The 72089-nt window shown below is 49.6% G+C and overlaps 1 protein-coding gene across 1 annotated transcript; it reads left to right on the forward strand.

Annotated features, from left to right (window-relative positions):
• The first annotated feature begins 10334 nt into the window (after positions 1–10334).
• On the forward strand, positions 10335–58912 carry LOC144152620 (uncharacterized). The gene is made up of 4 exons (XM_077683957.1): positions 10335–10510; positions 29510–29649; positions 45164–45464; positions 58466–58912. Exons 1-4 carry the CDS (start codon positions 10358–10360, stop codon positions 58793–58795), a joined length of 924 nt encoding a protein of 307 aa, XP_077540083.1. The 5' UTR covers positions 10335–10357; the 3' UTR covers positions 58796–58912.
• Positions 58913–72089: the final 13177 nt, after the last annotated feature.

The raw sequence follows: 72089 nt of genomic DNA on the forward strand, positions 1-72089 counted from the left end.
ATTGCTGAGGACGTCTACAACTACCTCATAACTAAGGAAAATTTCCATGCGTCAGCTCTGGACGTAATTCGCCATTGCCACGCATTTGAAACACTGAAAAGGCGCCGTATCACCCCCAAGTTTGGACGCCTGGCGAACGTGACTACTGTTGCCAGCGTGGACGTCGGCTCGACCCCTCCCGAGGACATAGCTTCGGTGGTGCGTCGAGTCATTAGAGAAGAACTCGACAGCAAGGTTTGTGTCGTGACCAAAGCTTTCACCAGTGCGCTCTTCCTGACCCAGTATCTCAGCAATGCACAGTGCAAGCCGTCCAGAGTCACTCTCAGACGCCTTGGGTTCGAGCAGGGAATAGGAATGAGCGTACCGCTTACAATGAAGACCATACCAGGCGTACAGCTTTCAGTCCTCCACCCCGGGAGTACGAAAATTACTTCGAGGACGCACCTGTCCGTTACACACTTGTCGGCTACTCACGACCACGCCGTTCCTTAGGTCAACCGGTGGCACTTCGTGCACAGCGCACTTGCTACAACTGTGGTATCCGCGGTCACATTTCCCGTTTTTGCCGTCGGCTTCCCCAGAAATAGACGCGTCTCGAGGGGGCCGAGAGTAGCGAACATACTTGCTATCGGCTCCGGCCGCAAAGTCCATTTTCCTCCGGAAAATCCCTTTGGATGCCAAATCTTTTGGTGAAAGCATCGGCCCGACGTCAAGCGGCACTGGCGGACATTATTCTTTCGTCTGTGAGTGGATTCCTTATCAACTTATGGGCGATTGAAGATCTCTGCGGTGACACGCCGCGCTAAGCCTAACGCCAAGAAAAGGAACAACCAACGTGTCGGCCACGCCGCGCTGGGCCAAACCTGGTCGGCATGGCCGGGTGACTCGAGACTCCACAGGAGCAGAGCATGGCGGGACCCAGTGGCATCCAAGCAACAGGGCAACAACCCGTGGTCAGCGACGACGAATACCACATGGAATGTACTGACGAGAGCGAGGAAGATACAGATCTTCACAACAATGACACCGGTACGCCGACGGAGGGAGACCACCATGACGACGCCGCCGGCTGGAAACAAGCCCTCGGCCGGAGAGCGAAGAGAAAACTGCGCAAAGAAGCGGAAGGACAATCCGGTGTCCAAGCTACACCTGTGCAGTTGGAAAAGGATACAAAACACGCAGGCAAGACCATTTAGAATTTTGCCAGCCATGGGCAGAACACGCCACGCAGGCGTTTGCCCCCGTTACCAAAAGGGACATCAAAACAATCATGCGACCAGTTAGAGGCTGCCCATTAAAGAGCACAGTATTGTAGAAATCACCAAGGCGATCGCAAAAGATCACAAAATCACAAAAATCACAAAAGTTCACAATCTTCTGTGAATCACAAAAGTTGTGATTCACAGAAGATCACAAAAATCACCCTTCGAGGGGTCAGCCATGACATAACCACCTATGTGGCTTTCTCCGAGGAGGAAGTGAGGGGTGTTGTGCATGGTTTTCCGGCCGGCACCACACCGCAAGATTTAATGGACGCACTAAGCATCCGTACCCAAAATGCTAGGATCACCCAAGCAAGGATGCTTGGTAAACCCAAAACCGCCTTGATTACATTCGAAGGCAACACAGTCCCGAACGTGGTCTGCTACTACGGAGGGTAGATGCCTTGCTTCCTGTACCGGCCCACCAGGCAAGTGTGTCATGTGTGCATGAAGCCCGGGTACAGCTCTGATATCTGCCCGACCCCTAACGTCAACAGTGTTTGACGGAGAACCCTGTGGAGGGACACAAGTGTCCAGTGAAGTGTGCATTGTGCGGGGAAGCTCACCTTAGGGGGGCTCGTGAGTGCGCGATGAAACTGAGACGTGTAGTGATCATACCTGGCAACCAGAATCAAAGAAAATCGAGAAGAGACCTCGAAGATGACAAATCCAAGAGACAGCGATGGTTGAGCTCTGAATGTCCGCGCTTGGAGAAACGAAGCAAAAGCCTGTCTCCTTGAAAGCCTACGGTGAAGAACCAAACACCACAGCACAACCCGTGGCCAGCCACCCGAAACAACGAGAAGAACGTCAAGAAGAAGAAAATCAGGGTTGAAAGAGCATCGAAAGAGGATCAGGTGAGCTGGCCTAATGTGGCTGCCTGCCTGGCTGATACCAATACCAAAGTCGACAGTATCGCTTATAAACAGGAAGAGATATAAGAACAGCCGAAAAACCAAATTGCACGCCAAAATGATGAGATAGCAGAACTCAAAAATAAAGTACTGAACCCTCCAAGGACGTTAGCAAGAAGTAAATCAAAAACTACGACTATCAGCATAGGTAACATTTCATCCCAACCACCCCCATTGCCCCAGCCTCCAGTTCCAGAAGGGCTGCTGCAGGACCCAAGCGGCATAGGGGTCTACCTGATACAAATAATGGAGGTAATAAACAAGCAGATTCGATGGTCTCCAAAAGCAGGTCGATGGAATCAATTAAAAGAAAGCTATCAATGCCGGAAAATATAAGAAACGAAAAACAAGTACTAGAAATTAGTGACTATGAAGATGAAATGTCCAGCGGAGATGAATAAGAAAAAAACAGCACGGGAGTAGCTAGAGATCTGGCAGTGGAACTGCAGGAACGTCCAAAAGAAAAGGCACAGCCTAAGACAGTACATTGATCAATGCCATATAAAAGCAGACGTTATATATCTTCAGGAGGCAGGCCCAAACGTAGCGCTTCTAGGATATCAGGTGGTCATCGATAAAGACAACCCTGATCAACAAAGGCCTCACCGCACTTGAGCACAAGCTCAGCTCATCTCTAATTGAAATAATCCCATACAAGAGGGGGAAAAGAAGCACATTCACCCTAAACGTCTACAGCCCTCATCGCAACAAGAAGGAAACCTTCACGGTAACCTTCAGGGAGACAATAAAGATAGGAAACAAGAACCAACTCGTAATAATAGCCGAATGTAATGCACCCCATGGAGAGTGGGGTTATAACATTAAGTCACGCAAAGGACAAAACCTGATCCAAAGCCATGGAAAATGAGGACTTAACCTTGATCACGAATGCAGAATGTCCCACCAGGATAGGAGGTAAAAATATCAGAGACACCTGTCCAGATTTCGCAATAATGAAGAACGCCGAAGGAGTACACTGGTCCAGTCTAGAGGAAACACTCGGTAGTGACCATTGTATAATAAGCTCATCCATTCCTACGGCGATGATCAGGAGAACCTTAGAAGACAAAATCACCAATTGGGAGAAATACAGGAAAAGGTCGTCTTCAATATTGGAAATAACAAATATAAAAGAATGGAGTAAAAAACAAAACAAAAACATATCAGGACGCAACAATAGCGGTGAACCGCACAAAATTAGAACCAAACGGAGGCAAACATTTATGGCACATATGGGAAGCACGGCGTAGTCTGGTCAAGAGGTGGAAAAGTTAAAAGCGCAACAAGAAGCTCAAGAACAAAATTTAAGAACTGACAACGAGAGCACGGGAATACGCAGACCAGCTCGGACAACAAAATTGGGCTCAGTTCTGTAACTCCTTGAAGGGCACGTTGAGCACCTCAAAAACCAGGGCCATTCTCGGAAGCACTATTGACCAAGCCAAGACAAGGACCGGAAATAATAGAACCGTAAAAAAGCTAGCGCATCAGTTTCAAGGCACGAACAAAGAATTATTGAAAGCCCTGAAAGACAAATTCCTGGGCACACAGAAGACAGCACCCTGCAAGGTACTGTACGAGGGAAACCGGAATGAAGCCCTGGATGCAGAAATAACTAAGGAAGAAGTTAGGGCGGCAATCAGGGCGGCACAAAAAAAAAAAGAAAAAAAAAACACCGCCGCGGGTGCGGACCGCATAACAAATGCAATGATTAGAAATTTAAGCGAAGACCATATAGAGGCACTAAAAAGTACATAAATGAAGAACTCTGGACAAAAGGAGACGTCCCACAGGAATGTAAACATGCCGAAATAATAGCTATCCCCAAGCCGGGGAAGAAACCAGGAATTGAAGCGCTTAGACCAATCTCACTGACATCATGCTTGGATAAGGTCTACGAAAGAATAATAAGGCTACAGAAATACCTGGAAGACAACGACCTCTTACCGCACACCATGGTAGGCTTAGAAGAGGAGGGCGACGAAGAGTTTCCCTCGGCTCGCTGCTCACCGGCCTCCATTGTACCACGTCTTGCCTGTGGTTCCGCACGGCTTGTAAATAAAGCCTTCATTCATTTGTTACGTCCGTAGCAACGTAATCTCTGAACGTTGGCACACCCTATAGGTAGTTGAAAAAGAAGCCCCCATTCATAAAAACACTAAAAAATTGTCGAATTCACCCATCTAGCCGCACCAGCGTGCGCAGATGCTCATGGGCACCAGCGAAAGCCACGGGGAGAAAGGCGTTCTGAAAGCCCCGCCATGCTGAATGACGTGACGCCTGCCAAAACGGTTTGTACGAAAGGTATCTATTTCAGCGTTGGTGGGCAGGGAGACACAGCGTCCGGGTGGCGTGGGCTCGTGCCGTGATTTGCCTGTCGAGCGGCAGTCCTCACGGTGGGCTGGCCGGGGCCGGCGCAGCATGTTCCCTTTGGCGAGGGGTTATCTGACATGCGTGCGGGACGGTGCAGACCAAATTTTCATCCGCTCTTTGGAGAGTGCTGGTTATTCGGGGTTCGAAAAACCAGAACACCGCGTAAATACGAAGAACACTTTACAGACTGCAGCTGCTGGTGGCATGGTTCACGCGTGCCTGATTTCTTCGCGCACCGGTTGGAATTGAGGTACAAGTACGTGACCAAAAGTTTCAGTGATCTTTGGTATGACATGGGCGTGTGGGTGCGTGTAAGGCAAATAAATATAAAAGCCACCGTTGGCTAGCCGCATAGAGTTTCTTACAATGTACACTAGAGAGGAATCTGGCGCTAGCGTCTGAGCGGCTCACATCAAGGCCGTCTGTGCCGTCATGGACCGCCATTACATCATGCGCGCGCGATAGTTTCATCATTGGCGTGGATTGATACGTTTTAGTGACTGCAAATTTAAACCAAGTGCCACAAGAACGAGAAGAATAGGGTACACTTATGTAACTGGAAAATAAAACAGGCTGTTTTAAAACTAAGGAAAAAGGAAGTAAAGCGTATTTTCCAGAACGCTTGTGCCTGCTATTCTGCAGGCCAAGGTGGTAGTTAGGAACAATGTTAATATTTGGGGGGCGGGGGAACTCATTACAGACTGTTATTTCAATATTTTACTATTATTTCAAATAATACGTTGATTGAAGAGTTTAGAAAGCTTTTTGAGCATGCCTATGAAAACGACGTCATCGTGGTGAACCGGTGCGCCGACCGCCAGTTACAGTTTAACAAGAAAAAACAAAACGTGGCGTTAAACAGTCGTGGACGATGACTAGATAGGACGCATACAAGCGCCCGTATCTGTCGTATCTTGTCTTCGTCGAATTACGATTTGTTTATTTTTTTCGTCGGCAACAAATTTCGCGGCGGCATATTACCCGCTCAGTCATACGTCCTTCGACTGCGGCATGACCAACGTCAGGTGCGATCACGCGCTGCATACTGTTTCACCGAACACGGCTACCACAGAACAAGGAAGATTTCGGCTTCCTTGTAGCTCGTGTACGTGTTAATGCGTAGTGAAGAAAGCAAATCCCCAAAGCCGCTTAAAGGGACACTGAAGTGATAGTGTAAACATTGCGGGATTACTAGCGCAAGTTGTAGTCCGGAGTCCATAGGCCATGTTTCGACCATTCGGAGCGCCTTCACGCGAATTGATTTATTAGAAAAATAAATTCGAAAATGCTGACCTCCTTCCTGCATCCTCGCCTATTTTCTGCGGCGTTTTCGTGTGACGTCAGGAGGCGATGACTTGGCTTAACTCGAGCTACTGCACGGCTCGCGGACCTTCCGACAGAGTCAGTAGGCCCAGCGCCGACTGACTCTGCCGGCCCGCCGGCCGCCGACGGGTCGTCGCAATTCGTTCGCTCAGTTGAAGCGAAGCCACGACACGTTAGTGAATGGAAGAATGTGCCTTTCTTTACTTTGTTAGTTTGTAGACTGTATCTAGCTCCAAGTCCAGGTCGCTCCACACAAGCGCTTCACAAGCGCGCATGCGATGCTTCGCTGACTTGTACGCTAGTAGGAAAACCTAAGGTCTCTTGAAGGCGGGAGAAGAGTCAGCGAAGTCAATATAGGTATACTAAGGAAATAAAATAAACTGATACTTTTACCATACAGCGTAAAACTAGAGAGCGCAAAGCACTTATTTGCGCTGGGTGAACAAGCACAGCGGTAAAGAGCGCGACCACACCTCTGCGAACGATTTTTCCGTCTAAGAAATGCAATTGCTAGACGTGAGATATTGTGGAAATTTGGGGGACGCTTACTGCACGAGCGCTATACAACAAATAGTGACCTGTGCTGCTTCAAATGCTGAAACTAAATAAAAGTGTAAAATGGTTAGACATTATATACCTTATATTTCCATTACCGGCAGCACTCGCTCGTGGCTGGGGGGGGGGGGGGGGGAGGTCTGGAGCGCAAGGTATGTCATTTTGGAAGTCACAAGTTCGAATTCCCAGGGGTATATTGTTTTTATTTTTTTGTAACTTGACTTTTTTGTTTTCGGCCGATGTTTTTTATAGTGAGTTCATTATTTTGGGGCCGTACCGTTTACTGCTCCATGAACTAGTTTACAGAACGCGCGCAGGCTGGGACTGACGCGCTAGCGAGTTCTCGTTGGCGTGCTGTTGCCATAAGCACCGACTGCTTGCGGGCAGTGGGCACAGGCCAGAATCAACAGACCCTTGGCCTGGTGCGAACACGCTTTTTACGATACAGGCATAAGTGAGGCAAGCTCCAAATATGGGGGAAAAGCGCATGACATTTGGGCGTCTGCGGGTACGCGGAGGGCGTCCATGCACTGCGTAGGTTTCGGCTAGTGAATGCTACGATTCCAATCCGTCCTAGGTTTACAGCTGACAAAATGGTCGAAGCGCGGTATGACGATTGTTGAGATATCCAGGATGCCCATCGAATGATGCCGTCGTATGTCAAGCATGTTGTTTTACAGAAGCGAAACCGAAACTTTTTTGAATGCTAACGTTTGACATCGTCAAATCAAGGTGCATCTCCTCCCGTCGTCACAGCCTTTAGTTGGTGCGGCCGGCGCAGACCGCGCATGGTAGTTTTTTTTCTTTCCCGCTTTATAAAATAATTACCGACTCATCAACCGGATAAACGATGAAAAGTGTGTTGATTTGAGCCACTGTACGCAGTGCAAGCAAAACCGTGAGCTTGACAAATTCATTTCAGTGTCCCTTTAAAAATCCAATTGTCACGTCAAGCCCAAGCCAAAGTAGGGGTCTTCCCATACACCCCCACGATGACGTCGATTACCAGGCGCAGTTTCCTCTCTAGTATACTTACTAAGAAACTATGGCTGGCCGCATGTGCTGTGGCCTTCTACAGTTGTGACACCACCGATCGTGCAGCACGCCGCCGGGGCGCCATCTTCGCTCACCGCAACTGCTACGTATGCCACTCTGTCTTTATATTTTGCTGCATCCGTGTACGGCCCATTCTTTTAATATCCGCGGAGTGGAAATGTTGCTCGCGCACGCGCACGTGCTTTGGCTTGAAACTGAAAGCGGTGTCTCCAGTCGTGCAATGGCTCACTTACATCAGTCGCGGTCTTCGCTGTCGCTAGAGAAGCAGAACAGCAAAGTTTGCAGGGGCGAAGCCCATTATGGTCTCGGGCTGTCGGCGTCTTGTGTCGCCGTTGTCATTTCATGTAGTCATGGTACTAAAACACAGGGACACTAGTTTTCCAGCGCTTCGCGTTAGACCGCAACGCGTACTAAAAGAGCACACCGGGACACTCGTTTTCAAACGCCTCGCGCTAGAACGTTTCATCTGAGTGGGCAAAAACGCGTACTAAAAGAACACAACGGGACACTCGTTTTCCAGCGACTCCAGCTAGACTGCTTCCTGCTTCAAGCAAAGCTGTACACCTCAACCCCCCAAAGGTGTCACCTTCGTGGGCAAAAACGCCAAGGCGCCAAGAATACACTCACACATTGCATGCTTCGCCCCGTCCTAGGTTTCACGTTAGCAGAGATGGCCCGAGATTTTTTTTGACAAGTACAGCTACACTAGAGCAGTTGATTGTGCGCGATGTGGTATTTCAGTGATCGGCAACGCCGCTTGACGGCACAGTTTTTTATTCACATCATATTGATGCTGCTGGAGACATTTTTTTCTTATGTACATCGATGGCCAGAGCGGCCACCAGGCGCGCAGAACATTTGATGCATTGTAGTTTACATGGTTTGCTCTTTGCGATGAGTGAACAAACGTACCTGTATCGCATAACAAACACCAGAGCAAAGTCGCGACCCGAGGCATTGCCAGTGCGGCCGCAGCCGTCCGGACGCCTGCACCGGTCTCGCAACGTCGCCGCGCAGGAGCTTTGGCTTACATATGGAGCGCTCTCATAACGTTACACGGAAGTTTCGCGAGCACATAAGCATTGCAGGACTCTGATAAAACACAGCAGCGAAACTCTGGGAGGGCGCCGGAAGCGACCGACGCATGATTCCAGAACGCAGCCCGTGTGGCCTATCCCCAGCACCTTAATTCCCAAACCCGCTAATGTTCTCGCGAAGGCAGGGCCACCGCGATAAACGAGCCTTGGTTTCGAACCGTTTTTCCTCACGCCCGCGGGACGGCCGCTTGCCCGTAACGTGCTCTTCCGTCAAGTCAACATGGCTGAAGAACCAACAAGCGGCAAATACACGGGACGCCTCGGGAGCTACTGGCGCCAAGGTGTCGGAATGCAGCCCTTGACCTCCAAGCTAACATCTTCCCACAACCGTGATACATGCGCTAACGTGCCGTCAAAGGCCAAAACACTAATCAGCCGCAGTCCAAACACTTGGCAGCTAGGCTCCCTCGTTTACGGTAGTGCGACGGACCTCTGCCGGCGCGTCTGGCAAGTGTGGCAGATCATGTAAGCCATTCACCCACGATTTACATGTGACATGGAAGCAGGATGCCTTTGGCCTGCGCTGAACCGTGTATATTTTCTCAGTTGAGGGTGCATGCGGAAGGGGGCTTTCTTTGGGCCATTCAGTGGACAATGGTGTGCCTTTGTTTCTTGCATATATTGGAACCGATTTCAACCTGCTCGACAGTCGGGGAAGATCGGCAGTCGGGGAGATTTTTTTTGACATGCGAAGCATCTCGTGGTCGGGGCTATGTCCCTCCATTCTTCTTGTTGGTGTGCCGTCCACACCCCCACTGCTTGCTGAACGCCCGGTGGTGTCTTACCCTTTAATGGCTCCGGGAGCGACAGTGTTGCCGGTGTCTTCCTGGGCTGGCACGGGACGAGCACGCTTCACGCGCCATCGACGGTTCATCGTTGTCGGCAGCGGCGTGTGTCGGCGAGTCTCGGCGGGCCGTGATTACAAGCAGCGCACAACCACCTGGAGAACCTGCATCGACCTCATCTTCAGCAACTGTAGGGTTCATCCACTACAACAGCCCTTGACTTTACATTTCACAGACCATAAGGCGGTCATAATCAAAGCGGAACGCCAACCACAGCTCGACGTCACCTACGTTGACCATGATGATGATAATCCTAAATAAAGACAAACTCCTCCCACGTACAACGTCTCTCTCTCTCTTTAATGCCTCTCCACTCTAAACCTCCCCCCCTCCAATAAAATTACACCATCTTCCCGTAGGGAAACCCTGAGTAGTATGCGAAGCAGCCATGGGGTCAACGCAGTTTCCCGTTTCGTAGTTACGGTGAGTGAAAAGTGTGGTCGTTACCATGGAAACCAAAGAGTAGATATAACGGTAGCTACGTACCTCAACCTAACAAAAATGACGAACTGAAAACTTATGGGCACTTGAATCGACCCCATGGCTGCTTCGCATACTACTCCGGGTTCTCCTACGGGAAGATGGTGTAATTTTTTTTATGGCATGGCTTCTTGGCTGCACATGCTCTTTGGGGATCCTGGTGTTCTACTGATGCCTGAACAATGTTTCTTTTCTTCCAGGTAAAAATTTACATTAATTGCTGAAGGGGAAAGCGCTAAACGTAGAACTGCGGGAACCCCTGTTTCTTGTTCCCCCTGTTCAAAGTTTAAGCGCTTTCCCCTCCAGTAATGCAGCATCAGCTAGCTGATACTGATGCCCTGTGAACGTTAATCCACATGAACGTTGGGCAGCAAGAACACTGTACGAAGGCAAACATAAGATGGGTGGCTCTTTTTATCACAGGCTACGTCGTAAGGCCGCTGTTCGCGGAGATGACGGCGTGGTTCTTCGCGAACACCGCCTTGAACATTGCCCTCCTCTACGGTGTTGAAGCGTATCCGACACCAGTGCGCTGCCTTGGGTACTGCATCAGCACAGGCGTCGGAATGCTGGGGACAGTCGCGGGCCCAGTCATCACAGCCTCTGTGAGTGCTTGGAAGTCTTTGATACGTGCGAATTTTATTTCCGATTCAATGCATTTGAATCTAAGGTGATGGTGAATAAACATGCCGAAAGCGCCGTGTTCAGCACGTGTACCGGAGCGCTAGAACAAGTTGAAGATGGGGAGTGCTGACCCTAACCACGAGGGAGAAATCCGGCGCAGAATAGGTATGGGTTGGGGAGCACTCGGCAAGCACTGCCAAATTATGAAAAGTAAGCTATATCTATCACTCAAAATAACAATAACAAATGCGTCCTGCTGGTGGTGACATATATAGCGAAAACTCGGTGCCTTAGTAACTAGTAACCAACTTGAAAACAAATCTAGGTTGGCTCAATGATAGAAGTAAGGTGAAAAGAAAGGAAACGAGTTTTCTGGAGGAGAAAACAAACTCTAGTAGGGGTTATCACAGTTCAAATAAAGAAACAAAAGTGGTCGTGGGCTGGTAATGTAGTGAGACGAACCTACAACCGGTGGACCACCAGGGCTACTGAGTTGATACCGTGAGATGGGTGTAGAAGAAGGGGAAGGCCAAAATATGGGGACGAAGTAAGCACATTCCAAGGACCCGAGCAGCGACAGAGAGGAGCGGTTGGAGGTCGGTGGGAGAGGCCTTCGTCCTGCAGTGGGCGTCGTAGGCGGTTGTTGATGATGATGATAATGAATGTGTATACACACAGCCAGCACTACAGGGCAATAAAAACTTCAGAGCACAATTCTTATTCGGTGAGCAGGTCGAAGAAGGAGCACAAATTTGCAGCATTCCGCCGCACGTTTTGCTGCGATACCTGAATTTTATACCCCAGCAAAGATACGTACGCAAACCAATATGAATTTATGCCCACTACAGAAACCTGACGCGGCATTGTATAGGCGGTTGTGTTTGGTTATAGCCAATATCTTTGTTGCTATCATCTTAAAATATTATTTAAGCTAGCCAGCTTTAATACGATTTGTTTCGTGAGCTATTTCACTTAATTATAGTTCTGATTTCCGAACTGCTCACCTGACACTTTCAAACCAATTAACGCTTAGGGAAAGTGTGTGGACAGTTAGAGAGACAGGAGGAATGGAGAAAGAAGGAAATTGGAGGTAAAGGGGCGTGCCTTCGTCTTCCCGCGTTGAACGGCACCCAAATGCAGTGGAAGAACGACGCAAGGCATACCGGTGCCATTAACGGGGATGACTGATTTAATGACAAGGAATCTTTCTGATGACTAGGTGATGACTGTCGCAAACACGGTGGGATGTTCAACTCCGGGTCAGAGCGGCGAGACACCTGTCGTTCTCAAGTAGCTGGATGGCATGCGGGAAGACGTTGTGTGCGGGAGGACGCTTAGTGAAGAGGGTGCGGGTTGTTTGCTAAATGAACCTGAGTTCTCATATGATGGGTTGGACTGTTCCCGGCGTCGGACACATCTGGTATTCCTGTGCGTACTGACTCACGGGAACCCGGTTGAGTAGTCGGGGTGCGCGTGCAACGCTGTCCCGACCGGCCTGTCCCTTTCTCCTCAGCTTGTTGTGCATCGGAGAAACCCTCTTTCACTCTATTAGTAGTCCGATGGGTCTTGGTACGCGAAGATGGCTAGCTGTGCTCTACTCCTCCTCCTCCTCCTAGACTGGGAACCGATGTGACAGCGGTCGAGCACACTTGCGGGAAAACTTGTTACCGGACACCCGAGAGTGCAGCTGCATCCATAGTAGCCATATCAGTTCCACTTTCAGAAGTTATTTGCGCCTGAGCACTTGAAGCTACCACTGGAACACTCAACCGGGCTTGACACTTCTATGAGTTTGTGGGTAGCTTGTGACTACCATGTTCCTTTCCCAGATTTTGCAGGCAAGGGCAACCTCCTGCTCTTTTGCTTTGACCTCGCTTGCGCCTGTCGTCGCAGTCACTTGCAGCTCTGCTTCTTTTGTCACCGTTAAAGTCGCCCACCTGCTGTTTAGACGTTGCCTACAGTGTTCGTAAGTACTAGTTCATACACAGTTAGCAGGCGGTTGTAAGCTATTGCTTTGGTCTCCTGTTTGGCACTGTGCTGTGCTTGGGTCTTGCTTATATTGATTGGTTTCGCCTTCATGGCTTCAATCCAGTGGTCTGTTAGCTGTGTCCCTTTGTCTGTCAGTTTCCCAGCCGACCCTGTTAAGGACTGCTCTGCCGGCTTCATTTCATATAACCTCCGTTTTAGGGGCAAAGCCCCTCAAAGGCTGGAGCAGTTGGCGTCTCCTGTCGTCGTCGTAGTCATCGTAATCGTCATTCGTCTGATGTAGTCACGGTGCTAAAACACCGGGAAACTCGTTTACGGCTCGCGCTGGAACGCAACGCGTACTAAAAAAACACCGGGGCATTCGTTTACGCCTTGCGCTAGAGAGCTTTGTGCTTTACAGACAAGACATTTTTACAGCAAAGCTGTATACCTCTACCCCCCAACGGTTTCATCTCCGTTGGCAAAAACGCCATGGCGCCACTGCATGCTTCGCCCCTCCCCAGGTTTCACGTTAGTTGAGATGATCCGGGATTTTTTTGCCTGGGCCGTTTATCAGCTCGTGTGCTTTATTATGCAAGCTTATTTTCATACGTCTGTCCATCGAGGTGCTTTGAAGGACTCCCGATTGCTCGTTTGATCTGTTTGTAGCATTATCACGACAATTTGCGTCGTTTTCCTCCTATTTATCAGAATGTATAATTGCGAATACGTAATTTGAAACCTACCGAAAACCTGCACGAACCCCATGGTGTCGCTTTCTGTTCCCTTAAAGGGGCCCTGAAAGGCGTTTTGAGCACACTAAATGAAATAGCGCAATCGTTAGATTGGGTCGTCAACGTCACATGTGCCAAGTATTACTCTTTTACGCGCAGCGGAAAGCTCACACTTTTGTTGCAAAGTTTGTCGCTTTTTTCTCACCCTTCCCTTGGTGTTTTTGGACGCCGCCATCCTGCTATTCGGCGACGTTTTCACACACTTCCGGCAAAGAGATGAGTCGTCTCCTCAGCGTCGGCTCACCGGCTGATCTGCCAGCGTAGTGCCGGAGCGCTTGGACATTTTACGACAAACGAAAAAAGTGTAAACAAACGCTTAACCGTTTGTATTGAATGCAACACGGCCATAACACGACATGGATATTCTCTTACCTGAGTACGTTCCATATAAAAAAGCGTTGAAGCCTCGAGGCACTTTCGTGCAATCGCAGAGAACGCCCTGAGCCGAATGCCCCGGTTTGACGCACACATTTTATTCAACTTCAAAACAATCCAGAGATGCGTTTCGAATGAACACAACGTCACGACATGCATTGCAAGTCTGAACAGCGATTGATAGACGATGGGTTGCCTCCTCCTGCCCGTCGTAAATTCGGCACTCACCTCGCGCGCGGTTTGCGGGGACGAACAGCAAGTCACTTAACTCTGGCGCACAAGCCGAGATGGCTTTTAGCCGCGCACACTGCACATACCCCATGCGAGGTTGAGTCGTACGTCACTCGAGAAAGATAATCCAGAACATGGAAAGCACTATGCACCCGCAGAAGCACAACGTCGCATTTCATCGCGCAACAAAGGCGTCCACAACACACACACCCTCGCCTCCCGTAATGCCAAACGCATCTCGCACTTCCCAATGGGAGTGAATGTACGCCTGCAGTACCCACATGTCGCGAGGTGGGGCCCCGAGCTGAACCGGGATCATGGAACCGTAACGGACTTCTAGAGTGGTTTGTGCCTTGTTGCCAAGGCAACCGATGTTTGAGATTGTCAAAGAAATGGTGCTCGCTCCTGCGCTAGAAAGTTCAGAGCCGCGGCGGAGCATGTTTTGCCAACGTTGCCGCTCTCCACCACGCGTCGCCCCAAGCTAAACTGGTCACATGATTGAAGCGTTTTGCGCACGGGTTCTGTATCGTTTTAAAATGTCTTTTTCACATGCCGCCGGCAGGAATTACCACCGCCGCAAAATAAGACCCGGCAGCAGCGGGGCCACATCTGATACGGCGCTTTTTGGATAAACAGTGCGCGGTGCATCACAGAGAACGAGCGCACGATCCTCCACGTGCGGCTGCGAGTTCACCGCCGATAAAAAGTCACGTGCCGCTGATAGCCACTGCGCAATGTACACCGCGAAAGGGCAAGGCCAGGCCGCTGCACACATGCCCAGATTTTTCGTTCGCTTTTCCAGCCTTGAGCGGAGTGCGTGATTCATGGTGTCAACAAAGCTTGCCCGTAGCAGACGGCAGTGTCAGCAGCGCAATAGCGGAAGTACGTCACCGCTGAGGAGCGCAGCATCATGGGAGGCAAGGCTCGCACGCCGTCAACAGCGGAGAGTAAGTCGAAAGGAGGAGGAAACGCGGAGCGACGATAATGCGCGGTTTTTGATTTACGATTTCTCAGCTAATACTCATCGATTTAACAAAATTCTTGCGGGAGGAGATTGATAATACATTGCTTTATTTGGTTACATGTACATCCATGCATCGGCGGAAGGTATTTCAGGACCCCTTTAACGCCTTGCCACCACTGTTTCGAGCATGCGGAGTATCTGATTTTACCTTTCTAACAGATGCTTTCATCTTGTTGCTTGAATTACCAGTGGCTCGGTCTCAACACTGGTACCTGACTATAAATCTTCTCCTCCTAGCCTATCCTTTATGTATTCACTGAGTCTTCTGGGCGAATATGGCTTGTTCGGAATTTGGCGTGAGCATCTTAACTCACACTTCTTGGCTTATTCTGCAGAGTATCTGGCGTCCATCAGGAAGGCCGGCCTTCATTTTGGTTGCGTGTCTTAAGCCAATCGTGTGCACGAGAACACTGCAGTACCCCACGACCTGGAAAGCACGTTTGATGGATTAGCAGACCGTCAGGTATCAGTTTCAAAACGAGGTAAAGCATCAAGGACAAAATGTGGCCTCGCTGATCGAGACAGCATACCCAGCGGAGAAAAGAAATAGAAGTCCCGACAAAGAGCAGACAAGACGAGCGTTTCACGTGTGTTCGTTACCTTTGCGCTTTCTTTTGTTTGTTGTCCTTTTGGCGATTGTAGCCATGTCGAAGGTACTGGAAGTTAAAACTTCACATTCTGTGCACTCACGCTGATGCAACAAAACCAGTGCCGGTTGAAAGCAACGTTTCAGCTCAGCTCCGTGTGTTGAGTCGTGCTATTACAGTTACCATTTCAGCTTAGTGAACCAGTCGTGGCGTTTTTTTTTTGCACTAAATTTATAAGTATCCGCAGTATAGTCTTGGGGAGCCTTTCCACCTCTACGCTGATTTCCTGGGAAACTATCGTTTTTGAGCGCAGGGTCGCGCGTACTGTGGCTTGATTATGAGTACTGACTGTGGAGCCTGCCGCAGCCATGTCCCGATTATAAGACTTTGTGAGCTCAAAACTGAAGCACAACAATCATGTTTCACGTATTTTGATCACCCTTTGCCCCAAACCAAAAATGTCCACAGGCCCCATTATGTTTGACAAGTGTTTATATGTGGTCATTTCACTGTAACAGTTGTCCTTCCAAGGTAGCCTAAAGATGTTTTCGTGCAGTTTAGCCGCCGTGTAGACGTTGTTATTCTTCGTGATGCTTACTGAATCTTTATTAACCGGAATTTCACTGGTTACTGAGTATTTTGCCAATATTTAGAGAGCGAGGTACGAGGTCTCGGAGACGACGTTAATTGCCGTGCTCAGACCGAACGTTTGGGCAGCATGAGTCCAACGACGATGATGATTATTTGCAGATGGTAATGGCGATGAGCCGTGAGTTCAAGAGATTTGGATGCGTACCCATCGCTGCTCACACTGACCGGAATCGTGACGGTATCGCTTGCACTGCGTTTCACATTTATGAACGCCGCGAATGCTCACACATTTCCCCCTCGGCTGAAGGCGGCCGCCTGGCCTGAGGCAGTTGTGGTTGACGACGGTTGAAACGGTTCAAGCGGGAGGCATGCACAACTTCTGTTCCACGGCACCGACGCTCCCCTGGAATATCCACTGGAGATACGCGATAATTTACAAGAGAAACTTTGTTCGACGACGACGTAGACACCTAAGTACCACCTGTGAAGAAACGTTTCACTGAGGCCTGATGTGCGAATCAAAGTACAAAGTAGTACCTCATTCCCTTTGCAGAACTGAACATAACGACGTGATGAGTCGTATTTTGCCTTCCGTTCTTACTGACTCGAATCCGTGTGAAGTCTTGCCATGCGTTGACAGTGGGCGATCAGCGTGGCGAACTGTTCATGAAGAGGTGAAGTTGCAGAGACCGGAGCAGAGAAAAAGGCGGTGTCCAATTCAACAGAGGGTTGGCGGCCATAAACAAGGAAGAAAGGGGAGTAACCCGTCGTACGCTGAACCGCTGAATTGTAAGCAATTGTAACGAAGCGTAGAATGATGTCCCAGTTTTTATGGTCGGTGCTGATGTACATAGGATATCAGACAAAGTGCGGTTGAAACGTTCGGTAAGGCCATTTGTTTGGTGGTGATAACTAGAACAAGTTTTGTGAACGGTGTTGGCAGCACGAAGTACTTCTGCAAGGATTTGAGGAAGGAATGCCTTGCTACTGTCACTCAGCAGGACATGAGGTACTCCATGCCGCAAGATGATATTGCGTAAGATAAAGTCGGTAACTTCGTGAGCACAGCCGGACGGGAGGGGAGCAGTCTCTGCGTATCTAGTCAAGTGGTCGATCGCAGTTACGATCCAGCGGCAGCCATTAGATGTAGGAGGTAAGGGCCCATACAGGTCTATGCCCACGGCTTTAAAAGGAAGAGATGGGCAGGAAACTGGGTGCAACAATCAAGCAGGAGGGGACGTAGATCGCTTGCGGTGTTGGCACAGGGCGCGCGAAGCGACATACTTTGCAACACTTGTGCATAATCCTGGCAAAAAAAAACCGACTCCGGACGCGGTCGTAGGTCTTTTCGAAGCCGAGATGTCCAGCCGTTTCATCATCGTGAAGTGCTTCGAGCACGGGAAGACGAAGCTCACGAGGAGTTACTGGTACTCATTTGTAGCCTGTAGCATGGCGGTTCATGTGGCAAAGTATACCATCAATTAGCCGGAAGTTGTTAATTTGCCGTCGCAGCCGGCTATTCAGTGGCCGGGCAGATCCATTCCGGCGGTCGATGAGTCCGACAATACGTATCTGCCCGCTAAATCGATGGCAGCTCGGTAAACGCATCCACTGAAGTATGGCTCAGAGGCGCCATCGGTAAACGTGGTTGACGTAGCTCAGTGAAGGTAGCAGACAACGAAGTAGATAGTGGGCATCGCAACAGGGCGTCAGCATCTAAATGCTCTATACCGGACTTGAACACAACCGTAAAGTCAAGCTGCTGTAAACGTAGGACCCAACGGTCAAGCCGCCCAGATAAATTATTCATAGTTGAGAGCCAACAGAGCGCATGATGATCTGTGACGATGGTGGAATGACGGTCGAACAAGTATGGGCGAAACTTCTGAATGGACCAGACAACAGCTAGGCATTCTTGTTCAGTGATAGTGTATTTTCGCTCAGCGGGTGTCAGTGAGCGACTAGCTAATGCTACCACTCTTTCTCTAGATTGAGTGCCACGCTGAAAAAGAACGGAGCCAATGGCGCACCCGCTGGATGCAGGATGGTAGGCGCTGTATCGTCGAAATGGCATAGGACGGGTTCATCTGCGAGGGCGTCCTTAAGGGCTTGAAAGGCTCTTTGGCAATCGTCTGACCAGATGAAGGGCACGTCGGCACGTAAAAGCTGGTGCAAAAGGGAAGCGAGGGTCGCAAAGTTACAAATAAAACGGCGAAAGTACGACGCTAGGCCGAGGAAGCTCCGCAAATCTTTCAGTTGGAGTGGCCTAGAAAAATTGGCAACCGCGGCCGTCTTGTCTGGGTCGGAGCGTGTTCCCTCTTTGGAGACATGCCCCAAAACTTTGGTACTCTTGCTTGCAAAACGGCATTTCTTCGTAATGAGTGGCAGTCCGGCATTAGACAGGCAGGTCAGTACTTCGTCAAGGCGCTGCAGATGCTGCAAAAATGTTGTCGAAAATATCACAACATCGTCCAAATAACACAGACAAGTCTGCAATTTGAGGCCCCGAAGCACCGTGTCCATGAGTCGTTCGAAGGTAGCCGGTTTGTTGCACAGGCCGAACGGCATGACGTTAAATTCATAAAGGCCGTCTGGGGTTGCAAATGCCGTCTTCTCCTTGTCTGCTTTGTGCATGGGTGTTTGCCAGTACCCGGAGCGAAGGTCGAAGCTTGATAAGTATTCGGCCCCTTGAAGGCATCGTCTATGCCGGCATAGGATAGACGTCCTCTCGAGAGATTTTTTCGAGCGCCCGCTAATCAACTCAGAACCGTACAGAGCCACCTTTGTTCTCAACCAAAACAATGGGAGAAGACCATGAGCTCGTCGATGGCAGAATACCTTTCCGCTTGAGGGTATCGGCAACATTATCTTCAATTATCTTGCGCGAAGACGAGGAGACGCGGTAATGTCTTTGTCGAATCACGGCCGACCCATCCGTTTCAATTCGATGCTCTGTTGCAGCAGTCTGTGTGAGCCCACGTGAGTGAGCGTCAAATAAAGCATGGTGCTGGGCCAAAACATCGAGTAGTAACTTGGCCTGATTAGGTGTAAGGTCGGGACTGAGCGTGGCAGTGAGAACTGACATACCCGCTGGCACAGCCATGAATGGCCTAAATCAAGGGGACGTGTCACTGGAAACCACTGAAGCAGGACTACTACCAGCCACCGAAGCTATCGTAGTTCCTTCAGACAACAGAAGGGGTTCATTTGTGGTGTTGAGAGCAGCCAGGACTGCAGACCCACTCCCAAACCGAAGAAGGCACGGTGCGATGGCGATTCCTTGCGGCAGAAATCGAGTACACGAGACCGCCAAAATATCACCTTCGGCGAATGCGTCCGAAGAAACTGATACGATGCCTTCACAACCTACTTCCAAAACGTGATCAGCAATCAACTTGAGGACGGGACAGTAGCCGGGACATACAGGATAATGCCGAACGAGACAGTAGTTCAGAGGAGATAGACATCCCACCAGTAACGACCGAAGAAGTAAGGAAGGCTTTGAAAGAAATGAAAGGGGGCAAAGCACCTGGTGAGGATTAGATAACAGCAGACCTCTTGAAGGATGGCGGAGAAATTGTACTTGAAAAACTGGCAAACCTGTATACGCAATGCCTAATGACCGCAATGGTACCGGAATCTTGGAAAAACGCGAACATCATCCTAATCCATAAGAAAGCCGACATGAAGGACTTGAAAAATTACAGGCCGATCAGCTTACTGTCAGTCGTCTACAAGGTATTTCCCAAGGTAATCGCTAACCGAACCTCTGCAACCTTAGATTTCAGTCAACTTAAAGAACAAGCAGGGTTCCGTAAAGGTTATTCAACAATGGACCATATTCACACGATCAATCAGGTGATAGAGAAGTGCGCTGAGTATACTCAACCCCTATATATAGCCTTCATAGATTATGAGAAAGCATTTGACTCGGTCGAAACCCTAGCAGTCATTCAGGCATTACGGAACCAGGGGGTAGATGAACATTATGTAAGAATACTAGAGGATATCTATAATGGGTCTACAGCTACCATCATCCTCCATAGGGAGAGCAGTAAAATACCTATAAGGAAGGGTGTCAGACAAGGAGACACAATCTCTCCAATGTTATTCACAGCATCTTACAAGAAGTATTCAGAACGTTGGATTGGGAACAGGTGGGAGTAAGGGTTAATGGAGAATACCTCAGTAACCTCAGATTTGCTGATGATGTTGCCTTGCTAAGTAACTGGGGGGACGAATTGCAAAGCATGCTTTCCGCACTGAGCGAACAGAGTAGAACCGTGGGCCTGAAAATTAATATGCAGAAAACTAAAGTAATGATCAATAACCTCGGGACAGCACAGCAGTTTGAGATAGATGGCGAGGCAGTGGAAGTGGTAAGCGAATATATATACTTAGGCCAAGTTGTGACCCCAGATCCCAACCATGAGGCAAAGATAATTAGAAGGATCAGAATGGGGTGGGGTGCATATGCAGACATTCTCAGATAATGAATAACAGCCTACCATTGTCGTTGAAGAAGAAAGTGTATGACAGCTGCATCTTACCGGTACTCACCTACGGGGCAGAAACTTGGAGGCTCACTAAGAGGGTTCAACTTAATTGAGAACGACTCAGCGGGCAATGGAGCGGAAACTGATAGGTGTAACATTAAGGGACAAGAAGAGAGCGGAGTGGGTCAGGGAGCAAACTGGTGTTAAAGACATATTAGTAGAAATTAAGAAGAAGAAATGGACGTGGGCAGGGCATGTAATGCGAAGGCAAGATAACCGCTGGCCATTAAGGGTAACAGAGTGGATCCCTAGAGAAGGCAAGCGCTGCAGGGGGCGGCAGAATGTTAGATGGGCAGATGAGATCAAGAAGTTTGCGGGGATAAATTGGTCACAGTTGGCACAGGACCGAGGTAATTGGAGAATAATGGGAGAGGCCTTTGCCCTGCTGTGGGCGTAGACAGGCTGGTGATGACGAAGTACAGTCGAGCAAGGATTTGAAGGTTATCGCGCGAGCATCGAGCGGCCAAGCGTGCTATCTGCCTACGGTTTCGTTTCGGAACCATGAAAATCAAGATTTCGCACTCTTCTCTCCCTTGTTGGCTGTTCTATGCTACAACAAAGGCCCGGACGACTGACTTGCCACCCTTTAAGTTTCAAGCTTAACATTCGTTGTTATTAAGCACAGACTTGGTTGCCTTTTATCTACGCTGGCGATAACGAAACTGGCATGGACGATTTGCTAAAGCTGGTGTTCTGTCTGCTTCATTTGAACGAGTAAATTTCCCGAGATCACCTTTGAATCACAGTGGACTGTACGTGTGGCACATTCGTATATGTAGTATGGCGGTGAAGCTAGCAAATGTGCGTCTTAGTCCTTAAAGGGACCCAGAAAAGCTTTGTGGAGGTGGCAATCAAATCTATTCAGGTGGCAGAAGACGTAACGGGGGATTCCTGAGCCAAGTGTGAGCCCCATACGTTGTACGGATAATTTGTAAACAATTTTTTGAAGATAGCCTTTCTTAGCCGTTGAGCGCGCCGCCGCAGGGAGCCGACCGCGGCTGACGCAACGCCCACCGCGGCTGACGCAACGGAGATCGTGGCTGACGCAAAGGCGAGGCGCCCCCTGATTCGGCCGATCGTCGGCCGCCGGCAACGTCACTGCCATTCGCTTCCGGCTGCTCTTCCTCCTTTCTGCGCGATCCCGAGGCAAAGGCGGGTCTGCAGCGATTGACGCGTGTCTAGGCGCAGGAATGTAGCTAGCGGAGAACGGAAGTCGAGCGTTGCGATGTCACATGGCTATCCCCAGTGTTTCCAGCTGCTTTGAAAGAACCAGAGAGTGAGGAGGAATCGATCGGCAGAGGGGGAGAGGTGCTCTTAATTGCTTCTGGCGCAGCTAATACTGAATGTAGATCAATAATTCCCACGGCATTGCATCGCTATATGGGTACTACGCGACAATAAAGGCCTTTTGTAACTTTTACAAAATGAAATGCACTAACGTGGCTATCTGGGCGTGTTGGTTTAAAAGGCTTTTCTGGGTCCCTTTAAGTGATCGCCTTCTGTTATTTTTTGTGCTAAGTAACGTGAGTAGTAAACGTGCGCGTAGCGGAACACCATATTGCACTGCTGTTGGATGTTGAGCTTGTTGCACGTCTCTTAAATTTCATTATATTTGTATCCGTTAAACCGAAACAGCCATGGCTCCAGTAAAATTACGGTTAAGCAAATATAGAATGGGGATTCTAACCAAGAGGGAGGTCACGGAAACAATTGAATAGTGCCAAAAAGACAAAGCTCCGCAATAAAGAGAATTGTGTAGTATTGTTGATGTGGAGGAAATACAAGATGGGCAGAGCAATGCTTTTCATCCAGCAGAAATTATGGAACTGCAATAGTCAATTGAAATGCGATGTCGGTAAAAAAATTCCCCCGCATTTCCCCGAGGGGGAGAATGTGAAAGTGCGAATAGACGGTTGTCGGCCCGCTTGCGGCGCTTGCGCTCGGCCCCCGCAGGCCACCGCCTCGCCGCCTTCTCTTCCATCTCTTCCATCGGGTTTGTAGTATCACGTGTACACCACGCAGTTATCAAGCCGCTATAACGCCGCTGAGTCGCCAACGCACGCCGCTGACGACGTAGTTTGAATGCGTTAAAGATATAAGGCGCGTCAACACTGATATCACCGTCGCGTCCGTGGCTTGATCGGTAGAGCGTCGCGCTGCGGCCGCAAAGTCCGCGGATCGAAACCTGGCGCCGGATGCTGTTTTTCTTTATAGAGGAGCACTGCGGACGCCGCCGACGCCGCCGACGCCGGCGGTGGATGGTTTGGGGTCGCTTATAAAGTGTATTCACACTTAAAAATGAACATATCCAGGATTGATAATTGACTGAACAAAATACAGCGACGTGCTCTGTACTGTGATTATACTTGGTACCTGTGTAAAGGCAACGCAATACACGCTAAAGTCCAGACCACATGTATGCCTATATGAGGCTTTTCCTGCGGCTCCGCCATTTCTCGGCCATGGTGTTCCGCCAGAGAAACAGCGGGACTGCTTCGATCAGCTCGCGGCAGGTTCCCGCCGCAGCTCGGTGTATCCGGCGCGAAATGCAGCCGGGCTGATAATATATGTTGACATGTACAGCATCCGGAGCGGGCACGGGGATCAGACGTTGACGCATCCCTTGTTTTCAGCGTTATATCAACAAGAATGCCCTTAAAAGTCCAGGTTCCGCACTTGCAGGCGACTTCAGGCGCTTCTTCAGTCTACTTGAACCGCACCCAAGCCTAGCACGAAACATTTCGGGGGGGCACGGGCCCGGCGTGCCCCCTCCACTCCCCTGGCTACGCCCCTGCAAGTGTCAACTAATACTTCCACTTGAATACCTGCGACAAAAACAGACAGCATATTAGCCGGGAGTGCAGGAGGAATTGTGGTCGGCCCAAGCGATGCCGTTTTCCCTCCAAAAACTGCAGCACCCAGTTTTTCTGCTGTAGGTTGGGAGCATTGGTGACAGGTCGAAGTGATGACAAGGCATGACGCAGTGCCAAAGGATAACGCCGCCGAATGGGGCAAGAATCGCGGGGATAGTCCATGGCGTCTGTTAAGTCTCCCGCTGGCTATGCGCCAGTCATCATCATCATCATGTAGTTTTCCCGTGTCATAAAAGTTGTTATCCCCGCTAAGGGCAGCCATGGCCCAGGTCTCGATTGCGTCGTTCTTCCGTAATATTTTTTGGTGCCGAAACCCGGGAGAATGAACACGTGCGGCGAAGGAGACCACGACGTCCCCTCCGGCTTGAGGTTCGTAGAACCCCACTCCTTTGACTGCTACTACGCTGCTTAGCCCCGCCCTCAGCCGGAGGTCAGCATGGCTGGCCCTAACCACGTAGTGACGACCGACCGAATGCGTGCGATCAAGCTGCGCCGGCATCAACGTATCCTTCGCGACGCACATACTAGACTGCTAAAGGCAGCAACGGATCTTATTGAAGCCGTCTCAGCGACTCCTCACGACCTTCAAGAGGCTATTGACCTCCTGGAAAGTAAGGACACTGCACTTTATGAAGTTGAAGACAAAATTATAGAGCTTCTGGACGATGATGAGGTTGAGGGATATTGCTCTGACGCATTGGCTTACCGAGAAACCATAGATTGTACCATTAACTGTCTGCGCTCGGCCTTGAACTCTCGAAAGGCGCTCGGCAGTACTGTCAGTACAAGAGGCACTGCAAACAAGCCAAATGACCGTCGAACAATGACCCTCGTGTGCAACGGTATTCGGGCAGCATCCCATCCAGACGACCACCCTCACTGCGGCTCGCGTCCATCAACCTCGTCAGCTGTCCTGCTGAAGCTCCAGGTCTCAATTTTGGATGGTGAGCCGAGTCGGTGCAAGGGGTTTTGGTACCATGTCGAGGCAAGGGACCATAGCCACAAGAACGTTCCAGATATTGACAACGTGGGAGCCAGCAGCGGGGTTGCATCGCGCGTCCCAACGGAAGACGAACGGTGGAGACGAAAGTGCGGATAGCATTGTGGATACTGTGGATAGACAAAATGTTAGGATTGCGGATTTATTGTGCACCTATCGATTATCTCGGGCGCGGGAGGATGTTAAATCTCCCGCTGGGTACGCTCCATTCATCATCATCATCATCATGGAGATAGACCGTGCGAGTAAAGTGACGATCCCCGTAACGGGCAGCCATGGCTTCGGTCTCGCCTGAGTCTTCTTCCGTTAATATTTTAGACGAGTGGGCTGGACGGGGGAGTACACACGCTGACGATGGCCGTAGCTAAAGCAGTTGTCTCGTTCGAAGGGTGCTTAGCCTCGTCGCTCATCTAGCTGGCGTGTGCGGCAAAATATCGTCTGATGCCGCAGTAGAAGCACACAGGCCGGTCGCCTGGAGCACGCATTGGTCGCCACGTTGAGGAAAAATTGGCCGCGTATCTGCTTCTCTCGTTGCAAATGTCGTCAAAAGACGATAGCCTTTGTAGTCATTTTCCAAGGAAATGCCCCGCTTTGCTTTCCCGCTCACCTCTCATGCTGTTCCTGTTCTTTCGCGCTCATCCCAAGGTAAACACACTAAAGTTTTGCTCAAGGCGATTTGATTTTATCGCGTTCCACTGCTACAGGCCGGCTTCCTCGATGCCAGCGCTACAGTACGGCGGAGACGCGCGTGAATCGAGGCGGCCGACTTCAAGTTTTATAGAACCGTGCTGCTGTGGTCCACGTGCGTTACAAGCAGAAGGTGCACCCCAGCTAGTGGAACCTTTCGTTGCTGTTGCCGCGTGATTTCTCATATGCCGCCAGGAGGTGGCGCGAGAAACAGCAGGCGGCGGTTTTTTGGAGTAGATGTAAAATATCATTTGCTGTAGAAAAACCATGCATCCATGAATTTTTTAGTAAAGGAACACTGTAAATATCCCTTGTGTGTTAATTGTCGGCCTTATATTTGCGTAATGCCTTGTTGATGTTCACAAAGTTGACAAGTATGAACATATAAAGCGGGCTTAGACGCTCACATTTGGCTGTGAGTATATGACTATTGCGCAGTATACATTTTACTATGGCAGGGTGGCTGAATCGAGTCACAGACAGACAGACGGACAGACAGACAGACATACAGACAGACCGAAATTTTTTCGTTTAAGTAGCCCAAGAAAACTACCGGCTTTAATAAAGTGCTGGTATCTTTGGCACAGAGAGGGCGGTCAAGTGAGCGGGAGCAGTCGGTTGTACGATGTGGCTCCACGGGAGTGGGTGGTCGGGACGGAGCTTCTGAGTACGTTGGAATGTGAAGTGGAGCAGACTGTCATGGCTGGGGATTGTTGGTCATACTCGCCAGCTCTTCCTCGATCACGTACCGTAGTCAATGTGCGCACACAGGGGCATTCTGGGGCAGGGAGCATCACGCCGTGGGAGCTCTTCGCGTATGATGGTGCGTATTCCCCATTGACAGGGGTTCTGGGAGGCCAGGAATCCTGCTGGACGCCAATAGCTTGCAGATTGTCAAGGCGCTGGCATATCGCCCGCACTTCTGCAATGGAAGTTGGATTTTGAATAGCCAGGGCATTGAAAGCGAAAGAGGTGATTCCTTTCATGATGTGTCGTACCTTATCCGCCTCTGGCATGTCTTTGTCAACTCGACGACACAGTCCGACGACGTCTTCTGTGTAGGAAGCGTAGGTTTCCTTCGGATGTTGTATGCGGGCGTCCAGTTTCTTTTTGGCTCCAACCGAAAGGGTAGAGGACGTGCCGAAAATCTGACGCAGTTGCTGAGTAAAGCTGCTCCAATCAGGGGTTTCCTCCCTATTATTGCGGCACCAGGTCTCGGCCACATCTTCCAAGGAGAAACCACGTTCCGTAGCTTGAACGTGTTGTCCCAGCGGTTGAAGACGCTTGCCCTGTCGTACTGTTCGACCCATTCGCCAACGTCTTCACCATCGAGGCCACCTAAAAACGGAGGATCGCGCTCGCGAGTGGTGATAGTAATGGCGGGCTGGACAGGAGCTGCTGCGTTGGTAGCACTATGGCTGCTCTCGTGCTGCCTGGTGCTGGTTGCTAGCGTCAGGCGCCGACCCGATCGTAGCTCCAGCGGTGCGACCGAGAGAGGTAGGCCTCGGGATCAAGAGCACCCTCCACCACTTGAGAGAGCGGGGGATGAGGTCTCGGAGACGGCGTTTATTGTACTGCTCAGACCGAACGTTGGGGCAGCGCGAGTCCAAAGACGACGATGATGATTATTTATACATAGTAATGGCAATGGGACGTGAGTTCAAGAGACTGGGAAGCTTACACTGACCGGAAACGTGACGGTATCGCTTTCACTGCGTATCACATTAATGGAACGCCGCGAATGCTCACGATATGCTCAATATAAGCTTCATTTCTAATGTACATTATGTCGGTAGCACAGAGCAGTGCCGACATTGGCTGTAGTTTTTACAGTTATGTTTATGCGATAGCTGAAAGTTTTTGTTGCGATACGTCTTGTTATATACATCATTTATGTAGTTTCAACGCGTGCAAAGCTGTACCCTGCGTAGCCGTTTTGTAGATACATTTCTAGAAGCACCATCCCCGCGGTGTCAGTACTGCTCCAAAGATGTCTCATTCCGTTCGTTCAATGCGGATGCAATAGACGTAAATGTGTTCCTTGCATGATAGCTTAGCGTGTTGTTTTGATCGCGTTGAAGAATTTTGCAGACAGCTACTGCACATAGATTATGGCGACGAGGCAGTAGTTAGTAATTTGGTTCCACAAAAAGCTATATCAGAAGCTTGGGGATAAGGGGGAAGCAATGTGCTTCCCAGTAAATGCTTTCAGATAAGATGAATAATTCTTTATTTTAGTAAATTCACAGAGCCTGCCTATCAGATCCGCGTTGTCAAGCAAAAAACGTTCTACAACGTTCAAATTGGCGCCGACAAATTTGCAAAAAACGTTCTACAACGTCCGTGGCGCCGACAGCAGACGCCCGTCTGCTGTCGGCGCACACGTGATGATTCACGCCGAATGGTCAAGAACCTGTGTTGATATGTTGGAGACATTTCGTCATGGGCAGCCGGTGGTTCATGGCATGGACGGACTTTGCCCCAGCGAATAAGAGCTCCATATCGCAGCAGCAATCGCTACTGCAGCCTGCAAAGCTAAAGTAAATCGTTCTGAAACCACACGTGGAGCTACATTTGCTCACAGGGAGGAGGAGGAGGAAAACGTTTATTCAGAAAAAGGGAGAGGGGAGGGGGAGAGAAAGAGTTAGGAGCGGTGGGTGGCCATCCTATTCCGGTAGGCCGCGCAGGGTCGCCGCCGCCTTCGCCCGAGAGATCAGGGCTTCCTGGTCCTTGAGCTGGCAACTGCGCAACGCGCTCTCCCATCGCTCTACAGAAGGGGGATCGGATGGTTGGGGGTTCAGTGGGCACATCCAGACAAGGTGCAGGGTCGTGTTGGGAGTGTCGCAGCGAGAGCAGTTGGGTGCATAGCAGGTGGGGGAGATGCGGTGGAGGGTGACGTGGTTGTGGTATGTGTTAGTTTGAAGTCTTCGCCAGATGGAGAGCGAAGAGTGAGGAGGTGGATAAGTGCGTCGGGAGGCCCTGTAGTGGTACAAGATGTCGGTGTAGGTTTGTTGGAGAGGGGTCAGAGCAGGGGGACCATGGTCTAGGATGGGGCGGCAGGCCTCGTCTGGGAGGGCCCGGGTAAGAAGATCGCGGGCCATGGCGTGAGCCACTTCATTCCCAGGGAGGGATGTGTGGCTCGGTGTCCACACGATGCGGGTTAACGGTAGAGTGCGGCGTTGGGACAGGATGTGGAGTGCCAGATTGGAAACTCTGCCTTGAGCGTAGCGGCGGCAGGCAGCTTGAGAGTCAGTGAGCACCGTGACAGTTGGAGTCGTAGCGTGAGCGATGGCGAGGGCTATAGCGGCTTCTTCTGCCGTGCTTGTTGATGCTGTCTGCAGGCTGGAAGCAACGAGGGTGGTGGCGTAGGAGCGCACTACGGCAGCTACGTGTGCTCGTTGTCGGGGGTAGGGAGTGGCGTCGGTGTAAAGGGCAGTTGAATCACTGCCGTACTTTCGAAGTATTTCCACACAGGTCAATTAGTGTAGGTCCCGCGACAGTTACCGAAGAGGAATAATAAAAATGGGCCGTGGCACAAAGGGGACAGGAAAGAAATATATGTACTTCCAGCTCTTACAGCGTTGTACCAAAATGCCGAAGGAACCCAGAAGAATAAAACAAGAAATATGAAAGAACTGGTGCTCCAGAAACCACTAACATCCCACATATGTTTTCGGTTCTAGCTTTAACACGTCTTCCAAAACTCCTGTTCCTTTTCGCGCTCACGTAACTGCATTCTTTGAAGGCCCTGTGAGCAATAGCATTAAAACACTTTTTTTTTCAGTACAAAGTGCCAACAAGGATTATAAGAAGTGTATTTGGGCTAGAAAAGACCCGGAAAAACACTGTTTAGAATTTTGAGATTGAACAAGCTTCAAAAATGCAACCGTAGAATACTTAAGTAGCCGGAAGGCGCCAGCGATGGTAACACTGTAATCTGAAAATCACCATTCCATTCCCATCATATTCGAGGCAAAAGACGCTCAATTTCATTCTGATTCCATTCCTCCAAGCGTTGTCTCATTCCATTCACGTTCCATTCCGGAATATTGAAAAGTCGGAATGTCTCCGCAGTCATTCCAATTCCGGAGTGGTAACTCCGCAACGCTGCTTTAGACCTGCCGAATACATTTACGGGTGTGGAAAGCTAAGCACGCATGAGCTCCCGTATTTCGTCTCTATCCGAGTCACAATATCCGAACATAATGTAATAATAACAGTGAGTGACAAATATCATTAATAACATTTTTTTTAACTTCACCACCATCTGTGTGCACTGCTGCAAACCTTGCTGCAGGTGAAACAGTACGGGAATGAAGTGCCGTACATGGTGATGGCGATTGGCTGCCTGGCGAGCGGCATCGTTACGCTTTTCCTGCCGGAGACTCGGGCCAGGAAGTTGCCAGAGGTTGCTGAACAGCATGGGAACATTTTCGAGTGAGTAGTGCTGCAAATACTGAATTTCATGCACGTATAATTGTTGTCTGTAGCATTTTCTTTTGAGATTCGACATGACGTTAAAGTAGCTATTGCGAGGCAACACGGTTAATACTGCACAAAATAAGTTGCTGCGGTCCTTGTGAATACGTTGGATCAGCAGTTACGGTCTTATAGCAGCTTGAACAAACCGTAACTCCTTCTGATTGCTGTACCTCAGGTGCAGGGAAAGGTCGTTAATTCACGGTTTAATCATTAGAAGTTATCGATAATTCAAAGTAGGTGAGTAGCGCGAAGAAACAGTACGAAGATTTTATTCTAAGTATGAGATCTTTTCAGTGACACCAATATCATGCTGTTGGAGTGCCCCGTGTACATGCAGCTACATGCATGCAAGCTGTCGTCTTCAGCGGAAAATAGGACTTCCCCATCAGCTCAGCAGAGATCCCTGGTGGCGTTGTTTTAATGCACACATATTTAAGTTCCTCATCACTTGGTAAAGGAACAGACTGTGTGTTTGAAATTACCTAATGACACTTAGAAGGACTAGAGGTTTATCTTAGCGAAAAAACATGGGACTGCGTTTACCTCCCGCAGAGGCAGTGATACTTGACACGGGAATTCCGCAACCTCTCAACTTTGGTTTGAACTGCACATGGAACGTAAATAAAAGTCGCCCTGATGATGTAGTTGTTCTCGCGGCGAATTGTCATACAATGTTTTTGTGACAGCTTACAGAATACAAGAACCATGTCGTTTTCTGCTGGGCATTCTCGATAAAATTGCCTTTTCCTCAATGTGTGTTGCAGACTCAGTACATGAAGTGACGGAGCGTTCGCCTGTGTCCATTCCTACGTCCGTCCTAAATTTATAAGGTATGAAGGTGCAGACGGAAAAAAGCGATTCTACACAATTTCAGAATTAAAGGACTCCGTCTAGGAATTTGATGTCTTTATCAAACAGTGACATGGATGGTGTGCTTGTGCATTTTGTATTCCATTTGTGCAGTAAGATTTTATCATCTCCCTCAGTTTTATCTTGGGTTCCGTTCAGGCATTTGTGATTTATAGTTCTGGCTCAGAACCGCAGCTTTTGAACTGGTCGCCCATGTGACCGCCTATGTTACTGAGTCGACGTTTTCGTGCCCACTCGCTGAAGCATCGGCGCATCGGTCCGATATAGAATGATCAATCTGTCCACCGCCATTATTTTTGACGACGGCTTTTACGAACGAAAGAAAGGCAGCTGTTTTTTTATTATTCACCAACAAGTTGTTCAAAATACATCACACAAACTTTTGGGCCAATACCCGAAGCTAGTGTAGGCCCATTACGTAAATACACAATACAGCAGCAAACATTAAACAGGTGAGTGAAAAGATACTGATCGCTAACCAATGCACGAAGACCAAATAATTACAAAAAATTGAACAGAACAAAAAGGAAGCGGCGTTCATGCGATGTTGGATAGGTAGTACCTTTTTAGTGCAAATACAAAGTTATTAGCTGTTTTTATTTCTTTAGGTAAAGAGTTCCAAACTTTTGCTCTGTAATATTGTAGTAGCCGTTGACCATAGGTATTTCGGGTTACAGGCAAGTTAAAATTCACGTTACTAGCGTTCCTAGTGTTCCTTGTAGGTAATACAAACAAATTTATTGAAAAAGGATGGCAATGAAGAATAATTTTGTTGACAACTATAGAGACCTTCATTTCACGCAGAAGCAAGAATGGAAGTATTTGAAGCTCAGAGAATAACGAACGGCTGCGGACACAAGTGTTAGAAAATGTTATAATACGTAATGCCCGTTTTTGAAGGCGGATGATGGGGTCTAAATAAGTTTGATATGTGAATGCCCATGATTCGCAACAATACGTCAAGTGACAATGAATGAATGAGTAGTAAATAACCTTCAGAACTCAGACACTGAAGTACGTTCTACCTCTTAAAAGGGCGAAACAGGGCTCTTCTGTTGCACCCGCCCTATTCTTAGACCGGTGCGCAGCCGCCGATTTCAGTGACCTCTCGGATGTTACGATGTAGAGGTATGTAGACGACTGTGTGGTGCTTATCAATGCTTCTTGTGCAAGCGACACTGTCGTGAAAATCGCAACAGTCACCAGAAAGTTTATCGCTCTCTCTAAGGAAAACGGTTCACTCTCAAAAAGCCGCGAGGAAGTTTAATCCAGTTGTTGGACCTCGAACATGATTTTACACCCAAGCATGTGGGTTAATGTGAAATCCGGGAAAGAAAAAGAGCCGTCTGCCTTTTTATAGCTCCACTTTAAACTTGGTCAAAAGGGGTGATACAACAACTTGTCTTCAAGCTGTTCTCGTCCTCCATTCGTGTCAGCATAAAGTAGATTACAGCTCTAAAAGCAGGTCACGCGCCAAAATAATGTTGATTTTTCTGCGGGTTTTATAACAAACGTTTGTGAAAATCTCATGGAGAATGTAAAGGAACGGAAAAAAATCAGCGAAACCCCAGTTCGAAAATAGCAAAACGCACATCACACCATACTTACACCGCATTGCACAATGTTAAGAAAGCAACCCGTTTTACAAATTACATACGTAACGTGGTTTGCCAGATACCACTATATTGCTTCCATTTCTATAACGGACGCACGGGCCGATGCTTCGATGAGCGGGCAAGAGAGCATCTACTGCAATACGCAGTAACTTAGCCGTTCACACGGGGGACCATTGTAAAAGATGCGGGTGTGAGCCACAACTAGCAAAAACGATATTCCAAAAGCGAGCGTCAGATAAAACCGACACACAGAGAGATTATAGAAGCCTTGTGGAAAAAAAGACGAGCCGTCAAGAGCCGTCCCGATGTGTCTTTTAATGAAACAAGCTCGTGATGATGATGATGGGCACGAGGGAGGTGAAGTGTCATCTTTTTCAACATCCTCCCCCGCGCGAAAATGGCTACAAAATTCATGGCGTGTTTAGAGTCCATGGCAGCAATCCAGTACAGTTCACAAGCAACGTCATTGATATGCGTAGAGGCAAGCAGTGTCTAGAACATCGCCGCTTCTGCTTCCAGCGATGATAACATTCTTTTTACGGCACCGAAGCGTAGATCTGTTTCGACGAATTCACCACTGCTTGTGGGACCAAAACGCTTTGTTCGCCAGCAGGCATTTTCGTTGCTCACAGATGTTTGCTTTCCTGATTTCCTCTTCCGTTCTGAAGACTTTTTTAAATCCAAGGAACGAACTTTCTTTGTTTCCTCTGTCGCTTCACCCTCTCCGCCGTATTTAAACTGCTCGCTCGTCTATGTTTCCTTTTTATCTTGACAGTCCGCACTCTCTGGTTCCACTGGCATCTTAAATGAATCACATTGCAAAGGAAACGCGTCCTCAATTTATTCTTTTTTAGCGTGGTCGTTCCTTTGTGACTTCTTGGCGACATTTTAGGGATTTCATGCGGTCGACGTTGTTGTTGTAGTCCTTTATTGGGGAGGAGGAAGGAGGGAAGTGAGGAGTAGCACAGATTAAAAATGATGTGTCCATAAAGGCCACACAGGAATTTCCTTTGTTGCGAACGCGACGGAAAGACGAGCCGAGACACGTCTGAACGCTATGCCGTGCACCCAGAAACTGGGGCCCGGTTTTATTCCGCGCTCGTGACGTTCATGGCTGCTTGCGAACCGGCGCCCCGTAGCCCGCACTCATTGGTTGTCACTCAGCCCCAGCGCTATCGCCGCTGGAGCGCCGCCACATAGCCCCTCAGTCACCCCTTGAGACGGAGTCCGGAGGAAGAGTCCTCGTAGAAAGCGGCACAGCAAAACGCACAATCTTTGCGTGCGAGGTTCACGGGTCGTGGTGCGAACGGAAGGGAGAGTGGTGGTGTTCAGGGTGGAATGGTGGGTGGTGGAGTGGAACGCAGGCGGGGCAGCTTTGGTGAAAGCGGGCTTGAGGCGATCGATGGAAACGACCGTGTCGCGGCCGTTGATGCGAACTGTAAACGTCTTCTCAGAGCGTGAAATGACGAGATGAGGGCCGGTTTATGGCGGTTGAAGTGACCGGCGGGTACTGTCGACACGGATGAATGAGTATTGAGTGTCAGAAAAGTTTGGATGAATAAAAGTGTGCTGAGTGGAACACCAACGTGGTGGTTGTGGGACGGATATAGCTGAAAAAATTCCCTCGCACTTCCCCGAGGGGGAGAGTGTGTAAGTGAATGCACGGTTGTTGATTGCGCGATTACGGTGGATATCGTGATCTTAATGAGTAGTCGAGAGATCACACACACGCACACAACTACAAAGAAAGATATTTCACTCGTTATTGCTGGTACCGTTGCCCGGTCCGCCATCATCGTTATCGAGATGCAGGACCAGCGACCGCTCTCGACGACGGCGCGCGCTCGACTAATACCCTCCCGCGCCACGCGGCCGCTACACGAGCGCCCTCACGCGTCGGAATGCGGAGCGCCCGCTACGCGAGCGAGAGCTCTCCCGCCCGAAGTGGAGAGGAGGCGCCCAACACCCGCAGTCACTGAGCGGAGAGAGGAGGAGGAGAGTAGCGCGCGCCCATCTCCCCCCGTTGCTAGGGAAGACGAGGAGCGCGCGCACCCGCAGCTGTTGCTATGCGGACGACGGCGGCGGACGATTCAGGCTCGCTTAAGAAGTGAATTCGCACTTAAAACGGGGTTAAATCGTTTACATAAGACAGGCCAGGGGAGGAAAGGTTGTCGTGCGGCTGCGGAGGGACCAGGAAGTGTGCCGGTGAGCGCAAAGACGTGCGATAGACAATTTGAGAGGTGGTACAACCAAGATCGTCTTTGATGACAGTGCGTAATCCTAGCAGCACCAGAGGAAGGTGAACTGTCCACTGTTCAGGGGACTCGTGCGCCATCAGTGAGGCTTTTAGCTGCCGATGAAACCTTTCGACCATGCCGTTGGCTTGAGGATGGTCTGCCGTTGTTTTCAGGAGAGTTACACCGAGTAGGCATGTGAAATGGTGAAAGAGCGTGAACTCAAATTGGCGGACACGGTCAGTGATATCTTGCGAAGGCACGCCAAAACGGGCGATCCACGTGGACAAAAGTGTGAAAGCAACAGTCTCAACAGTAATATCGTCGATTGGAACAGCCTCCGGCCAGCGAGTAAAAAGGTCGATCACTGTCAAGATATAACGGTAGCCCTTAGATGATGGTGGCGGGCCACGAGGTCGACGTGAATTGTGGAGAACCTAGAGTCCGGAAAGGGAAAAGGGCCAGAGGTGATGTGGTAAGCCGAGAAACCTTGCATTGATGGCAGGCGGGGTAGGAACGAGCCCATGCGCGTACGTCCGAATTCATGCCAGGCCAGACGTATTTCTCGGCAACCAAACAGCATGAGGCACGAACTCCAGGATGAGAGAGACGGTGAATGGACTTGAAAGCAATGCGCCTGAGAGAAGCAGAAAGGTACGTTCGTCTGCGGCTTGAAACCGGGTCGATGTCGCAAACAATGCTGATTCCCGAATCAGGGCAGATAATGTCCTGGAGTTGTAGAGAGAAACTGTTTGGAGAACGCAGAGTGCGGAGCTCCTCGTCATCTCGTTGGGCTTGAGCCAACTCCTGAGAACTGAAACCGGAGCGTTGTATCGGTTGTATGGCCTGAATACGGCTAAGGGCGTCGGCTGGGATGTTGTTGACTCCCTTTACATGCTGAATCTCAGTCGTGAACTCTGCCAGATACGCCAAGTGTCGCGTCTCTCGGAGAGAATATGTAGTCTTCGATGTCTTCAAGGCGTTCGTAAGAGGCTTGTGATCGGTGATCACGAAGCTGCGGCCCTCAAGGAAAAAACGGAAATGCTTTACAGCGAGGTATGCCGCCAGGAGCTCCCGCCCGAAAGTGCTGTAGCGTTGCTGAGTTGGAGAAAGCTTCTTCGAAAAGAAACCGAGCGGGTGCCAGGTGCCACGGATGTGTTGCTGAAGTACACCTCCAACCGCACAGAGGGAAGCGTCTACCATCAGGCTCCTGGGAGCGTTGTGGCGCGGGTGCACAAGGAGAGTAGCAGAAGCCAGACGCTCCTTGATGGTAGTGAATGCGCGATCGGCAGTTTCAGGCCATTCAAGCCTGCACTTTGGAGACTTGGAAGCTTGAAGGGAAATTTCGAGAGGGTGCACAATGGCCGTACAGTTTGGGATGAACCGTCGGTAATAATTTACCAGTCCTAGAAAACGGCGCAGTTGGCGTAAGGACTGAGGCCGAGGGAAGTTGATTATGGCCTTCACTTTGTCCGGTAGAGGGCGAATTCCATTGCGGTCGACGAGGTGACCAAGAAACTCCAGCGACGGCAACCCGAATGCGCACTTTTCACTGTTAAGGATGAGGCCATGCTCTGCTAGGCGTTCGAAAACTATCCGTAGATGGTACAGATGCTCGGATGACAATGAACTGGTGACAATAACGTCATCTATGTAGGCGAAAACAAAAGGTAAGCCACGGAGGACGACATCTATGAAGCGTTGAAAAGTCTCAGCTGCGTTGCGCAACCCGAAAGGCATCCGGGTGAACGAAAGGCCAAACGGCGTAATGATGGCAGTTTTCTTGACGTCATCCAGGGCTACAGGGATTTGGTGGTAGGCTTTTTGGAGGTCAAGCTTTGAAAATATGGTACATCCGCTTAGGTTATTGGTGAAGTCCTGTATATTGGTAGGGGGCACCTGTCGGGTACAGTGGCCACGTTCAAGGAGCGGTAATCACCGCAGATTCTCCAGTCACCTGATTTCTTCGGGACCATGTGTAATGACGAGGACCAGTTGATCGAGGACGGGCGAGCAATGCCGATCTCGACCATGTGATGAAATTCCTGCTCCGCGATTTTATGTTTCTCCGGAGCCAGGCGACGCGCCACGGCATGCGTAGGGGGACCAGTTGCAATGATCTGATGAACGACGTCATGCTTCACTGCGTTTGTCCTGTGGGGAGGTGCAGTCAAGGAAAGAAACTCATTCAGCAACTCCCGGTACGGAGAAGGTAGGTCGCAAAGAAGCGCAATGGCGAACGGGTAGACGGTAGAGGATCGGCCTGTGACAGAAAGGCCGGTTGCGGCATCCAGGATTCTTTTTCGGGCCATGTCAACAAGAAGGTCAAAGTGCGAAAGGAAATCGGCTTCTTGAATTACGTGACTCACGTTGGCCACGAGAAAAATCCAGTAGAACGCACGGCGTAGGCCAATGTTTACCATCAGGGATTTTTTCCTGTGCACGGGGATGCTGGAGTTGTTAATAGCTTGGAGATGGCACACTGGTGGTTGAGTGCGGTCAAAGGAATTAGCAGGGAGCACACTCACTTCAGCACCAGAGTCAACTAGAAAACGTTGTCCACTCGTTGCATCCGTGACGTAGAACAGACGACTGTCGCTGGCTGGTGAATCGGTCGTCGCCGCTAACGATTCCTCGCCGCGTTTCCCGACCAGCCACAAGGACGGGGGAAACGTTGCGCCGCTGCATCGAAGCGGCGATGGTACTAGCACAAGGAATTAGTGTGACAAGGCTGCTGGCGCGTTTTGTACTCCTGACGGTAAACTTGCGGCGACGAGGGACGGCGAGAACGGTGAAACCGACGAGTGTTGCACCGTTGCGACGAGCGGTAGCCAGCAGACGGGACAAGCTCCTCCAGGTTTTGCATGCGCTCTTGTGTAGAGTGGTGACGTCGTTGGATGCCGGTGAGGGCAAGGTGGTAGAAGCACCCACTGTGGTATGTTCGGGAGATCAAGCGGATGCCACTGTGGTTGGAGACGAATGTAATGTGGTGACTTCCGTTATCTTGTCGGCGTGCACGGCCAATTGTGGCAAGGCAAGGTCAGAAGCCGTAGCGAGGATCATCTGCACAGACGAGGGAAGCCGTTGTAGGAAAAGTTCCTTCAGCAAGCGGGAGTCCGTGGCAGAAGGTGTGTCGCCAAGCAGGATTTGCAGTTCCGGAAGGAGCTGCGAAGTTCGACGTTCACCCAACTCCTCCGCAGAAAGCAGCCACTGGAAACGCTGACGTTCCGAAGGCCTCGTGCGGCTCAAGATGGCAGCCTTTAATGTGTCGTAAGGGTTCGTGGTAGGTGGGTTTGCGAGGATGTCACGAACTTCGACTGCGATCTCAATAGGTAGCGACTGTTGGAGATGGGTGAAGCGGGTCTCTTGCGACGTGATGTGGCTCACTCGGACACTTGCCTCGGCTTGGAGGACCAACACGTCGGGGTGCTGATCGCTGAAGGGGGGCAAACGACAGGCGAGGGCGGAGATGCCATGTGAAGAGGCAGCGGGGGACGAAGAATTGTCGTCGGTGTCGCGATGAGGGTCCATTCTGGCTCCCTGACTCCGCTGCAGCGTCCTGGGCACCAGAGAGACGAGCCGAGACACGTCTGAACGCTATGCCGTGCCCCCAGAAACTGGGGTCCCGTTTTATTCCACGCTCGTGGCGTTCGTGGCTGCTTGCGCACCGGCGCCGCGTGGCCCGCTCTCATTGGTTGTCACTCAGCCCCAGCGCTATCGCCGCTGGAGTGCGGCCACACTTTCAATCAGCGGAGACCATGCTAAGGCAGGTCATATCTTATAGGACCATTTTCACTACCGGGGTAGACCCCGGTCGACACTAATCTTGACAGACCACTCTTTACGCCGAACAGCCCAAGGGCTCTGAGAAAATTAGGATCTTCAAATGGAGGATCATCTTCTGAGGCATCGGGATTCATGGAATTGATGAGCTTATAGGCCGGTACAGTGAAAGCGCGGAGCAGCGACAGACTAGGTAGTCAAAGGTGGCGAATACGGTCATCCGGCAGTGGGGACAGTAACGAAGTGGAGACCCTGTTGAGTAAATCCATTTTCTAGTGATGTGGGGTATAAAAGCGGTGCTTGCCCTAGCTTTGTTGACGAATACCTCCGCAGAGCGTGGCATCAGGGGAGCCAGAGCCAGGTAGCCAAGAGGGGTAACGGAAGAAAGACGGCACTTTTGGTGTCTGGCGGTCGACAAATTCAGGGAACTTCAACATGTGCCGACGACCCAGAAGCCTCCTTCCTTTCCCGCTTTCTCTTCAGATGTCTTGTTGATTTCTTCATGCCAGCTCTCGAGGTGGTAAGCGTTGGTTTTAAACGACGCTTTAAGCGTCGTTTCAACGGGGGAAGTTAATGCAGTATTTGTTGCTTTGGATGTGCAATAAGCAACGTTGAAGTCGTCAACGTTGTTCTGTAATCGCGCATGCCTCCCTACACTCAAGGTCACTGCGGCTTCTTCTGAGCAGTAGATGTATATCGGATAGCACGGGGGTGTGTTTCGCCCAGAAAGAGAGACAGCGGTTTCTAATAGAGTTATGTAATGCCAGTTCATTTGTAGTCTACACTGGTTTTCGTGTTCGGTGAGGAAAACGTCTTCAACCTGCTCGATAAATTGCGTTCATTGGTCCCGGACGATACACCTTCTTTCTAGTAGGGCCTCCATTGTCCATCTCTATATCACAGATCAGAGACGTCGACAGGGCAGGCGACAGGACTAACGGGGTAAAAGTCGGCATCACTGTCCTGGCAGTAACGCAGCCGCGAATACACGTCTTATGTGTCGGCAAAGGCGGTTGGGTATGGCTCGTATTTTCTTCTTCTTCTTAGGCTAGCCTCAAGCTTTCGCAGCGGGTTCGATGAAACTGGGGCTTCGTTCTTGTTTCCCAGAGGGGCGAAAGGTGGTTGAGAGTAATTAATCCTCCCTCGTGCCGATAATCTTCATCACGAGCTTGTTACGTTAAAAGACATATTGGGACGGCTCTTGGCGGCTCACCCCCTTTTCTACTAGCCTAATACATACACCGAGCGAATGAAAAATGCACAAGCTCACCATCCTTGTGTCTGTTCGGTAAAGAGATAAAATTTTTAGACAGATTCCTTTATTCTTAAAACGGTGCTGAATCGCTGTTTTTGCTGTCTGTATCTTCATATCTCTGAGATTTGTTGTGTTTTGACATGCATTTGCTTGGACGCTCAAAAGTCCGCTCCCGTCTGTTTTCTACGTGCTTTCTAATTGTCCGTCCAGTTGTGTTCGCCCTGTTAAGATTTTAACGCCATCGCATTATTAGGCTCATTCTTCGATTTCGCCGTGGCTTCTAGCCGTCCGCTATTATCGGTACTCACCAGGCGTCCGCGAAAATACGGCAGTGCTGCCGCTCGGACGGTACGACTGAAGCAACAAGATTCAAGGGCTCTGCTGAACCAATTGCGAGTTAGCGCCCGTCCCGTAATTTTCACCGTCCGTGTCTTTCGCTGCGCTAAATCTTATTTCTGTAATAACCACGGAAAAAAAGTTTTGGCCATCAGATGACCAGACTAGAAGCCGCAGGCTTTCCGCGCTCAATGCTCACTGGTGTGACTAAGGCTTTGCTTCGTAAAACAAAAACCTCCTTGAAAAAAGCTCACTCAGAACCCTTGCACAAAAAAACGCGCCCTGAAGTTATACCTTACGCGCACCGAGTCGCGCATAATCTAAAGAAGGTCGCCACGAGGTATAAGGTCCCACGTGTTTTCAGCACCACTTAACCTTGGCACGCTATACGCACGAACCGACCCTGCAAGGAAACCTCCCAAAACATGCGAAAAGAAGCACGCTAAACCTTTTGTAAATTGCATTGAAGGTGTTGTGTATCAGATACCGTTGGATTGTGGCAAAATATACATCGGCCAAACTGGTCGATGTGTGAATGAGCGACTACGAGAGCACGCCCTTTCCATGAAAAATGGGACGGGATCGCACGTGCCGTCCCCCTGCAAGGAATGTCACTGTGTACCCGAATTTGACAAAACAAAAAATTCTGAAACGAAGTCGGGACGCAACGGCACGTGGAGCCTTCTACATCAAGCGAAAGGGAGATAACTGCGTGAGCGTGCCATCGATGCTAATCTACGCAAAAGAATGTGCGTTCTTGGATAACTTTTAGATGTTTGTTGATATGTGCCCTCACCGGATGCCTGTTAAAAAACAAAATTAGACCACGTGTGTGATTACGCCTAATGTATATATGCATGTCGTCTTTTCAATAAAAACCAGTTGCAAGTTTGCGCCCGCCTCGCCCTTTTCACCGTCCGTGTCTTTCGCTGCGCTAAATCTTATTTCTGGGAGGATATATATATATTTGACTGAAGAAGTCTTACAGTTATTTCCTGATCCTTTGTGAGGCTTGGATGTGGGAGTGGGAATGTTCTCCTACTAAGCCTGTAGTGCTGAGTGATCTTTCGAAATGTAGTGAGTGGGATAAGCTCTACCGTACCCTCGAGGGAGTGGTTGGTCAGTGCGCGGGCCTGTTCGTGAGCATATTCGTTGCCCTCCATGGAGGCGTGGGCAGGGGTCCACACGATTTGCACCTTTGGTCGGGGGATTGACTTGATAATATTCTATGTGGTAGAGGGGCCACCCATCCCGATTGGTAACTTCGGTACGCTTCTTGAGAGTCCGTGATGATTGTACGGGCTGTGGTCTGCGTGATGGCCAGCGCGATGGCTAATTCTTCCGCTTCTTTAGTCGAACATACAGTAGCACTTGTGACAAGATCGGGCGTGGTTGTCACTACTGCAATCTTGGCCTGTAGTCCAGGTAGAGCTGCTGCGTCACTATAGACCGTGTTTTTGTTGGCTCCATATACCTTGTTGAAGGCATTAGCTCTCGCTTTCAGCCGGCCTGTGTGGTGGACGGGGTACATTATCCTTTGTAGAAGACGAAGAGTGACTTGCGCTCTCCAATGGTCAGAAAATTATAATACTCGGTGTCCAGTGTCGGAAGCCCACTTGATTTTCTCGAAGGCTTTTCTTCCCGTCTGAGTCTTGGCTAGCCTTGACTTTTGGCTTGAGAGATAGCCTTCCATTAACTCGTCTAGACTATTGGGCAGGCTCATTCTCAGCATCCGGTCGGTGGACGTGCTCGTGGGAATGCTGAAGCGTACTTTGTTGCTTTCGGCAGGAGGGTGGTAATAATGTCGCCGTGTTTTTTTGCCTAAAATAAAATAAGGTATGCGGTAGGTGTTCCCGCAGAGCGCAAATGCCTGAACAAGGCGATGGCTGCCTGTTTCCTTGAGTCGCCCTTGTCTGTTTGCCATTCGGCGTATCATGTGAGTGACCTGTTTAGTGGTTTTCGTCAAGTGTTGGATCGCGACGTTACTTTTACCACCGGCTTGAATGTGGAGGCGAAGTACTCGAAGGGATTGGCAAGGTTTGATTGTGTGTCCCTCCAAGACGACCGGAAGTGCGGCAACTGCGTACGAAAGCGCTCAGTGGGAGTCGAAGTAGCGCTATCGCGCCTTACATCTCAGAATACAATTTTAGATGTCTCTGCAGCGTTTTTAAATCATGGTGTGTGCTGTTACTGCATGGTCTCGGTAGAGCTCATAGGACGCTTGAAAATCGATACCGACAAACGGAAGCTGTCTCGTCTAGAAAAATCGAGAGAGGCAAGGCTAGTCTAAAGGCGGCAATGGGAAACGCTGGTCGTATACAGAAACTCTATAAAAGGACGCGTGTTTTGCAAGCGCGGTTCACCAGTTTCAGAAAAGGCGTTTGTAACGGGTGTCACTGATGATAATTGGTTTGCGCAATGAATCAAACACGCACATCATTTAATGGCTGCTGTAGTTATACAATTCGTTTAGCAGTACAAAATTTGTGCTCAGATGTATGTTTCAGCTGATCGGGACACTTGTAGCACTGTTGAAATTTCAGAAACAAAACGCACCTATCATTAGGGGCAATCAATCTGAGTGCCCACGTGTTCCACAGAAGTAACCAGAAACACAGTACGGCTACGTCTTTTTATGCAAATTTTCTGGCTGCTCTTATGAATTGAAGTAGGCCGAAGAGAAATGCATTACGGCCTCTACAGTTTCAAATAAAACTTGTAGGTGCTTTGAATTTGCCAGTAGGCTTCTGAAAATATGCGAAGACTCAACTGGTGTCAGGAAAAATGAAATGCGCTAACCCCTGACGGACACACGACCACGTGAAACTGAAAAACCGAAGTACGCGCATAGATTTATTTGCCGATATATTTATTGATACCTCCCAAAGGAGCAGCAAGCGGCAAAAATGCGGTACCATTGCCTTAAAGGAACACTCAAGACAAAACTGAAGTCGGTCTAAATGGATAGGTTGGCGTTCCCAGAAAACGAATGCTATGCCAGTCTGTGGCGCAGTGCCTTTAAAATAACCTCGTAAATAATAAAAAAAATGAAGCTCTCAGTCGCCCAGCAAAGGTGACGTAAGCAGCGGCTGAGCGGATGTTCGAAGAGTCACGTGACGAACACCAGGACGAGAAGCGCGTACACAAGTTCTGAAAGAAACACGTAAAATCTTTCTTTACACGTTAACTTTAATAAGTCATAAACAACAATAAATATACAAGAACAATTCAAGCCGCACCGAAAGTCGGAAGCTGCCAAGCCGCGGCGCCGCTGGCGATGGTTATTGCAGGCCCGGAATATTCACATGCCTGTTACCTCCAACTCTACCAAGGCTGCGCTGCGTAGTCAATTTTAACAGAGCGTTTTAGCGTAGGAAACCGTGCGCAATATTAGCGTACACAATTTCTTTGCGTTGTTCCTGGGTGCGCTAGAGTGCTTGCGTATCGCCTTTTTTACATCATGCGGGAAGTAGCGCGTCGGCCCCCCGCGGTTTCGCTCTTCTGTGGACACTAATTAGCGTATGATAGAACAAGTTTTGTAGCGTCAGCTACACTGGCCAAGGCTGAGTAGTTTCGCGTGTACCTTGAGGGGCCATGCTGCGCAAGCGCGAGGAGCATTGGATTGGATTCGATTTGGATTGGATTGGATTGGATTAAATTAGATTGTATTAGATTGGATTGGAAATCCAATCCAATAGACCCTTTGCAAAATGGCCAAAGCGTTGGCGGAAAAGCAGCAAGCCACTCTGGCAACACTGCACCCGCTGCGCCGCCATTAGAAAGGAAGCCAAAAGGCTGCGAGCACAGAGTTTCTAAGCAGTAGCTACCGTCCACCGTCCACGTAATTGCATACGCGTCGTGGGGCAACAGACTCGTGAAGCCGTGGGCGAAAACGTGCCACCGCCACGGCGTTGCTACGACCTGCTTCCTTTCTAATGGCGTCGTCGCGTTCACCACCAGTGTTACCACCGCTGAATTCTCAGTGTTGTCCGCCTTTTTGCAGAGGGTCTATTAGAGTACGGTTGTGTAGAGAATTGGGTCTGCACATTCGTTGACGTCATAGCCGGTGACGTCATAGTGACGTCATAGCCGCGGCAGATGTACTGGCGGCGGTGCGTGCCCAGCTGTGCGCCTCCGTTGCGCACTAGCCAAGTCTGACGCTGCGCCAGAGCCTCTTGATAGCCGTTTCGCGTGGCTCCTGGAGAGCCGTGCTGCGCAATTAAGAGGAGCAGTGACTCGAGTGGACTGAGCCGGACTGAACTGGACCGGACTGAATTGAATTGGGTTGGAATTGAATTGGGTTGGACGTATATCCTGGCATAGCCGAGCTAACACGCTGCTAATTTTTTTTTTTTGCTTCCTCACATAGCGCTGTCTGCCCGAACGAAATTTTGCAGCCAGGCCGGCGGCTGAAGCTGCGTGTGTGTTGCGGTGGCGTTCGCTTCGCGATGAAATGCGCTGGCGCCCTCCTTCGGGTGGGCTGTGCTATGTTGGGATTATCACTAGCGACGATTGTATACCACCTCCATGTATACCAAGGCTGCACTACGTAAGCCCACCGGTACAGCCATACATTTGAATATCTTTCTAGAGTTTTCGAAAGAAACTGCACGCGTACAGCCATTCAAGTGCTCACACACCGGCACCGTTTCTACAATAGGCATTGGACTCTGTTACAAGAGGATTTTACACATTGCGCCACGTAGCCAAGCCAAGTGCTTAGACTGGCTTAGACAGCAGGTAAAGTCACGGTATAAAAGCTCTTGCGCTGTCCGATAGATGTTTTGTAGGGAAAGTAAAAGGCTGCGCGGCGAGTTCAGATTGTTCAACCATCATCACACGCCCCGAGCAGCACCAAGATTGACGCACATAGACGTGCATGGCGGGCAAGTTGCCGTGCAAGTTGCGTGCAAGAGAATGGGACCAGTGGCTCTTGCGGCTGCAAATGCTCGCTTGGTAGGTTTTAGTTTTCCTGCAAGACCACACCGCTATCTCACCCGCTTCCGGTCTGCGTTTGCGTCACGGGAAATGTAATGGAATTGTGCGAGGAATGAGTTGCGTTTTTCATTTGGTAATTTCTCGGCAGTTCAAGCATTTCTCGCAGCTGAATAAATCGCGAGAGGGACACAGAGCAGTTGAACTTTTGTCTGAGTCCAATGTGCTAGTTACGTTCAGGGTCCCTCTAAGAATGCCCGACACTACTTCGTAAGCTGCCTTAATTCCTTCTTGCAGTCAATCACAAAATGTGCCCTGGTCACCTTGAAATCGCCTCCCAAGAACATTTGGATACCATGTGCCAAAAAAGCTCCTTGATTTCGGGGCAATGTACGTGTCACGCAAACATGATGTTGCATTGTCGTTTCGTGACGATGCAGGTTTTTACCCTTCCACAAAATGAACCAGTCCGAGATTGAACATCAACGCAAGCAGAGGCGATCACTCAGCGTGCATTCGCACAGACTACGGGACGGAGCTCGGCCTATCACAGGAGGCCTCGATAAACCGGCAGCAACAGATGCGACTGAACGGCTGGGGCCCATCAGGGCTGACACACTTGCTGGCACTGCTGCTCCCCGAGTACAGGCATCTGGAACTACAGCGGAAAGTGGACAAGTGGATCCCGGAGAGATCATGTCGGCAAGGCAGCACGAAGGTTCAGAACTCGCCAAGGATGAGGTGAGACTGTTTTCACCTGTGATCTTTTGGGATATTCGTTGGGAACTAGATATTTTCACGTCAACATTTTTGGGGTTACACTATCGATATTTTGTGCCGGCACCTACATACGAGGTCCTCAGTGGGAGGGTTAGGCAGCTGCGAGTGAAAGAAGTGAAGGGTGGACTGAAACGATAATGGGGCCAGAAAATACACATTCAGCAGGTAAGTCCTTCAGGAAACATTTAAATAAAGTATTGAAGTAAAAGATAGACAAACATTGACGGGGCCAGGAAAGACAAGTTCAGCCGGTGAGACAAATATTCAGGAAACAACTGGATAAAGTATTGAAGGCCGCTGAGGACGCCGAGATTGCTACGATGCTAAGGGACGAACAGCCAGTTTGAAATTCCCTGGTAGAAATTGCAGTGGTGTGCATACAACCGTTGCGTATACGTGTGCGCACCTGATCACTGAGGTGGGCTCCTCTGCCTGCCTCCGGCTTGGATTCTCTACAAAATATATTTGCTTTCCCTAACGGTTTTTGAACAGGAACCCCTTCATTGAAAAGCGAGCATCTTCTCTTCTGTACCAAGATAGCAGGATGAAAGGGCGAAGGTGAGGATGCACGCGTGGCATTGCTGGTGGCGCCGCGGTGGGAAGGTCGCATGGGATGATCGCGGAATGCGAAATTGCTACGATCAAATGCATCCTGCGGTGCGGAGACACCGCCGTTCTTGTGCGACGCCCGCGCGTCGTGCGTTATTCTTGACCGTTGCAAGGTGGTCCGGCGTGCGTGGACATCAGCCCGTTATTCTCTGGAGTGGAACGTGATTGCCTTCCTGGAGCCGGTGGTATGACGTCAGAGAAAAACATGAAGTTGCCAATGGTTTCGGGGAAATGTGATCTCATGACTGGTCGGTTTTGCATACGTTTCGCGTATCTTGTACTTTTTATTTATTTATTTTTATTTGAGAATACTGCAGACCTTCTCGGTCCAAGCAGGAGTGGTACAATGGGTAATACAAACAACGATGTCACGTACAGAAAGGTACAGACACAATCCAAGAAAAGAAAAAAAAAAACTATACAATTCCTAGTAGTCAAAACAAGTGTCAGATTGCAAAGTTCAGAATCATGCGGAAAAGTACAATCCCATCGAAGGGAAAAAAAACTGCTTACAATAAATCCTCTATTAGTGCATTTGCGTCTATTGTTCGAGACTTATAGTTTTAATCTTTTCAATAAAGGATTCTACTGTGTCACAGTTCACAGCTATTGATGGAAGTTGATTCCAATATGCAATTGATGACGGAAAAACAGAGTTTTTGTGGATGTTGTTGTGACTTGATGGCATTCGTAATGTCTTATTGTGGTTAGTTCTCGTGGAATGCCTGAAAGGTTCAAGAAGATGGTCTGATCGGGATATTGTATAATTCCCATGATAGAGGAGATACATGAATTTAAGTTTAGAATGTATTCGCCGTTCGGAAAGACAATGAAGTTCGGCTCTTTTACGTAGATTAGTAACACTGGTATACCTGGAATAATCGGAAAACACAAATCGAACTGCTAAGTTTTGCACTCTCTCAATTTTATTAATAAGAAATTTTTGATAAGGACACCAAATTATATCTGCGTATTCTAGTGCTGGTCTAATCAGGGCCTTATAGGCGGTTAACTTTACTGCAGGCGGTTAACTTTACAATTGCCATACGCAGTTTTCTTAAGTTTTAGCACTGGTAGCTGAACGAAAAAATGTTCCGTATTAACTAGAACTGTAAGGTCGGCACATGAGCGGGAAAGTAGTGGTGTATATTTCATTCTTTCGTTTTTACAGACGCGCTGCTATGGTATAAAAAAGACGCAAAACAGGTCTTTGGCAACAAAGTAGATTGCGTGTTGCTACGGTTTTCTTCAGCCTGCTCGCTGTGATGAATTCACTTCATTTTCCGTAACCGAGACCGTTGAGAGGCTCATCGTGGCATGTTTTGGACCTTATATGTTATGGAGTAATAGCACACTGACGCTTTTCTCTGCTTTTCAATGTCTCTTTCGAAATGAATTGGTAGTATGCTAATCGAATATGCAAACAGGGTGCGGTTGTACTAGCACGCACAAGAACGGAAACGGTTCCTAAATCCGCTTCTTCACTCCATTCGGAGAGGAGGGTCATAGGGTTGGTCGTAAAAAGGGAGAAAGTGACGTCACTATGCCATAGCGTACAAATTTGTTGCTGGTTCTTTCTAAACTGTCGTTCTGTTCTAGTTCAAACCGTCCACTTAAAGGGGCGTTGAAGAAAATAAACAACCTTTTTTAATTTGAAATCACTGGGCTTTCCTACCTCACTCAGCTCCATTCCAACCACGAGAGATGTTTTTTTCGCAGAAAATCTAAGAAGTATTGAAACAAAATTGAAATTTCGCGCTACAGTGACGTGTTATGCGGCGGACTAGCGTCATATTGGCCAGCAGTAAAAATGCTTTTCAGTGTGTTAACGGCGCGTTAACAAGAAAGTGATCCTATCAAACGGAACTAGTGGCTTCACTACAATCGTCCAGTCATGTGGCTTATGGATCGGTTAGTTCGACGGCCGCCAATCGCACAAAGATGATTGCGAGACGTCATGGAAAATAAAGCATCCTGACGGGCTAGTTGGTCTGACATAATGGAAATAAACTTCGCGCTACAAGGACGGGACCAAGAAAGGGAACACACCACACAGCGCAGACAGCGCAGTCTGCGCTATGTGGTGTCCTCTTCTTTCGTCTTGTCCTTGTGCAGCGAAGTTTATTTCCATTATGTCATGGAAAGTTGCCAGACAGTGTCGAGGGAGTCGCCACTGTTTCGATGTTTTGTTTCATATCTGCTTTATTTGCTAGAAGTTTGCGATAAAATTGGTGTCATTGCTATCGGGACAGAGCAGCCTTTCTAATGAGCGAGACTTGTATTTTGCCTTCATGGCCCCGTTAGGTGTGCAGCGGAATAGCTGGGCTTGTCTCTTCGAGGAACACGAGGACAACACACATCTTGGTTCGTTAATTTGAACGAACGAAAAAACGACATAATAAATACCCGCTCAACTGCATTGGCCCGGAGAATCATGTTTTGAACGAAGAAAAGACAACAAATGTGAGCAAAGTTTACATCCCGTGATGAAAATTGTAAGCTGTGACATAGTTGGGAAAATACAGAAAAATAGAATCAGTATGTTAACGTCTCCCTGGAATTCAAGTCCTAAAATCACCCGCAAAGAGAGGCACCACTGCAATCACAAAGTTATGTTTGCTCGCATTGATTTTGTCGGCAACATCCAATCGAATGAGCGACATCCTGTAATGTCGTAAGGGAATTTGAGAAAGTGTCTGGTGAGCCACCATCTGAAGTTTTTAAATGTTGCGGTATATTGGCATGAGTTTATTTCCTAAACGTCAATTACCGTTGACGACCGATTTGTCAGACGCCTAATTTTTCGGACATGCTGGTCATTCGAACCTTTTCCCGGCACTAGAACACTGAGCGTTTGGGGTCATGTGTGCTTTGTGGACTGCCTGATCCCTGGTACATTTTCACGGTCCCTTGAGGGTCCGAATAATTAATCGTCGGCTGTTTTTGGATTTGCCGAAATTGTAGTTGGTCTTAGTAACTTCTTTCACAATTATCGGGACCATGACCATCAAAAATTACCTGGAATACGATCATCATTCGGCTTCCCGTGTTAGGGAAACCAAATTATCAAAGGATCAGGCATCTGTTAGGGTTGCATGTGCTATCGACGAGGGATGTGGTTTCGACTGTACGTGCCACCCTAGATGCCCCTGAAGAATTCCTTAGCACACGTGACACAGTTTCACCAGCGAGCCTATGTTCGACTGTGCACAGCGCACCGGAAAAAAAAACCCTTCAGTGTCACTGGGCTCGGGCCAAGAAAGAATGAACGCAAAGTGAGACCGGACAAGTGCGAAATTGTAGTTCAAAGTTTTTTACTTTTCCTCTCTCCCCACAGCCGCCGTTGCGGTGTTAGGCCTAGGTGCTGTAGACGCGGTGGTGCGGTCTTCCAAGGCCGATATCTGACGATAGGGTGGCGTAATGGCGTCGAAACTGGTTTCAAATTGCTCAGCGCAACTTCACAGAGCTACGGAAACTGTTCATTATAGTGAAAGTGCGAAGAAAATGCTAGAACTGACCATCGAAGCGAAAGCCCATGCACGATGTGTCTTCTCTGCTCGGGCTTCTTCTTCTTCTGATACGTGTTCCATTAGAGATTCGACAGCACATCCGAGTTCTACCGATACCAAGAAACATGCACCCCGTTCATAACAAGGCACGCCGCATCGCTAGAGCTTAAGCCGTCAACGCCAAGTATGGAAAAAACCCAACAACAAGATTCAGCGGCGCAGCCACATATCCGAATCAACCAGCACACGCCGTCTGTGTTGTTAACGCGGCCGGTCAGGAAATGACAGCTATGACTGTGCGTACAGCCTCAACAGAAGCTGCAGAGGAAGTTGCAATTGCCCTGGCTGCCACGACCAGCAAGGACTTTATAACAATACTAACTGACTCGCAAGCGGCATGTCGAAGTTATCAACGGGGGCGCATCTCTACACCAGCACTGACCATTCTGAAAAATATTGCAGAACTACCTGATATGGAAATCGTCTGGGTTCCTGGGCATGAATCCATCGACGGTAATGAGGCGGCTCACACCGCTGCCCGCGCGTACACACACCGGGCCGTTACCCGAGACGGAATGTTCTCCGCTGACATCAAAACGGACCCACTTCTCCGGTACTCAGACGTCCTGGGACATTATAGGCTCGGCAGAAGAGTATTCCCACCACCTCATCCTCAATTAAGCAGAGAAGAAGCCACCACTCTTCGGCGATTGCAGACGAATTCTTATCCCCACAGCACCCTCCTCCATTCCATCTACCCGACTCAGTATCCCTCCCTTTGCAATTTCTGTCCAACGCCGGGCACCCTGTACCACCAGGTATGGGAGTGCCAAAAAACTCCAAACCTACCCCCAATCCCCTTCCCAACTTTTGAGCAGTGGATGGCTCGTCTGGTCGATCCGGACCTTGGACACCAGCAAGAACTGGTCAAGAGGGCCTGGACGGCAAGTCGCAGCCTGGGTATCCCGGAATAAGGATGCCCTCCACCGGCGAGTGGCCTGCCATCAGCACTTATGCTCAATAAATGTTTATTCTCTCTCTCTCTCTCTCTCTCTCTCTCTCTTCCTCTCTCCCCCTGTGTTCGCCGTTTTTCGACCAAAGCCCGTATTTTTACGAAAGGTTGACCAACTCGCCAGACTTCAAGCTTTGCTTTACTATTGTGGCGTGGCGCGCCGCGCTTATTTAGCGTACTTGCTTCAGCGCATTAACGCGCGGCTGTGACTCTCTCCATCTCGTTCTCACGCCGACGTTCCGATACCCGACGCGGTGCATGCGGACGCGGGGTGCTCGCCAGTTGTGCGCTTGGAGCGAGAACTAAAAAAATGAAGCCGTTGAACTCAATGTGAAAGCTTTCGGAAGTGCAGAGCAGTGATTCGCCATAATTGGCTGTAGCGCTGTGATCCGCTCACTGCTACCACCCAATGCAATTAAAATTTCCCGCCGTCGCAGTGCACGCGCGCCCCCTGCCTGAAACTGCGCCAGCGGGAGTTCGGTTCTTTTTGTGTTTGCTTTTCCTCCCGCACGCGCCGGCGTTGCACTGCCACTTTGCCTTTCGCTTACTATCGTAAAAACCAATCCAACGAGCGTCCCTAACTAAATGGACGCGGGCGCTGCCGGTTCATTACGCATATTTTTCCTCAATTGTACCTGCAGTATTTTGCACTAAACAACGGGGAGAAGTCAGACAATCGTCAGCGGTTTACGACTTTCGAACGCTTATGACTATTGGCGGTGAGCGCGAACACAGGCGGCGCTGCGAAGCGCGCCTCCGTGACGTCAGCTTAGGGATTCTCGCATTTGTCGTCTGCTTCACTCAGGATCGCTCTCCCTGCTGTTTCTTTGCGCTCGGTCAACCTCTGATGCTTGTCCGCACCAGAATTGGCGTGTGGGTAACTTTTTATCATAATAATAGGCTTAAAATTACATACACTAGCTCATGGTGTCAATTAAAGTATAGTTTTGGATACCACTACGGGAGAAACATTGCAGGCGCCACCCCATTCCTTGCGAAGCCGGTACTGTGCGGAGCGCGAAGAGTCGGAGCTAGGCGTCAGCTTCTCATGTAAGCATTCGAACAAAAGGAACAGTCAGCTGCTAATAACCGACAACAGCGAAAATGGAAGACCAAAACAAATTCTAGGCTTTTAGGGCTGTCGGCTTTGGCAGAAGGCATCACGATTCCCGGTAATCATATGTCAGGTAAAACAGTTTTTACAAACTTGCCGAACGCTCGAACGCGTTTTGTCACATAACTTTACGTTGTCAAGGCATGAAAGTTTGCCGACATGCACTATAGACTGCAAAAACTGTAGGTTGAGTTCCAAATAACCCAGTGTGTATATACGCGCGTGATGATTCTATACCAGGCATCTAACCAGTATCGAGGTTTATTGAGCAAACCGAGTCACGTCTTCGTTTAATTTATAGTAACACATATATGTTTGTTAAGACCTGGAGGGATATTTCGGAACATTTTGCACAGCCATATCTTCCCGATATTCGGATATGCGTTATAGGAAAACTGCACTCAAGAGGAGGAGGAGGAGTAAGGGGAGGAGGGGAAAACTTTGTTTAACAATTAAATCGATCTGGTTAGTGGACCGGGTCCTCAGTCCAGAACAAGAGAGTAAAAGTAATTTTCTTCAAATCATAGAACGCCATCCCGAGTAGAATAGGATTTGTTCTTCGCGCCTGGAAGGGTTGAAAAGCAATAAAGAGCTACTTGGAATTCTTCTTCGGTTTCGAGTCTTGTAATATATGCAGGTATACTATTTATTACGTTAGTTAGTGAGTATATCATGCCTTCAACACCGTAATCATGTCATCATTGTTCGAGTTGAGAGTCAGTTCGTTATGATAACGATATAATTACGATAGAAATTCGGAGCGAAAATCCGCCTTTGAGTACTGTGGACCACGTTGTTTAGGGCGCGATCGCGGTGGCGTAGCATAAACCTTCTCATTGTATTTGCATGTGAATAAACAAAGCACGCTGCGGATATGCACCTTCTTGCACGCAGCCGTAATAAGCCAATTTGTGAAGAAGGGAATGTATGCCATACAAAATGAAGGAAATATCCACACGACCTTTGTGAGGCTCCCAAACATCCCGAAACCTCCTAATAAGAAGTTGGTGACGGCGCAGAAAAATAATGCGTTGGGCAGAAAAAAAAAGCAAGAAACATTAATCCGATACAAGACAACAACGAAAGAAACAGAAGAAATCCGCTTTATTTCCTGCTGTGCGATGAGCGTGTAGAGGCCGCTGCTTGGTACGTAGTATTAGGCTGTTGAGTCTTCATAGGAGCATCTCAAAATACTGCAGGGAAGCCTACGCATTTTGAATACTTATCGAGAAGCTCTGATTGCTGATCCTCGCGAATAAGCAAGAAAGGACGAGTTACACACGATCTTCTGACCGATACTCTGAAGAAAGTTGTTCGCTATCTCTTCGTGCGTTGCAAACTTGTGAGGGATAGAGCTTAAAATTATTCAGATGCGTCAGAAGCTGGCAAAATAACTGAGTCGCTAGAAATACGCTTTTTAACGCACTACAGCAACGAAGCGGGCGATTTCTAGCCCAGGCACTGTTGCCCCTCACAAGCGGAGTGTAGCAGACGACAGCGGCGCGAATCCCTAAGCCGACGTCAGAGCCAGGGGGCGCCACTCAAAGATCTCACCGCCAATATAAATCGCTTGGCTTTCGAAGCCTCTGGGTTACCCCGCTACGACAACCGCTACGACGAAACGCCGTGTGGCTCTACTTGGGTCCAGCGAATGAGCTACGACGACAAGGCGAGCCCCTAAAGTGCTCTGCACTTGACAGTTCTCGTCTAATCGTGGAAGCGTTGAGTCCTGTCTGCGACCCTGGCCGATCTCTTTTATTCCGACGGCTGCTCCGCATCGTCACAAATACCCTGCGCTGTTTTTGTGTGTTCTTTAACTGTACTTCCGTTATACTCCATTGTATGGCGGCTAATAATTTCTCAGAGTTGCTATTTTCGGCTTCGAGACAGCTGTTCAGAGTATCTTTTGCGCCACAGAGGTCTAAAGCGTTCAGGCTGATGTTTCTCAAGTAGCTGTGGGCTCAATGATAGTGGAAGCATTTGATGGTCGGCTTGTTTGTGCCATTAAAGGGGCCCTGAAAGGCATTTTGAGCACACTAAATGAACTAGCGCAATCGCTAGATTGGGTCGCCAAAGTCACCTGTGCCAAGTATTACTCTTTTACGCGCAGCGGAAAGCTCACACTTTTGTTGCAAAGTTTGTCGCTTTTTTCTCACCCTTTCCTTCGTGTTTTTGGACGCCGCCATCTTCACATGTCTACATCATCGATTCCCAGATGTTCGTCATGAGCTAGACATCCTGCTATTGGGCGGCTTTTTCACGCACTTTCGGCAAAGAGATGAGTCGTCTGCTCAGCGTCGGCTCGCCGGCTGATCTGCCAGCGGAGTGCCGGAGTGCTTTGACATTTTACGACAAACGAAACAAGTGTAAACAAACGCTTAACCGTTTGTATTGAATGCAACACGGCCATAACACGACGTGGATTCTATCTTACGTGAGTACGTACCATAAAGAAAGTCCCGTGGCACTTCTTTGGTGCAATCGCAGAGAACGCCCTGAGCCGAATGCCCGGGTTTGACGCGTACATTTTATTCAACTTCAAAACAATCCAGAGATGCGTTTCGAACGAACGCAACGTCACAACATGCGTTGCAAGTCTGAACCGCGATTGACAGACGATGAGTTGCCTCCTCCTGCCCGTCGTAAATACGGCACTCACCTCACACTCGGTTTGCGGGGACGAGCAGCAAGTCACAACTCTGGCGCGCAAGCGAGAAGGCTTTTAGCCAGGCACACTGCACATACCAAATGGGAGGTTGAGTGGTACGTCGTTCGAGAAAGATAATCCAGACCATGGGAAGCACTATCCACCCGCAGAAGTACAATGTCGCATTTCATCGCGAAACGAACGCGTCCACAACACACAGGAGGCGATGCACACACACACACACAGCTTCGGTCGCTGCATTGGCTTAGCTGCAAGCTTCGTTCGGACAATCAGCGATGCTACGACGATACAAAGCTGCGTGAGAACGACGTGCTAACGACTTCACGTATTTAAAAACACAGGGGCAAAGAACTAGGTTAATCGGAAGCAAAAAATCTTCCCTCCATTATAGTGCCTGAAATATACTGGCTAGTGTGCCGAGGGCGGGCTCCAGGCGGGCGCCGGGAGCGATGTACGCGGCCGTCTGCCGCTTGGGGCGCTGCCGTGCGGGAGTGTGCGCGTTCATCCGGCCCGAGCAGATCGCGCGGTTACCTCCGAGCTGCGTAGCAGACGGCAGCGCGGCAGAACTTTCCATTCCCGCTTGCGGCGAAAGCGAGCGAAAGCGACGGGAATTCTGTCGCGCAACCAAAATTTGTCCCGACCATTCGACAAAAACGATCGTCGCGCGACAAAGCGACGGAATTCCTGCCGCTCTCACTCGCTTTCGTCGCAAGTGCGAACGGGCCTTTATGCGCAATCTCCGCCCCACATAAAACAAGCTCTTGCTTGTCGCCTGAGCATACGGTTGATATCTGACTACGTTACACTGTGCTTGCCAGTGTATTTAAAGGGACACTGAAGTGATATGTAAACATTGCGGGATTACTAGCGCAAATTGTAGTCCGGAGTCCCCAGGCCATGTTTCGACCACTCTAGGCGCGTTTACGCGATTTTATTTAGTAGAAAAACTAATTCGAAAACGCTGTCCTCCTCTCTTTACGCTCGCCCATTTTCTGTGGCGTTTTCGTGTGACGTCAGGAGGGGATGAGCTGGCAATTGGCTGCGCCACGGCTGCGCTACTGCACGGCTCCCCGGCCGACAGAGTCAGTCGGCCCAGCGTTTCGTCCGCCGGCCGCCGGCGGGTCGTCGCAATCAAGGAGTTTAAAAAAAAATTGCTTGGTCGCAATTCGTTCGCTTAGTTGAAACGAAGCCAGGACACGTTTGTGAATGGAGGAATGTGCCTTTCTTTACTTGGTTTGTTTGTACACTGTATCTAGCTCCAAGTCAAGGTCGCTTCACACAAGCGCTGCACATGCGACGCTTCGCTGACTGGTACGCCAGTAGGAAAATATAAGGCCTGTTGAAGGCGGGAGAAGAGTCAGCGAAGTCAATATAGGTACTAAGGAAATAAAATCAACTGATATTTTTACCGTACAGCGTAAAACTAGGGCGCGGGAAGCACTTTTTTGCGCTGGGCGAACAAGCACAGCGGTCAGCAGCACGACTACGCATCTGCGAACGCTTGTCCGTCTACGAAATGCAATTGCTAGACGTGAGCTACTGTGGAAACTCGGGCGACGCTTACTGCACGATTGCAGTACAACAAATAGTCACCTAAGCGGCTTGAAATGCCAAAACTAAATAAAAGTGTAAACCGGTTGTACAATATATACCCTATATTAGCAAGTCATTCGCGTCCCGCTCCGTGGCCCAGCGGTCTGGGGCGCTCGGAATTCACCGCAAATGTTTTGCGAGTCACGAGTTCGAATCCCCGCGGGCACGTGCTTTTTTTTTTGTAAGTTAACTTTTTTGTTTTCCGCCGATGTTTTCTATATTGAGTTCACCTTTTTTGGGGCCGCAACGTTCATGGCTACACGAACTAGTTCACAAAACGCGCGCAGGCTGGCACTGGCGCGCTAGCGAGTTCTCGTTGGCGTGCTGTTGCCATAAGCACCGACTGCTTGCAGGCAGTGGGCACAGGCCAGAATGAACAGACCCTTGGCCTGGTGCGAACACGCTTTTTACGATACAGGCATGAGGGAGGCAAGCTCCAAATATGGGGGAAAAGCGCATGACATTTGGGCGTCTGCGGGTACGCGGAGGGCGTTCATGCACTGCGTAGGTCTCGGCTAGTGAATGCTACGACTACAAGCCGTCCTGGGAGGCTTATCTTGTGCATTTTACAGCCGACAACATGGCAGAAGCGCGGTACGATGATTACTGAGATATTGAGAATGCCCATCCAACAAAGCCATTGGTTATGTTTTACAGAACCGAAACCGAAACCGAAACTTGTGTGATTGCTAACCTTGGGCATCGTCCAATCACGGCGCCCCTCCTCTCAACGTCACAGCCTTAGTTGGTGCGGCCGCCGCAAACCGCGCATGGTAGTTTTTCTTCTTTCGCGCTTTGTAAAATAATTACCGATTTGTCACCCGGATAAACGATGAAAAGTGTGCTAATTTGAGCCAGTCTACGCAGTGCAAGCAAAAACGGGAGCTTGACAAATTCACTTCAGTGTCCCTTTAAACGATGTCACTAGGTTTGAAACGTATGCGCTCGGCGTGCAACTTTGTAAACGCAAGCGGTTTCACATACGCACGCTATTTTGCTGCTAATAGAGATTTAGTACAGCGTTTGTGGCCTTTGCATACGCTAAACGCTAATTTTTTGCGTCCCGCTACGTGACACCGCGATGGGAGTTTTAGTAGAGCGTCTCATCAGTTTTGCGTAGCGACACACTAATGCATACGGCGCCATCTGTCAAATGTTTTCCGAAATGTCTCGCCGGCTGATCTGCTAGCGGAGTGCCGGAGTGTTTGGACATTTTACGACTATCCAAACAAGTGCAAACAAACGCTTTCCCGTCAGTGTTGAATGCAACACATGGGTGCAGCTTGTCAGAACACGGGGTCTCGCTGATCGAGTGCAGCGTTGGTTTGCTCTTCGCCTTCACGTTCATCGCCGCTGATAAAGTGATCCGATCCGGCGCGTTTTGTGCACGGGTTCTGTGTCGGTTGAAAATGTCTTTTTTCACATGCCGCCGGTAGTAGGAATTACAACCACCGCAAAATAACACCCGGCACCAGCGGGGCCACATCTGAGACCGCGCTTTTTGGATAAACAGTGCGCGGTGCACCAAAGGGAACGAGCGCACGATTCTCCCCACGCGGCTGCGAGTTCGCCGCCGATACCAACTGCAGCCCTGCAGCTACGTACACCGCGAAAGGGCAAGGCCAGGCCGCACACATGCGGCCAGGTCATTCGTTCGCTTTTCCAGCCTGTGTCCATGGTGTCTACAGAGATGAAAAAGCCGAAAGAGCTGGCCCGTAGCAGACGGCAGTCTGTGGGAGCGCAATAGCGGAAGTACGTCACCGCTGAGGAGCGGAGCATAATGGGAGGGGAGGCCAACAGCGAAGAAACAGTTGAAAGGAGGAGGAAATACGGCGCGACGATAATTCGCGGTTTTTGATTTACGATTTCTCAGCTAATACTCATCGCTTTAACAAAATACTTGCAGGAGGAGATTGCTAATACATTGCTTTATTTGGTTACATGTACATCCATGCATCGGCGGAAGGCATTTCAGGACCCCTTTAAGCATTGCGGTATCCGAACGCGCACTAGGTGGCAGTATTATCACCTCGGTTGTTACAGTTGCTTTGCCCACCAATATGTCGTTTTTTGCCAGCCACCCGATAGCGCGATCTGCACCCATGAGGTGATAAGGACAAAATCATGTATTGCGCTCCCTGAGGTTGTGGCCACTCACCTTCTAGTGAAGAGAACCTACCTCTGGACCATTGTTACGCCATAAAGGCGGGTAGATAGGGAACGCTATTGCTGCCAATTAGCTGTGTAAATAAAACACTAATTTCGCCTCGATGATATTCCCACGAAGAAACGAGAGTATTTTATCAGGTTTCGAAAGTCTGAAGGTCTTAGGAAGTCACTTTCGTAGTAGTAGATCGCGGTAGAAGATAAAGCTTTTCTGAGAACGGCACTGTCGCCTCCAAGAGCCGCCCTTTACACCACGTGTATTGCTTATCGCTGCATCCACTCCTCTTGCAGATTCCTCCCGCGCTCACCCAACCGCCGCCAAGTGGCATCTCACCGAGGAGCCCTGCGTCTCCGGAAATCCTTTGCTCCCCTAGCGTTGGAAGTTCAGGTAGCCCACCTGGCTCTCCCGATGCTGCGTCCGACCCCAGGTCTACCACCGTCGTCGGCACTACCACCAATGCACCCAGCTACATGCGCGACTCGGAAACCATAGTTTTGGGGGAAAGGAGGACCTCCACGGTGGCTGGTGCGACCCGAAGCAAGAAGGCTGCACGGAAACACAGTACACACGGTGGGCACGGCTCCCGCAGTGCAGCAGCAAAGCCACGGAAGACCGTGTAATTGCCCTGATAATACGAGGACAAGCCTTCATTCTGTTGCTATATGGATGCCCCTTATACATAGGCGGTATGCAGCCGATATTCTGGTAATGGACCTTGATGAAAATATTTTTGTGACACTGGATAGAAATAAAAAAAACAAATTTGTTTGACGGAACTTTGTCATGTTCAGTTGGCGAAAATGCCACTAATACAACTATTGTTCAGTTTTTTATCGCAGGATGTCTAAGCTCTGTGAATTTGGGAATCGATACCTGGTGCAGCTTGGTGCTACGCTTCCTGATAGTACGTATAAGACGTTTATTATGAAAGAGGGAGAAGGGAAAAGGCGGGGGACAGATGAATTGGTTGGTCAGCAATGGTAAGTAATCAAAAAGAGATGCTGAGCAGCCGTGCTTTTGTAAAAAAGCAAAACTCATCGAAATTTTCTGTGGCTCTAATGTTTCCGCAACGTTCAGTTTTCTGCTTACGATTTTGACAACAACGGTCGTTATAAATTAAGAACTCAGGAGGAGTTTTGCATTAGAAGGATTTGGCCAGAGCACCAATGTGACGTAAAATGTTGATGTTGTAGCTAAGTAGAAAGCATGTGTTGCTTGTTGAGGTGGACTTAGTCCTGCGCGAGACTGCTGGCGATTGCTCCGCCTAAGCGACACCATATCGTATCAACGCCACGGAGAATGACCAATCACCGCTTAGCCCTGCACCGCGAAAAATATTCTGCAAGAGACCCGACACATCTTTGTGTACAACACGATGACCCCAAGCAAAAAAATGTCTCTGTCGCAGCATGTATCACTGCTGTCTCGCGAAGGTCACAAAAGTTTTAAATGCGAATGCATTTCTTAGTCGGGGGTTGTCGTGCGTTGGCCGGCGCGCGCCTAGTAACAGCTGTGGCGCGCCTAGCAACCGGAGCACATGGTAGCTCGGGCGGGAGTAGCGGAGGGCAAGGGGAGAGGAGGAGCGCGCTCGGCGTGTGAGGGCGCTCGCATCGCGGAGCTCGGGCGGAGTAGCGGAGAGTGAGTGGAGAGGAGGAGCGCGCTCGGGCGTGTGAGGGCGCTCGCATCGCGGTGCTCGGCGGAGAGAGCTCGCGTGCGGGGCGGGCGTGTTGCGCGGGTCTCTCTCTCCTCTCCGCGTACCCTCTCTCCGCTCGCTGCGCTCGGAAAAATATATATAAATGCAGTGGAGCGCGCGCCTCTCTTCGTGATTCCTTGCCGCAGCGCACTCATCGGTGCACCCAATGCATTCGCATTTCCGCACGATCCCCTTCGGGGAGGTGGGGGGAGTTTTTTTTTGTTGTGTGTTTAGAGCAGTTCATAATAGATGACAGATATCCAAGCACATTGCACGAGTGGCGTAAAAGAGAAAGCAAGACTGACCTTGTGCAGCCGTGTCGGTGTACGCGCTGTGTATATTTCAACAGCAGAGCTGTATAGGCCTACACAAATCCGCCCGTCGCACCAAACAACCTCTCACTCTAAAGAAAAAAAAATGTGGTTAGTAAGGTGCCGGGAATCCAACTCGGGACCTTCACGGCATCAAACCGGCAACCGTACCACTGGGAACGGAGCAAGAATATAGGGGAAGAAACGGCCCATTGCAGCAAGCGCGGGCGAGCAACCAGATAATGTCACAGTGAAAACCAAGACGGAATGCAAAGCTTCGTAGCTGTGCAGGTAGCGGCACCTGATGGACGAAATGATAGCGGCCGCATTTCATGCTGTGGCTACGCAGTGAAATGCCGATCGCAGCGGCCACGCAGTTTCTTCAGCTGCGGCAGAAGCCGCTATCTTAACCAATGACGAGCGCGTGTGATTATCTGGCGTAGCTAGGAGTCCGCGATGCCTCTCCTGTGCCACCGGGGTACCCAAGGCTGTAGGGGTACGGGGTTATCAGCGACGAGGAGCAGTACACACAAAATACACGCTAGCCTGAATGGGAGCTTTTTGGCTGGAATACGCCTTTTAAACTCCTCACGGCAGGCGGCCTGCTCCCACGTGTGGTAGTACGATGGTGCAAAAACTGCCAGTTTACACCGGTGGCCACAAGCCGCCGTAAAAAAGCGCATTTACCACGATTGTACCTCTTCACAAAACGCAGTATCTGGCTGTGAATACCGTGTTTGTCCTAATGGGAGCATTAAAAACTCCCACGCCTCCTCCATCTCCTCCTCCTCCTCATTCACCCCCTTCCTCCTCTACGCCTCCTTACAAAATGGCTGCCAGTTGGTGTCGTGTGAGCCCCAGCGTCCCCGAAAATTTATTGTCGATTTGAACTTGCGGCCGCACAAACGGATGTGAAGTGCTTCCCGACAATCGAAGCTCGCTGCGAACATTGTGGAACCAGCCTGGACTGACGTGCAACACACTGCAACGTCACTCCGTGTCACCGACCTTCGAGCCGACGGAATACGCCAGCGAGCCGACGCGAGGCCTAAATGCAGTGATCGCTGAGAGTGGCTCGTTAAAAACAACGTGGTTGTGCCTCTGCGAGGCGGTTGAAGGTAAGATTTTCCCGTTTTCATTTGTACCCAACATTTTGGGAGACTTGTGCCCCTTCCAGTGCCAAATAAACTCAGCGTGTTTCCCGCGTCACTGCACGGGCGATTCTTCGCCAGTGGAGGTGAGCGTTGTGCGTGAAAGACGGCGCCATGCCCGGAACGTCATTGGGGAGGCCGAACGATGGGAAAGCAATGCGTATTTGCGCGGGTCTCGAGAAGAACACTCACCGGTTCACACTCGCGAGCAGAATAAAAACTGTCCGAACTCTGAACGGCTGTTAAGTGTTTTTGTTGGGCTGTGTCTGTGGCTTAGTGGCAGGCGAAGGTGAAGTTGGCCGGTCAAATGTCGCAGGGCGGCCGCTTTTCTTGAGAAGTACGTGTTTTGCCAGCCGCGCTTGCTACGAGGGGGGTGACTTCCACGTGCCGCCGGCGATTCATATTCAAAATTTAGCTGCGCGAAAGACGGATTCAAGAAACGACACGGACGAGCGCAATCTCACAACTGAAGTTTTATTGGAAAGACAACATATATATGCGGAGTCACATGACGCTTCATATGACGTTGTGGGTAACCGATCAGCCAAGGCCACTCCAAGAACAACAAAAAACAAAAAAATGCACGTGTTCCAAATACACTGGTTACCCTGCTTAGACTTATTTCATTTGCAAGTTCCGCACAGATAAGCATACTCTTTATCACTAAGTACAACCGACGTATGGCTCATGCATGCGCTACCAAGTCTCTTAATATGAAAGGCCTCTATAATCTCCCTTTTCAGCTTGCTGTTTTCCCTCGCTGGTACGACAGTATCGGCAAACACAGGTTCACATGAATCGCAATCGCGGCAATCACGGCAGTGCGTGGCTAAGGGCATCTTTCCACCGAGGGACAACTCATGTTCACGGAGCCTCTTGTTCACACAGCGTCCACTCTGACCTATGTACTTTTTCTCACACGTAAGAGACAACATGTAGACAACCACTACTTTACATGGTACGTAGTGCGACTCGTGCATTACAATGCGCTTATTACGATCGTCCGCAGTGTTACCCTCTATTTTTCTCCGGACCTGGCCGCACATCTTGTACAGCTTATTCGGTGCCGTGAACACTGTCCTCACCCCGTATCGTGCGCCAGCGTTTTTTAGACCATGTAACAGATTATGCACATACGGTATCACAGCAAATTTTTTCTTTTCTTCACCAAGTTCCTCGCGTGACCTCTGCATTCCAGATTTTACAGCTGGAACAAGCTTTTGGCACGCGGCATCTATCGCATATTTAGGATATCCGGACGCTGCTAACCTGTCGACCTGCTGGTTGAAGCTCTCTTGGATGCCGTGGGTGCAAGATTTAAACAGCGACGATCGGATCACGGAGAAAGCTATGCCATTCTTAATATTCTTGGAGTGCGACGATGAAAAGCCAAGTAACGGCTTCGCTGCCCTTGGGTGGTAACGCCAGCAAACGTGGCCATACCCAAAGGCGAGCCTCAGGTCCACGAACTGCAACTCGCGGTTTCTAATTCGTTCCACGGTGAAATTCAGCCCAAGGCCTTGCTCCCGGAACACCTTCAAAACATCATCCACTCAGCCCTGGTACCCACTGTTTTCCAGAAAACTCCCAAGCATTTCCCCGAGGGTGAACATGGTTAAGTGCGAATGCACGGGGTGATGCTATGAGGGGGAGTAGGCGACTCAGCGGCGTTATAGCGGCTTGATAACTGCGTGGTGTACACGTGATACTACAAACCCGATGGAAGAGATGGAAGAGAAGGCGGCGAGGCGGTGGGCTGCGGGGGCCGAGTGCAAGCGCCGCAAGCGGGCCGACAACCGTGCATTCGCACTTTCACATTCTCCCCCTCGGGGAAATGCGGGGGAATTTTTTTGATGGTAGCGTTGCCTCCGGGACATCCATCGCACGACCCGCTCTCGACGGGAGACTGAGAGAGAAGGCGGGCGCGCGAGAGAGAGGGGTGCGCGCGCAGCTGCAGCCAGCGAGGAGAGCGGAAGAGCGAGCGAAGGGGGAGGGGGACGCGCGCAGCGGCGTTAAAGATATAAGGCGCGTTACTGACACCAAAATCAGCGTCGCATCCGTGGCTTATTCGGTAGAGCGTCGGGCTGCGGCCCGCAAAGTCCTCGGATCGAAACCTGGCGCCGGATGCTGTTTCATTTTTAAATATAGAGGAGCACTGCGGACGCCAACGCCGCCGGCGGTGGATGGTTTGGGGTCGCTTATAAAGTGCATTCGCACTTAAAAAACGAGGTAATCGTCTACATACCTGTAGACCTTCACAGCTAGTCCCTCCAGGAAGGTTTTTTGTGGTGCCTTCCGAGGAGCAGTTCTCGCAGAGGGGACTGGCGTCCGTGCTGAAAAACTTCAAGCAAGTAGAGGAGGACCTAGGACGGATAAAAAATCGCGCCAATCCACCCCGTGAATGTGGTTGGAAAGCAAAGCTGTAAACGGCACCCATAACGATTACCCATGCGACGTCACTTAAATTCACTCACATCGCTCTACAAATAGTAAAACCAGAGAGGAGTGAAATGCACTTAACCACGGCATTTATTATTTCAAAGAGATATTCTTGGTAAGCTTAAATCAATGCATGATGCATGAATGGTGTTTGGTTGAGTTGTATTGGTGTAGCACAAGAGTGAAAACTTTTTTGTATAAAATTAAAGTAAGCTCCAACCCGGTCCGGTGTTATACGATCTGACTTCTCCGTGTCTGCGCCGCGGACGGAGGCGACGAGATTTGCGGCAGAGAAGGAGGAGGACGAGGAAGAAATGCTTCTGTTCAGATTTCTGAACGGCCCAGAGCGCAGCCCTGGGGAGTGATTCCTTCTTCTGTGGGGCCTATATGCAGTCCGCGCGGCCTGTGTTCTGTCCACCCGCTGAAGCTGGGTAGGTAGAGAGTGCCTGGACAGCAGCATCTCCCATTGGTCTTGTTGGGTAGTTGACAGAAAGAAAGGAGGGTGCTCAGGGCTAAAGTAGCACACCCCGAATGTGGGGCGGAGTGTTCCTACTACTGAACAAAATTTACATTCGGCGTCGTAGCGATTAGGATACATTGAGTGAAGACGCGTAGCCTGTGGGAAGAAGTGCAGGCTTGTTGGGTGGGCGTATTTGTTGCCCTCCATTGAAGCGTGAGGGGGTGTCCAGATGAGCTGAACGCAACCGTTTGGGGAGTGCTTTATAGCACGCGCAGTACAGCTCGGGACACCCAACCCGACTGGTAATTCCAGTAGGCTTCCTGGGAATTGGCGACTACCCTCCGAACCCCTGGTTGAGTGACAGCCAAGGTGATGGCTGCCTCTTCTGCTGCCGTCATTTCTTGGGTCCTAAGCGAGGTACACGCAAGGAGGTTGGTTCTGGAGGTAGCCACGAGGATGGCGTATTGCTGCCCTCGATGTTTGGAGGCGTCTGTGTAGATAACTGCATGATTCCCACCGAAGGTTGCGTTTAGCGCCTGAACCCGTGCTTTTTGGTGACAATCGTCATGTGAGGGGTTCATATTTCTAAGCAAAGGAACATCTTTAGTTTTAGTCACCAAGAGTCTGGGAGTACGTCAAGCGCAGTGACATTCTGGGCTGTCCAGCCAATCAGGCGAAGCATGCGGTTACCCACCGCAGTTCTGAATGGGACCTTCTGGTTAGAAAGATGGCCTTGTATCAGCTCTTCCACCGTGTTGGAGCCCCGTGCTAAGGAGCCTCTGTGTGGACGCACTCATGAGAAGACCAATGGCCTGCTCGACCGCCTTTCTAATCACTATATAAAGCATCTCTATGTCTTCCTTGTCGAGAAGAAGACAGGTGTGTACGTAAGTGACTCTCGAGAGGACAAAAGCTTCAATTAATCGAAAGGTACCGGATTCCTTTAGGCCTCGCTTCTTGGTGGCAACTCGCCTGATCATGTGTATGATTTGATTAATGCTGTTTTTGAGGCGCTGTAAGGAGACGTCACTCTTGGTGTTAGCCTCGAGATGTAGGCCCAGGATATTGATGCTGAGGCTTGGAGGGATGGCCCGGCCATCAAGGAGTATTTGAATGTATTCCTAGGTTTGGCGTGAGGACGGACGCCAAGGAGCTGTGATTTTTAATGTCAACACTGGAGGCTCAGGCTTTACACATTCGCGTACTAGAATTGAGATTTGATGCATTGGTGTGAGCTTCCTTTAATTTTTTAACTCTTAGCACATGAGCAAGGTGCGCACAGGGCCGCTAGATGGGCGTGAGTGGTCGCGTGACGCTTTCATGTGGCACTCAGCGAGAACGTAGGGGGTAAACCCGTAGATGTGCTTGGTGAGTATACCACCCGTCTTCCCCGTCTTCGCGTGGGCTCGTAGCTAAATCGGTAAGGCAACGGGCTCTCGTTTGTTAGTCTGGTAGTTCCAGGTTCGATTCCCGGCGGTGCCAGTAAATTCTTTTATTTGTTCTCTGGAGTTTTCTGGTGACACCAACGGTCGCGAAAGAACCTTTGGGGGGTAGAGGTAGAAAGCTTTGCTTTAAAAAAGCAAGCGGTGGCCCTCCTACAGGACAGGGGGCTTGAATCCCTCAGTAACGGAATGAAGAATGCGAAGGTTCACGTTTTGAAGCTTTTTTTAGTGCAGAGACACATAGGTGCCGTGTGTTATGCCGTGTGTTAAGCAATGTTGAGAATGGCGAGTTTGCCATCACAACCAGCAGCGGTACTTCTGTTGAACGTTTTCTAGAGTTCTTGTCGTTTTATCTGAATTCAACAGTTGTTGCGTGGGATGGGTGCACTTAAAAGCAAAAATCGGGCATATGCATCGGTTGAAGAGTGGCTTCATTGCTTAGCGACATATTTCCAGCCAATATTGATAGGAACGTGCACGAGCAGATGAAAGGCATCGCAGATAAGGCCTTCCGTTTTGTCGACAACTATCTGGTGATTGTGGATCAAAGGAAAGAAATACGCCCCAACCACGTTCAGGAGTTGTTTAAAAGATGTGGAAATGGCTTGAACTATACAACGGAAACACCGAAGGAAAGCGCGATTCAGTTTCTAGACCTAAGGCTCAAGTATGAACAAGACCACGTTTTCTGGTCGTATGCGCCGAGATCTGAAAAGCCGTTGCTGAGCTTCGCTTCTAACCATTCAAAGTTAGTGAAGCAAGGCTTAGCCATGTCGTGCCTAAAGGCCTCAATTAACAAGTCGTGTGTGCACATGATGCACGCAAGTTTCATAGTGCAAGTCCGGAGGCTGACACAAGCGGGCTTTCCTACGACATTGCCTCCTCCAATTTCAGAGTGACTGTTGGGGCAATGGAAGCGATTGAGCAAGGGGCCGCCCTTCAAGGAGGCGCAGGAAGGTAGAAGGAAGATGGCGGTGGTGCCCTACATACACAACATATCGCATCGCCTGAAAAAGGTCGCTGCGGGATACGGCGTCGATGTTGTGTTTACGGATCGGAACAAGCTTGGGAGAATCTGCGGAAGCATCGCTAGAAGCATAGATGGAGAGTGCAAAGATACTGATGAATGCGCCGTCAAGCACCGGGACCCGTATGTAGAGTGCAAGAAAGGGGTTGTGTACAACATTCCGTTGGACTGTGGAAAGTACTACATCAGTCAAACCGGTCGCTGCTTAAATGTGAGACTGCGCGAGCATGAGAATTCCAAGAAAGGAACGCCAAACTGGAATCTTACACTACGTTGCAAAGCCTGCAAAGGGTGCCATCCAGCTTGTAGGAGTGTGACATAAAGCTAAAGGGCTATAATATAAAATAAAAGCCCGTACCACATACGTATCACGGGTGACGCCAATTAAAAATAAACAAACTGGACCGAGGTCAACTAGAGTTTTGATGAGAAGGAAATACCCACCGAAGTGGAAAATAAAAGGGAAAAATGCTACACAGCGACACCACAGCCAGGAGAGCGGGCCCGGGGAGACTCCCCTGATCTCCCCTGGGACGGTAGCGGGAAAGGTTGGGATAAGGGATGTGGATGGTGGTGATAAGGAATGGGTTATGGGAAAGAGGGTGGGAATGGGGACAGCGAGGTTTTTGTTCTAATCCTTATATGTCTGACTCCTAAAATAGGCCTGAAAACTCAGGATGGGCGTCAGACGGTGCCAATTGGAATTCAGCGGACCCCACTATAGGTTCCAAACATCTGAGCTCCGACATCGAAGAACAGGGAGAACCTGCGACGGAGTGACGACACCTAGTCTCCGGACCCCTTTCACAACCAGCCCCCCAGCTTGCACCCACCAGGTCCCCCGAGTACTCAAGAGACCCTGCCCAGCCAACATAGGTACTAATCCCCCTCGTCTCAACGGTTTCGGATACTGGTGAAGCTAACTGTCCGACAGACGGGGTAAACTGTACCCTGTACGCATCCGTCGATCCCTATGTGCACCTGAATCACCTATCTCCATAGGAAGGCCTATGTGACTTATAGGGTTTCGGTGGACCTCTTATGTGCTCCTATGCCAACCACTCACCCACCAGGGAACCCCTCCCCATACTGGCAGCAGTCATTAGGTGGACAGCAGAATGTGCGCACAAAGATGAGATGTGCCGCCTCATCGTTGAAGCTTACAAAACACGGAAAGCAGGAGACGCTTGTGTCGCCCGCCCAGCCATCGATAATACTACCGCAAAAGAAAGTAAAATTTTTGGATGCAACAATCGAGGGTCTTGCCGGATGGTAATGCATGATAACGAAAGTCATCTTCATGCTCTTTGCGCATGTGCCGTGAATGAACGATCGAGTATAAATGTGTGTGTGTGTTTGTATTAAAGTATACAGTTGATAGAAAGCGCTCGTGTTGTCGTCTTCTTGTGTATCGTCTTTCCGCGCTTAAAACATACATCAGATCCAACTAGCTCAACTTTCCGTTCTACTGGAGCATTTTTGTGTCATTTCGAACGCGCTATTTTTTCTTCGCGGGTGGAGCCTTTCTCTGTCATTGCAAATGAACCATTTTTTTTTGCGGCTGCTTTTTACTGTTAATATCGTAAAACCCAACCCAGCGAGCATTATTTACTAAATCATCACGGGGGCGACAGGTTATATATACAGATTTTTCCTGAAATGTACCCGGAGTTTTGTTTGCGCCTACCGATTAGAACGGGTGTGGCTATTCAAACCGCGTGGTTTTCGAAGCCTTAGCCTGCCCCCCCCCCCTCCCCCCCCCCAGATTACGATACATCAGGCTCTACTTGGGTCAATTATGTCACTCCGCCACCCGATTCCAGCAGTCGAATCGACCAGACAAGTGGAGCCCATAAAGTGCGTTACAAATAAAACATAGTTCTCTTCTCACAAACGCCAGCGTCCCTGCAGGGTCCGGCACACACTGCCTTGCGGAGCCGCGAAGTGGTAAACCCGGTGGCGTTGGTCGGTTGGGGAGCATGTTAGGTTTCGACTTGACGCCCGAACGACACCCGGGTACCGACTTCGTCCGCGGCCCCTCGACGCTAGGAAGCTCGTTGCCTTGGCTGATGTCGTTGCCTTCGCGCTGCCGCTTCGCGAAGGCACCACTGAGCCCCGTGTTCATGACGTCCGCTACGGGAGCTGGCGTCGTCGTCGTCATCACCTCCTTCACCTTGGTGCTGCTGGCCTGGCTTGACAAAGCACACAGTGTTGGCGTCTTCAGCTGAACTAGTTACTCCTTTGGAGGAACGTCAGAGCCAGCGTCGACCATGACCGGCACACCCGCCTTCAACTTCAGGGTCACCGAACGCAGGGTTAAACCTTTATCTTGGATGCTGTCCACGCGCATTCGCCCCCTTGTCACCTTTCTGATGCGTACGTGGGCAGCTCAACCCGAATTGCGTCATCCGGCAAGTTGTAGAGGAACAAATTAAGTTTTAGGCGAACCTTCTGGTTTCCCGGATAACCGACGATGCAGCGCCGGTCTTTCATCTCTACGTCATTCGCTTCCAAAAACTTCTTCACTCCTTCTGCCGACTTGAGAGCCACTGCCCAGACGTACCTCATCTGGTACGCCCCTAATGCTACTACATCGGGGAGCAGTTACAGACGAGCCAAAGTTTCGCGGACGTCCTCGATACGTTAGGGGCGGGCACGCATATTCCTATGAAAAAACAGTATTTAACACTGACTGACCTGTTCCGAACTCGGGCAAAATAACTTGATAATCGTCGTTATTATGAGCACAAATCCTGTTACCGCGGATCGAAACGCCCCCCAAAGCCGCTCCTTGGACGGAGCTCGCCATCCTTCCTGCGCTCGTGGGTGCTACCACAAGCGAGTAAGCTATAGCCCACACGAGAAGTTGGAATGTCAGCTTGTGTACCTGTAACGATCAGAGCAGCGGGTATACCACCGGCGCTTATTCAAAGCCCTAACGTGTGTTAAATTCGCATAATGTATGATAATGGGTTGGATTAGAGCCGAACAGGACAGCGTCTCGAGAGGTTGAGGGCAGTGAAGGGGGGGGGGGGGGGGGGCACTCTTCGGCGGCGCGACGGATCAAACCAGCAGTAACGAGAAGGCAGTGAGAGAGATGGCGGCATTGTCACGCATGCCGCCCTCCTCCTCACCATCGCTGCTTAAGACCTCTGTGACGCTGCGTTCGGGACGCTGCCATCGCTCAAGCCAGGAACTGCTGCCAGAGAACTGCGCTCTAAAAGCACAGCAACAGCAACTCATTCAGTTCATGTATCACTGACCATGAAGCAGTCGGGAATGTCGTTGCGAAGTAATCAGTTGTGTGGTTAGTTCAGTTGCACTTGTCTCTGGTTTCACTCTGTGTAGAGCCACGTGTGTGAATTGGAATGACGTCGCATGGGCACTGTTGGGGTTGTCGCTTACGGCATCGCAATCCAACCACCTTCCCAGCTTGGATTGGAACGAATCTTTTTTTTCTGTCGCAAGGACCGACCCAGTCCCTATTTTTAGTTATAGGAGCGCGGATAGTGTAAGCTATGTACTTATGGCTACCGCCATCAAATATGCCTATTTCTTTCGTTTTGCTAAACAATGTTGACTCGTATGAGGAATGCCCTCAGTTTTAGTAGTTTTAAAGATTTTGGCTGCATTTATTTCTCGTTCAAGCACTCTCTCAACTTGTGGCCGCGGGAGCAATCATGAGATCGACAGCAGCTAAAAAGGTTCCGGTTAGGTTACCGTCTTTAAGACAAACCGGGAAAAAGAAGGCCCTTCGATTTGTTCTTCTAAAATTGAGAAATTCCTTGCATAACTATTCTTTTCTAGAAAGCCCTATAGCTAGGTTCACAATACCGACAAATTGTTGCAGGCAATGGGGTACTTTTTCCACATTAACGTACGATCCCGTCGGCAACTGCATAAATTACCTGGCATAGCTGGTGAGTAGCGCAAAAATTACCTCTGTCAGAGTCGTCCGTTGCCTTGATCATGGTTCATAGCTGCATTCTTTTAATACAAAGCGGCGGTTATGACGCTGGCTAAGATTATGACGATGTGAGTAACGTTATTGTGGTGTTGACGAGGATGGTGATGATAATGATGACCATGGTGACGAGGATGAGGACGGCAATTGTCCATCGTAATCGGCCACATCTAGTCGGCAATATCCACCAAATTGAAGGCAGTATGTAGCAGCCCGTTTATTATTTTTTTGTATTTTTTGTTGACTTATATGTCCGTTTTATTTATGTTTTATTTCTTTATTTATTTGCTTACTTTTTTTTGGGGGGGGGGTGCGCTTACCAATAACAATAGACCTTCTTGGGTGGTGCACTAAAAGTACAGGGCAACACGCAGAAGAAAGATTGAAATATGCATACTGCTTGTGAAGTGCGGTGAATCACGAAATGCAGTGTAGCACCATACACACGCACACAAACACGCACACAAACACGCAGACACACACACAGACCAATTACGTGTGTAATACATGGACATTCATTAGGGGCGAATACATTTGCACAGCTTAGTAGGGCTATGGGACGAAAAGATGCGTATCGAGTTGGTGGTTTTCCGGGTTTTAGATTGGCTGCAATTTGGCTGTTTTCCATTCTACAGGTAAAGTACCACGCAGCCAGGTTGCGTTTTAATACTCCAGAAGGCGTAAGCGCGAGTGATGAGAGAGTTCTGAAATTGCTTCATGTGTTATGCCGTCGTAACCTGGAGAAGACCCTTTCTTCACATTTGAGATGGCCGCGTTCAACTCGCCTACCGAAAATGGAATGTCCAGACCGGGCAGAGAGGTTGGTGGCGCTGCGTCAGGAACACACTTAGGGGACACTTAAGGCGCAGAAATCATAGACAGGGGCCTACAGTACCCTTCAGCCGCATCTTTCTTGGAAATGCCGTCGTGTAATGACAGCGCCCTGAATGGATGTAGCTGCTGGCTGTCGTTCCGCATGCCTTGTATGACCCGCCATATCTGGGAGAGCGGCTGGCGCACATCTAATTTAGTGCAGAAATCTCACCACCGTTGTCAACTTAACCTTTCCAAGTAGAGTGCAACTGCAACTTCCACTTGCAACTTCCACCATTAGACAGCCGCCGTAATATTGCTGCTTTGTGCCTTTTCCACAAAAATATTTTCACCCATAAACGAACCCGGCTGCCACTTCAAATACCTCATTGTTTTTCACGAAGATTGCATAATCAGTCCAGTTTCATGCGCGTATACAGTAAAACCAATGCATTTAATTCATCCGCACTGCCTCGTGTCATCCGCCTTTGGAATGATCTGCCTGATAACATTGCCACCATATCTAACCCCAAAACATTTCGCCGTCAACTAGTCCTGCATTACACAATTTAATGCTGTTAAAATATTTTTGTGTAACGCCCATTATCAGGATT

The sequence above is a fragment of the Haemaphysalis longicornis genome, unplaced genomic scaffold, assembly GCF_048455015.1.
Source record: "Haemaphysalis longicornis isolate Haplotype H1 unplaced genomic scaffold, Haemaphysalis longicornis Haplotype H1 scaffold_9, whole genome shotgun sequence".
NCBI classification, from domain to species: domain Eukaryota; kingdom Metazoa; phylum Arthropoda; class Arachnida; order Ixodida; family Ixodidae; genus Haemaphysalis; species Haemaphysalis longicornis.

Bases quoted from the DNA above. Each gene is read 5' to 3' on its own strand.
- LOC144152620 (XM_077683957.1), top strand. From the start codon at position 10,358: ATGACGGCGTGGTTCTTCGCGAACACCGCCTTGAACATTGCCCTCCTC. The intron at 10,511-29,509 runs GTGAGTGCTTGG...ACCTTGCTGCAG, and splicing joins GCCCAGTCATCACAGCCTCT to GTGAAACAGTACGGGAATGA. The intron at 29,650-45,163 runs GTGAGTAGTGCT...GTGACGATGCAG, and splicing joins CAGCATGGGAACATTTTCGA to GTTTTTACCCTTCCACAAAA.